We start from the raw sequence: 72,089 nt of genomic DNA on the forward strand, positions 1-72,089 counted from the left end.
CAACTTGTCCTCAGGAGATATGGTGACAACTAACCAATGGGCTACCAGGTCTCCTTATTCCTTATGACGTTTTTTTGCAATGTTTGGCATCTAGCTATCCCAGAGTGCAATAGTCTTCCTGCTCTCAAGATGGCTGAATCCTTATCTTGCTGTGTGAAGCATGGTAACGCATTCTAGAGGTATAGCTACCTGAGGGTTACATGCCTATGGGAGAACCGGTTTGAGAACTTTTCCCCCCTTTCTGTCTCTGACGCCAACCTGCCTACAAGAACAAAAGAGAAGCCCCTCTTGTGTGTGTCCACCATTTGCCCTTCAAATGTGGCTTCACCTTTGAAGCTCACCTTTTCCACTTACACCCTGTTTGGGGTGTAATGGATGTATGAACACAAACAAAGTACAAAGAGGAAAAACATATTCAGTTTTGCCAGGAGAGGCAAGACCTCCTCCAATGGCAATGCTCTATAGTATCATTTCCTGGGAGTCATTTGCATCTCTTTCCAGGTGGGCAGAAGGCTGTTTCATGGCCAGAATCTGCAAATGGCCACTGGAAAACTTCACCAACAGAGTGGAAACTTTCTAAAGTTGCCTTTCACTCAAAAGTTTTATTAAATTCGACTTGGGCATCAAATCAGGTTTAATATAACTATTCTTCAATTACCTTGAAGCACCAACTTTAGTAGTACCTTTCAGAAATGAACACAGCTGGGCTGTCAGCATGTAACCCTTTAGTTGCCAGTGGGGCTATTAGCCATTCCACAGTAAAAACTGCAATTTAGGGTTTTTACTATTAGGATATATAAAAACACATACCCTACCCTACTTTTTAATATACAGTAGCCTGTCTTAGGGCTCGACAGGCCTACCGCAAGGGTGACATATATATTTAAAAGGGAGGTCTGGATTTTACCATTAGTTTAAATGACACAGTTGAGCTACTGGGTTAAAACTGCTCTACCAGACTGCAGTGGCAGGCTGTAAGAAAGTGTTTTACTTTATCACACTCATGGTGGCTCAATAAGAGCTGCAGCCCATGATGTACACTTTAACTTACAGGCCCTGGGTAGCCCATGTACCATATACTAGGGACTCATAAGTAAGCTAACTTTTGCGAATTGGGTATATACCAATTAAACATACACTTTTAAGGGTCAGGGCACTGGCACTGTGGTCTAGTTAGCAGACCTCAGTGCATTCTCAGAGTCATTACACCAGTACCTACTAGTCAAAAGTGGGAGAGAACCTACTAAAAGCCATTTCCTCACACTTCTGAGCACAGATGAGCTCCTCAGGAAGTTACCAAATTTGGCAAAAAGGGGAGCCATTCTTAGGCCTTGCCTAAGCAGCACTTGCGCTGTCTCGTCAAGACATGCTGTATTCAGGTATGGACTTTAAGCTCCGCCCATTTTCCCGGCCATATTTTCAATTGGCTCCTGTTACTGTACTTTGTAAATGATGGCTTTTGATTTGTGAATAGGCTTAGTAGTCCCTCCTTATTACCTCATTTTCTCATGTTGTAACCTCCCATGATGACTGGCCCTCTTATATGTGTTGTTACTCTGTATGTTTTATTTGCAGTCTGGAGCACTATTTTCTTACATAACTTTCTCCTACCAGTTGTTGCAGGCACAACACACCCTCCCGCAAAGTAATAACTTTTTTTTTTTTGCAGTGCAGCACGCGCAGCTCGCACTTTAACAATGGCGGATGCACAACTTTTTTGTTGTTGTGTGCTACTCGACCAACTCTATTTTTGCAGCTATGTTTTATTTTTATTAGCAATGGCGAACACACTTGATATTTTCAAAATGTGGGTCTCGTCCGACTTGCACCTTTTGGTCTAGAAAACATGGGTTTTTTTTGCAGCGCGGCACGCTTTAACAATAGCATCCATGCATATTTCTTTTCATCAGAGTAAGCAGGCAGTGGCGGCCAAGCGCATTTCTTTTCAAAAAGCACTGCTTGCCCCACTTGCACCTCTGCTAAAACTTGATTATTTGTAATATATATATATTTTTTTGCAGCACGGCACACTTTAACAATAGCGGCAGCACACTTGGATTTTCTTCGCAGTAAGGAGGGGGTAGGATCGGTCCACAGCCACAGCTTCAGGAGGAGTTCTCAAAACGCTCCAAGGGACGCTGCTTCCTGACATCCTCCAGGGCAGCCAATGCTGCCTCCGGGCACCGCAGTTGTTCAGCATGGCATAACCAGAGAGAGAGACTGAGAGAGACTGAGAGAGACTGAGACTGAGAGAGAGACTGAGACTGAGAGAGAGACTGAGACTGAGAGAGAGACTGAGACTGAGACTGAGACTGAGAGAGAGTCTGAGACTGAGACTGAGACTGAGAGAGGGATGTATGACGTTACAACGCATACTTTTACAACGACTACCTTTACAACGCATTTTTTACAACGCAGGATCCATTACAACGAAGTACCATTACAACGCATGTATTTACAAAGCATACCATTACAACGTAAGTATTAGTAAGTATATAATATTTTTTGAAATATAAATTAATTAAAATTAATTTAATTTAATGTAATTTAATTAATTTATTTAATTTAAATAATTTAATTTAATTAATTTAATTTAATGTAATTTAATATAATTAATTTATTTTAATTTAATTTAATTAATTTAATGTAATTTAATGTAATTTATTTAATTTAATTAATTTAATTTAATTAATTAATTTAAATAATTAAATTTGATTAATTTAATTGAATGTAATTTAATATAAATAATTTATTTTAGTTTAATTTAATTATTTTTATGTAATTTAATGTAATGTAATTAAATTAATTAATTTAATTTAATTTAATGTATTTTAATTAATTTAATTTAATTAATTTAATTAATTTAATTTAATTATTTAATTTAATTTAATTTAATTAATTTGAATTTATTTTGATTATTTGATTTAATTTAATTTAATCATTTCAGTCTGCTTTTGCCGTTTCTGCATTCCTGTGGTCAACTGCTGAATTCTACTCCACGCCTCGCGGTACCCGCTGCGCGGGTCCCGCTTCGCAGAGAGGCATTTTTCGTCACCTGGGAGCTGCTGCTGGGGTTTTCCCAGGGCTGAGGGCTGCGAGCACAAGGGCTGGGACTCCATCTCCCAGGAGTCTCAGGACATCACGAGCCCGTTCCACCTGGGCCGCTCTCCCTCATTGCCCCGCCCCCAACAGACTTGAACTCGGAATAAAAACCAGGACTGCTCATACCTTCGTGGGACCTCATTTCAGTCTGCTTTTGCCGTTTCTGCATTCCTGTGGTCAACTGCTGAATTCTACTCCACGCCTCGCGGTACCCGCTGCGCGGGTCCCGCTTCGCAGAGAGGCATTTTTCGTCACCTGGGAGCTGCTGCTGGGGTGTACCAGGGGCTGAGGGCTGCGAGCACAAGGGCTGGGACTCCATCTCCCAGGAGTCTCAGGACATCACGAGCCCGTTCCACCTGGGCCGCTCTCCCTCATCGCCCCGCCCCCAACAGACTTGAACTCGGAATAAAAACCAGGACTGCTCATACCTTTGTGGGACCTCATTTCAGTCTGCTTTTGCCGTTTCTGCATTCCTGTGGTCAACTGCTGAATTCTACTCCACGCCTCGCGGTACCCGCTGCGCGGGTCCCGCTTCGCAAAGAGGCATTTTTCGTCACCTGGGAGCTGCTGCTGGGGTGTACCAGGGGCTGAGGGCTGCGAGCACAAGGGCTGGGACTCCATCTCCCAGGAGTCTCAGGACATCACGAGCCCGTTCCACCTGGGCCGCTCTCCCTCATCGCCTTGCCCCCAACAGACTTGAACTCGGAATATAAACCAGGACTGCTCATACCTTCGTGGGACCTCATTTCAGTCTGCTTTTGCCGTTTCTGCATTCCTGTGGTCAACTGCTGAATTCTACTCCACGCCTCGCGGTACCCGCTGCGCGGGTCCCGCTTCGCAGAGAGGCATTTTTCGTCACCTGGGAGCTGCTGCTGGGGTGTACCAGGGGCTGAGGGCTGCGAGCACAAGGGCTGGGACTCCATCTCCCAGGAGTCTCAGGACATCACGAGCCCGTTCCACCTGGGCCGCTCTCCCTCATCGCCCCGCCCCCAACAATCCTTCCACCTTCGCAACAGCCATAAAGGATATTGCGACGTCCGCTGCGCGGGAGCGCGCGGGAGTTCGCCGGGAGAAGCCCGGGACAAGGGCGGGACCGTCTGTGGCCGTCCGGGGCCGAAGGAGGCCGGGCTGGGCCTACCCCCTTTTGTTTGCGTATTCGATTCCTGGTCACATTTCCTGCTACAATCCCCGGCTGAATATAACTTTGTACTATTATAATGCCGTCCCCGGCAAAGGAGAGCACTCCATTGAAGCCGGGAGGTGTCAAAAGCAGGACTCTAGAGAATTATTTCTCGCGGGCGGGGGGGGAGGGGGACAAAGAGTGTAATCTGTCTCGGTTAAGGGCAGAAAGGAGACGCTCAATAGATAATTTGAAAAATACCCCCCTTGGAGAGCAATCCACCACGCCTAGGGAGGAGTTGTCCCTAATAGACAATGTCCCACTCCTGCTGAGGGATTGTATGAACACCTCACCAGTTGAAGCCATGAGTATAGCTCCAGTTACCAGTCCAAGCCCCACTAGGGTGACCATTGATTTAGTCTCCCAACCCCCCCTAGCCCCTAAGGCTAGGAAAGCTCAACCCATACCAGCCATCGCGCAAGGAGTACTTGGGCCTCCTCCTAACAAACGTAGGAGGAAATCGAAGGGAGCCCAGGGAAGGAGCAAACCAAAAATCTCTCATTTGGATTTTGGGAAGTCTTCTACTAAACCTCCCGTACCAGCAGCGAAATTACCGGCTGATTCACATCCTAAACCTATTGCCCAGGATAATCTAGCTCCCGCCTCGACAAAAAATATGGGAACTAATATCGCTAATGTCCCCCTTTCTGTTGTCCCGCTTGGGAACCTGGAATTCTTGCTAAGGTCTCTATTATTACCGATTAGCGAGAGTATAAAAAAGATCGAGATCAGACTAACCATTCTGGAGACCACACTAGGTAGTCTGAAAATCCCGGCTGATCATCAGGGAAGGCATCCAGAACCCGCTCCCATTACTTTAGCCCTCCAACAGCCTGTAAATAGTGCTGCAAACATAGTCCCTCCACAAGCCGCAAATGCGGCGGTCTCGCAACATCCTTTAAGGAACAAGCCTGCACCAACTAAGCCCCTTAATTTTAACATTCCCATTCCCCCTTCAGGCCCGGTTTATCCGGCACAGCCGGTAGACAGTACCACACTGATCCCCCTAATGAAGCTTCCCTCGAGACCACGTAGGCCCAACCTACCCCCTGAGACTAATGATTTTACTGTAGTCATGGCAGGTGTCCCCCCACTCGAAGTAGGTGAAACCGAGGATTTTTGTGCCCTGAAAAGTAGGGTCATTAAGTGGCTAAACATAAATAGACCCCTCCCGATACACCTTAATAATGAAATCATAATGGTAAGAAGGGTGCCATGGGTGGGGAGAACACATAAATCCATTATAGGGGACTGTATATTGGTGAGTTTTAGGGACACAGAAACAGTGACCTATATATGCCAAGGGAAAAATAGATCTAGGGAATCCACCATTCAAACCCTTCGGGTGTCTTTCTTCTTTCCCATCACTCCAGTCCCACTGCAGCCGCCACAAATGCAAAACAACTGGGAGAGGGTTGGCAGGAGGGGGAGACACCAGGACTTTAACCCTAGACCTTTATTTGGCCGACCAGAACCACCCTTTCACACCTATAATCGGTTTAATTGCCTGAACGATCTAGAGGGGGTAGATTGACAAATGGATAATGCCCCCCAGGGTTATAGGGAAAAGGGCGTCCTGGCAGAGGTGTTGGTAGAGCGAAGCTCTCATGTTCAGCAAACTCTAATGACTGGTGTTGGGAAACCCGGGTGTGTTGATCCTAAGGCTACAGCCATAGAATGTATAGGAGGGGGACATGGGCTGGCCATGCAAGGGTCAACATAGGAGATACCATCAAATCCACAGGAGGGTTCAGAAGGGAGGGGGGAGGGAGTGAGACTGATTTCTTGGAATGTAGCGGGGATAGCGGGTAAATTTAACAACAAGGAATGGGTTGATTTCATTAGGAAATTTCATGTTATATGTGTTCAGGAGACATGGGCTTTGGTGAACAATTACCATCTACAGGGGTACAAGTGTTTTTTTGTTCCCGCCCGAAAATCTAGATCAGGGAGAGCAATGGGCGGGTTGTCCATTTACGTAGATTTAGACCTCCCAGGCACCTGGTCTTCCCCGGATTGGAATTCACATGGGATCCAGGTAGTTCGGTTCCTTGGAAAGGGGCTAAGATTTTCTGTTTTTAACATTTATAACACTGAGACAGCAAACAACCATATCCCGCTACTAGCTGAATTAGATCAGAGGCTGGGACAAGAAACAACATTCCAAAATAAGGGGCAGTCTTATGGGCTGCTTTTAATGGGAGACTTTAACTGCCATCTTTGTCCGGCATTGGTCAAGGCAAATTCAGATTGGTCACAATGCCCAATGGAGAAGGGGCCGCATTTCTCTCATACACCCACGGGGTCGGCTCTTGGTCTACTTCGGCTCAAGTATGACTTAGAACATACCATTAATATGATAGACCCACAGCCGGATGGCACACTTCCACCAACTTTTAAGGGTAGGGGTTGCTCATCTATTATAGATTACATTTTGGCTTCGAGATCCCTGATAAATAAAATAATCAGTGCAGGGATAGAATGGAGCAGCTTCAGCGACCACAACCCTCTTGTTTTGGTGCTCTCGTATAGGGTGGGTGCTGGAACCAGAGCCCATCGCACAATTGAGGAGAGGGTCACAGACCAAGGCAGGAGACTGAAATGGTCCAAAATAGACGGGGTAAAGTTTTTTAAAACCTTGGGTGACAAGGGCCTATTGGCCATTAACGATTGTCTAGACTTAGAAGTCCAGGGATCAAGGTTACTGGAAGCATTTGACCAGATCGCTAACCTGATCGATGGCCTACTTAAGTCCAGTGCGCCCACACGCAACCTGGCTAATCCCCGGTGGTTTGACAAAGACTGCTCTAAGGCACTAAGGGAGTTGAAATGCTGCCTTAAGCTAAAACCAAGGGACCCTCAAAAAATTAGGGTGTGCAGAGAAAAATATAAAAAAGAGACCAAAAGGAGGAAACTTGCCCTGCAGGCAGAAGCATGGGCAGATTTAAGAGAGGCAGGGGAAAAAAAGGATCTTGCGGGCTTTTGGAGAATCATTAATAGACCGACTTTTCAAGAAAATGATTCCCCGGATATAGGGGCTAACATCCTTCCGGAGCAGTGGGTCACACACTTGAGGGGTTTATATAACCATGAGCCCGGTACCCCTGTAGAGCCACCGGTAACCCTAAGTCAGGTTTCCCCGGTAGTATTCACTCTTAAGGAGATTACTGCAGGGATGGAGGGTCTGACCAAAAATAAAGCTCCGGGTCCGGACGGGATTCCCCCTGACCTGTTTCTTAGCAATATAGATTTATGGGCCCCTCTGATGACCAGGGTCATAAATACTGCTATCTCTTGGGACCTGCCACCATCTTGGTCAAAAGCGATTATTGTGCCAATTTTTAAAAAGGGCAACCGGGACGACCCCAAGTGTTATCGGCCGATTTCCCTGATTGACGTATCGGCCAAACTTTTGGGTAGGGCAATCCTTAACAGACTGTCCGAGTGGACCGATGAGAATAACATCTTCTCGGACACTCAATACGGGTTTAGGACAGGGAGGTCCACTAGTGACCAATGCCTGAACCTTTACATGCTGACTGCCAAATATACTCTGGCCAGTGATGAACCTATTTATATGGGATTCATGGATTTGGCAGCAGCATTTGACCACGTCAATAGGGGAAAGCTGTGGGACTTGATGTCAAGCATGGGGATTGAGAGTGGTTTAATCACCATATTAAGGGAATTGCACAGCGACACCACGGCCAAGGTTCGATTTAACAGGGAGGGAGGATTGTCTGACTCTTTTCCATGTAAGAGCGGAGTCAGACAAGGTTGCATCCTTGCCCCTTTTCTGTTTTCCCTTTATATTAACAACTTGGAGCAGTTTCTTTTGGGTTTAAAGGCAGATTCCCCTAGGGTCGGGCCGAGGCATATCCCTGTCCTGCTTTAGGCGGACGACGCGGTCTTGCTCGCGCGTACACCGCGAAGCCTACAAATCCTGATAGATGGGTTCGTTAAGTTCATGAGCACCCTGGATCTATCTGTTAGCCTGGGTAAATCTTATGTGCTCCTGGCCGGCAAAAAACCTTCCTCTAAATTTACTTATACAATAGGCACCCATATTTTAGAGGAGGTCAAAACGTTCACTTATCTTGGAGTAACCTTCGATGGCGCTTTGCAGTTTAACTCCTTGGTGGCGGAACGTTGTAGCAAAATGATTGCCTCTAATGGGGCAATAGCAGGATACGGCAGGAGGTTAGGTAGATGGAGCCTGGAACAGGTGGTGAACATGTATTGCTCCGTATCATGCTCCAAAGTAATCTATGGGGCAGAAGTATGGGGCTTTGTGAACACTACTAGAATCCAACAGGAAGAAAACAAATATCTGAAATCTATCCTGAGGGTGCCACCCAACACCGCTGGAATCATAGCTCATAGGGAGCTAGGGAGGCCATACTTGGATGACCTGTTAAAATTTAGGCCAATTGTGGCCTGGCTAAAAATATGGGTTAATCCAGATGCGCATCTAAGCAGAGAAATTTTATTGGACTGCTTAGATAGTACTAACTGTATGCGCATCCCTTGGCTTAAATATGTGAAAAATACCCTTGAGGATTTAGGTTTTGGAAACCTCTTCACGAACCCTACAACAATTTCAGCCCAGCACAAGAAACAAGTAGGGGAAATTTTCCTTGAGCGGAAAATCCAATGCAGAGCTGAGGCTGAAAGAGTTAAAAAGACTGTGAGGGCTCATAATCTGGTGAAGAGTGTGGACGGTATGGAGCCTTATTTGTACCTCATGCATAATGCACAGGATAGATTTCTTATGTGCCGTTTTAGACTGAATTTACTTCCTTTTATGTTGGCTTCACCAGCAGGTTTCTTCACGTCAATTGAGCAGAAGGGACCCTGCGGCTGCGACAACAGGTCTCCGCAGGACTCCCTCCATTTTGTTTTGCTTTGTCCCTATTTTTCTATGCCCAGGCGCAGTTTTCTTGTAAATATTTAAAAAAATGCCCAACAGGAACATGCTAGGGATGCATTAGTCTTCTTGCAAAAAGCCTCCGATCCCCTAACCTTGTGTTGTATTATGAATTTTATTAAGGTTGCGGTCCGATTAAGGATGACTAGGGGTCAGGAATGAAAGATTTTGGATTTTCTATTCTAAGTTTAGGGATCTGTACATCGGTATTTTTACTTGTATTAACTCTGTATAAGGATCTTGATTAATGTTTAATAACTTTTTATCAATGTATATATATATATATGTGCTTTTATGGTGTTTTTTAATCACCGAATAAAGATTCTTAATTGAATTGAATTTAATTCTTTTTTTTTAATTTAATTTAATTTAATTATTTAATTTAATTTAATTTATCCTGTACACCTTTACCCCAAAAACCCAAAACTGACCCTGAACCCTAAAAATACCCCTTTACCCAAAAACCCAAAACTGACCCTGAACCCTAAAAATACCCCTTTACCCAAAAACCCAAAATTGACCCTAAACCCTAAAATACCCCTTTACCCAAAAACCTAAAACTAACCATGAACCCTAAAAATACACCTTTACCCAAAAACTGAAAACTGACCCTGAACCCTAAAAATACCCCTTTACCCAAAAACTGAAAACTGACCCTGAACCCTAAAAATACCCCTTTACTCAAAAACTGAAAACTGACCCTCAACCCTAAAAATACCCCTTTACTAAAAAACTGAAAACTGACCCTGAACCCTAAAAATACCCCTTTTCCCAAAAACTGAAAACTGACCCTGAACCCTAAAAATACCCCTTTACCCAAAAACTGAAAACTGACCCTGAACCCTAAAAATACCCCTTTACCCAAAAACTGAAAACTGACCCTGAACCCTAAAAATACCCCTTAACAAAACCCAAACATATAACATTTTAAATATAATTATATACTTACCAATACTTACGTTGTAATGGTATGCGTTGTAAAGGTACCTGCGTTGTAAAAACATGCGTTGTAAATACATGCGTTGTAATAGTTTTTGCGTTGTAAAAGCTTCGTTGTAATGGTACTGCGTTGTAAAAGTTGCATTGTAAAGGTTGTTTCCCCTGAGAGAGAGACTGAGACTGAGAGAGAGACAGAGAGAGAGACACTGAGACTGAGACTGAGAGAGAGACTGAGACTGGGGAGAGAGACTGAGACTGAGAGAGAGACTGAGACTGAGGCTGAGAGAGAGACTGAGACTGAGATTGCATTATGTAAGAGTTCTTTAAATATAGCATGCCGGCAACGAGTGCGCTTCCTTCCTGGTGCCACAATTACCTACCCTGAAAGGATAAACATTGGTTTCTTTAGTGACCTTGAGTGATGACACTAGTGTGGAAAACAGCAACAAAAGCGCCAGTTTGTGCTGCGCGCATTGAAGCCTAGCTTGCCTTTCAGCTTGTGATGGTGAATGCTGAGTTTCTCACAGCAGAACCCCTTAAACATTCCTCTCAGGTTCCTGGTTGACCTTGTTCAAAGTTTAAATATGTATTAATTTTCTTTGTTACTGAAAACCCTGGGTATTACGTTTTTGCTTCTGAACAGTGAAACTATCGAATTTAAAACAGAATCTTTTTTTCCTCTTCGTACTGTGTTTGTGTTCATACTTCCATTACACTCCGAACCAAAACACATAGATAAAATACATTATCAGTTACAACGCCTATAGCTCTAACTCTGACAAATATGAGACCAATTGCATTGTACATGCGTGTTACACGTATGAAGCGGTCAAACATCTCACCCCTGTACTTCATGGTCCCTTTGGCCAGGATTGTACTAATGCCCCACTATCCCAGTGTAAGACTTCATCATGTCTTTGAGATAGGTCCTGTGGGTAACTAACTTGTCTCCACATGGTGTTACTGACCTATCTGACACTCTTCTGCGTTCCAGTTCCTTTTTCAAGATGTTGTCGCCTTTCTCTGCTTCACAAGAACCTGAAAAGAGGCCTTCTTCTCCTTCTCCACATAGAAGCCAGCTCAGGTAGATGGGACATACCACTCCTGTCACTTCTGTCTAATGGATGCAAAGACATAAGCATTTCTAAAGACTGTCCCTACAGTTGATGCTATAACCCAGTGGTTTTGTGAATGCTTTGGTACATCTAATGCCTAATTCCTCAAATTCAGGGGACATGTTATACAACTGCCATACTCAAAAGACTGGAGCCAATCTGTTGTTATCGAACCATGATTGCAATTGTTAAGTAATGTTTGCGTATATGCTGATTGATCTGTGACCTGTTTTATGTCCCACAAGGGATTTTTGAAAATGTAAAACCCTAATAAAAAGATTGAAACAAAAATCTAATGCCTAATTCCTCTGCTACCTCTAATGCTCTTTATCAAATGCTTTTAACGTGTTTCACACTTTTCCACCTCTTACGAAGTTAAGTACGACCAGAGACAGAAAATTGACCAAGAGGAAAGCACCGTGAGAGGATAGAAGATCAGGTCCCTTTACTCCGCAGGTACTGTCAATGCTATGCAGTTCCTAAGTAAGCAGAGGTGAAGGGGACAGGTCAGGAGCACCTGAGGTGTCAGATCAGGGGACCTGATCCATCAGGAGCAAGAGCACTCACACACCCCAGAGGGTGTCATGAGTCATCATCGGGCAACCCCTCATAGGGCCGGAACTGCAATGCCTAACGGGCCCCGCAGGGGGGCTCTTTCCCAGAGTTCTTTTCTGTTGCCGATGTGAAGATTGAGGAACTCTGATTATTATTGGCAATGCCAATAGCTCAAACTTTCAGTTATTCAAGACCTACTGCATTGCAAAGATTGTTTTTCTTATGGTGGGTGGGGGTGAGCAACACGGGGAACTAAGGAATAAGACACCACTGATAACAAGCGGGAGGGGGGAGATAAAGGTCAAAGGGGCAAAAAGAAAAAGCATGGCACTTTTTAGGTTTTGCCTACGCAATGCGTACGAAGTACGCATGCGCTAGCAAAATCCTTATGTTTCTCTGTGGGGTCGGGTATCCGCCCCCTCCTCGCCCCCTCCTCCCATTGGCTAGCTCCATAAATGGAGGCTAGCCATTGGGAGCCGGATCTGTCCGTCAAGGCCGGACCAGATTCGGGGGCGTTCCCGCGATTTTTTCCCTCTCCGCCTCTGCGATGTCGTCATCGCGGCGGTGGGCGGAGTTTCGTTTTTTTTAAAAATTCGTTTGTTTTTCCCATTCCACGGCCGACCGCCGCCGGAGGAAGTCCAGGTAAGTGCTGGCCGTTCCCGCCGCCCCCTCCCGCTGTCCGTGCTCCGTCCCCCACCCCCTGTGACCGACCATCTGTTTGAGTTTTAAGACCCTGCAATAGCCCGAACGGCCAAATTCTAAAGGCGAAACCTCCGTCCCCCCTCCCGCTGTGCGTGTGCCCGCCCCCTCCCGCTGTTTTTCAATCATGCACACGCTGTGCACATCGAAGTTACAAGAGCATACACGTTGTGCACTTCGGAATACAGGTGCTCCTTTTCTGGGTCAGTCTGATGAGGAAAAGCAAGCGCCTAATCCCAGATATGAGAACTGCCAGCGCTACTCTTTACCATAGGGCCCCATAACTGCAGTGCACAGCGCTATCTGTCTCACCCGTCCCTGCCCCCGGGGAGGCCTCTAGCCTGCCCCCCCTCCTCCCCCCCCCCGGCTGCGGAGAGAGGGTCCGAGACCTGCTATGGGCGCGAGGCAGGAGGCAGCCTCCACCCCCAGCCGACGACAGGCACAGGGCCACAGACCGGCCTCTGGCAGCAGGAGCTCCCGTAAGCATGAGCGGACGCTTCCTCTCACCCCAGGCCGGTGCGCCTCCGGCCCCTAGACCCCCCAGACACACACAGAGGAGCTTCGGCACCGGCAGTAAGTAACACTCCAACGCAGCAAGGGAGGGGGCAAACAAGCGGAGAGTGTGTTTGGACTGCCCTGGCATATGGTGGGAGGGAGTCACCAGAGAAAGCGAGGCCCGCGGGCGGCTCCTGGGCACCGAACACACCCCCTGGCCAACCTCGTGTCAGTGGAGGGCTGGGTTCCCACAGTGCGGGCAGGGGGCGCCCAGCGCTACTCTTTACCATAGGGCCCCATAACTGCAGTGCACTGCACGCCCTACACTACAGCTCAGATCTGCAGGGGCCATATCATGAACATGTGCGTGCTCGACACCAATTTTTAAGTGATTCCATTTAACAGGATTATTTAAAAGGCGTCCCTTCTTTTGAAAACATAATGACTTTCCAGGGAAATGTTGCGAGCTCAGGTTGTGTGTCTTGCATTTCGAGGTGCAGATTGTGCGTTCACCTGTAGTCTACAGGCGCAGAGCTTGGTCGCACCTGGGGCTGTATCTTGTAGGCGTTCCTTTGTGTCGGGCGCAGGTGTGCGACCGCACTTTCTAAAACTCGTAGATTTAAATCGGAACTTCTCCAAGATCGTGCTTGCGATGCAGACAGCACGACTTCAAAACTTTCCTAATGCGGATTCCAAGCTGTGCAGTCAGTCTGGTGCAATACAAAGTGAGGGGGGCGTGCAAACAAACATAATAGGACACCCCCGGCACGGCGCTATCTGTCTCACCCCGTCCCTGCCCCCCGAGAGGCCTCCAGCCTGCCCCCCGGCTGCGGAGAGAGGGTCCGAGACCTGCTATGTGCGCGAGGCAGGAGGCAGCCTCCACCCCCAGCCGACGACAGGCACAGGGCCACAGACCGGCCTCTGGCAGCAGGAGCTCCCGTAAGCATGAGCGGACGCTTCCTCTCACCCCAGGCCGGTGCGCCTCCGGCCCCTAGACCCCCCAGACACACACAGAGGAGCTTCGGCACCGGCAGTAAGTAACACTCCAACGCAGCAAGGGAGGGGGCAAACAAGCGGAGAGTGTGTTTGGACTGCCCTGGCATATGGTGGGAGGGAGTCACCAGAGAAAGCGAGGCCCGCGGGCGGCTCCTGGGCACCGAACACACCCCCTGGCCAACCTCGTGTCAGTGGAGGGCTGGGTTCCCACAGTGCGGGCAGGGGGCGCCCATTTGAGGGTATCTATGGGATGGGGCAGGTATGTGTAGTGGGAGAGAGCCTGCTGTGTGTTCACACACTTCACCAGGACAGTGACACAAACCCTGGACAGGGTTCTCACAGTTCACGCAGGATAGCCACACCGGAGGGGGCGAGAAGACGATCTCCTACTTGTAACTGCTATTTTAAGAAGTGGGTTCAGCCCTCTTGTTTGCACAGTATTTATTTGCGGCCAGCGTCCCATGTTCAGTTTCAACCTGTAAAGAGACCAAGAGGCACCTGTAGAACAGTAGCAGCGATTTGACATGCCCCTCAAAAAGAGACCATGCCCATCCATTCCTCGCCCTCCCCATGTGTGAGCTCTGCTGCTTCTTCTAGTCAGACTCCTTTGCTGATTTGACTGTGCTAGAGAGAGTCTTCCAGAATTACTTTAAAGCCATTGGACGTGTTTGAGGTGGTGCGCCTGTGTTGAGCGACTGGTAGTGTACTGGTGTAGTTTCTTATTGACTTTCCAAGCGTCTCGCATTATAGAAAGCCACCACTGAAGAGATAGGGCTCAGTTTAATCATGTAAAGTGTTTAATGTTAGGGGATAAAAAGCAACCTAAATGCATTGTGGGAGCCACTGAGCCACACACTAGGGTCTGAAGCACCCATGGCTGCAGGGAAACTCAAGAGAAGGAGACAGTGCACCCAATGAGAGCTCTGGGGGCCACACAACTGCTCCAGTGTGTGTGTGTGACTGCTCCAAGCTGTGTGTGTATGTGTGTATGTTACTGCTCCAGTGTGTGTGTGTATGTGACTGCTCCAGTGTGTGTGTGTGTATGTGACTGCTCCAGTGTGTGTGTGTGTGTATGTGACTGCTCCAGTGTGTGTGTATGTGACTGCTCCAGTGTGTGTGCGTGTGACTGCTCCAGTGTGTGTGCGTGTGACTGCTCCAGTGTGTGTGCGTGTGACTCCTCCAGAGTGTGTGCGTGTGACTGCTCCAGTGTGTGCGTGTGACTGCTCCAGTGTGTGTGTGTGACTGCTCCAGTGTGTGCGTGTGACTGCTCCAGTGTGTGTGTACAATTATTCTACAAAGCACTACAAATATCCAAAGCACAATTCAGTAAAGCGCTAGAAGTATTCAGAGCACAAACGTATGGCTTAAGAGCAACACAGCGAGCGCAGAGAATATGAATATTAAATCAATTTGGCAGGGCTTATCGCAAAATAGCGCGATTGTACACAGCAATCAGCCCAACAATACTTATCTGATGAGGGCAATGCACGCAGCCTAACGATATCAGGAGTGAATCAGGGAGCCAAACGATGCCAGGATTAGAGCAGGGAGGTTGGGGAGCGACCGCTACTGAGAGTGTCAGTGTGTGTGTGACTGCTCCAGAGTGTGTGTGTGACTGCTCCAGAGTGTGTGTGTGACTGCTCCAGAGTGTGTGTGTGACTGCTCCAGTGGGTGTGTGTGACTGCTCCAGTGGGTGTGTGTGACTGCTCCAGTGGGTGTGTGTGACTGCTCCAGTGGGTGTGTGTGACTGCTCCAGTGGGTGTGTGTGACTGCTCCAGTGTGTGTGTGTGTGTGTGGGGGGGGGGCTCTGGGTGTGTGTGTGTGTGTGGGGCTCTGGGTGTGTGTGTGTGGGGCTCTGGGTGTGTGTGTGTGGGGCTCTGGGTGTGTGTGTGTGTGTGGGGGGGGGGGCTCTGGGTGTGTGTGGGGGGGGCTCCGGGTGTGTGTGTGGCTGGCTCTGGGTGTGTGTGGCTGGCTCTGGGTGTGTGTGGCTGGCTCTGGGTGTGTGTATGTGGTAGTAATTGCTGTCTGCTGAGCTCGTCCGTAGGGTACAATAGGTCTCACATTTACGAGAGATTAAGCTATTGGCAATTTAAATGACAATGCCATTTATTTATCTGTTTTCAAAACCAACACATAAAAACAAATTTTGTCATTTACAATGCCAATAGCTCTAACTTTTCCAAAGGCGAAACCGTTGCATTGTAAATGCTTGTTTGTTCTTGTGGTGAACACAGACAATGGGAGGGTAGAGGGGAAAGAAGCAACACAGACAATGGGGAGGTGGGAGGAGGAAGTAGTAACACAAATGGGATTGGGAGTGGAAGGGAAGAAGCAAGACAGGCAGCGGGCAGTGGAAGGGAAGAAGCAAAACAGGCAGCGGGGAGTGGAAGGGAAAAAGAAACACAGACAGCGATGAGTGGAAGGAAAGAAGCAACAGAGACAGCTGGGAGTGGATGGGAAGAAGCAACACAGGGAGTGGAAGGGAAAAAGCAACACGGACAAGGAACGACAGGGGAAGAAGAAAAAATAAAACACCTACATCACAGTGCGATCAGCAGAAGGACAGCAATTATACTGAAGTACTCAGTACTGTGGCCATGCTGCATTCAAAAGAAGGGAAAGTGTAGCCGGCAGACGGTAGCCAATTGAAAGTTAACAAATAAGAATGACGATGAAACCAATGAATGGTAAGCAAATGCTGGGCTGCAAGCCCCGTGTTGTATACAATATCCCTTGCAAGTGAGATCACATGCACCTTCATAAGTGAGATCTAAAAAGTGGTACACATACTGCAAATTGAGGCAGTTTTGAACGTCTAATGAAACGCTGTATGGGTATTGGTGACTGCATGCACTGAACCAAATGTGCAAAACTTCCTAGGCAATCATAATAAGGGAACTAATGCAAGGAAGGACAAAGAGCTAAGTAAATGCACGTACATTCATATATTATTTATTTATCAAACAGAATTTTGTATACATATAATAAAAAGTTGCAGTTTATACAACACAATAACATACACAATTAAAAGAAAAATTAAAATGATGATACAATCACCAACATTTTAAGGAGAAAACAGCAATTAATATTTAAAAGCAAAAAATGTGGCAGAATAATATTTTTTGATAAATATTATTCTGCCACATTTTTTGCTTTTAAATATTAATTGCTGTTTTCTCCTTAAAATGTGTTGTATAAACGGCAACTTTTTATTATATGTATACAAAATTCTGTTTGATAAATAAATAATATATGAATGTACGTGCATTTACTTAGCTCTTTGTCCTTCCTTGCATTAGTTCCCTTATTATGATTGCCTAGGAAGTTTTGCACATTTGTTTATTTCCCTGTCCTAGGAATCGTTACCTTTATTCAGGGGGCCCTTGTTTTTCACATGTGCATGCACTGAACCACCAGACCAGAAACAGCCACAAAAATCTGCCCACATACTAGCCTAAGAAACTAGCCCTTCTGACGGTGCCAGACTGTCCTGTAGGCTAAACCGACTCTGTAGGTCACAGGTTCAACTCCTCTCAAAGCTAATTCAGCCTTTCATCATTCCAGTGACAGTACAACTACATTTCCAATAGTAATATTTGCTGTTTATGCTATTAAAAACACACAAAATATGGTAGGATGCACTGTATACAAAATATGCTAATAGTAGAGCCCTCGAACCGACTCTTCCCTCGTCTTGAGTGACCTTCCATTAGTGTGTACATGTGTCGCTTTTCCTGTGTATGTTTCCCTATGAGGCTCTATCAGTGTGTTTGTGTGTATGTACCCATGTATGTGTGTTCCTGTATGTGTTTTGCAGCATCCATATGTGGCTGTTTGGGCCTAGCAGTATTTAGTATTTGTGCATCTGTGTGTGTATTAGTGTGTATGTGTCTCTTGTCATTTGCTTGTGTGTGCCTGTAGGTGTTAATCAGTATCTATGTATGTGTCTGTGCCTGTGTATGTTTAGCACTGTATATCTGTGTGTCTGGCAGTGTTTACATGCCTTGGCATGAGTGGCTAGCAGTGTGTTTGAATGTGTGCCTTTGTGCATGTGGTAGTCTATATGTTTGCGTATAGTTGTGTGTATGTGTGTCTTTTGCAATATCTATATGTGTGTTCAGCAGTATGTGTTTAGGAGCGTGCATATATCTGTACTGAGTGAGATTATCACTGTGTATGTCTATGTGCTTGTGTAGGTTTCGCAGTGTATATATGTGTGTGTCTAGCAGTGTGTACATGCCTGTGCATGTGTGTAGCAGTGTGTATATGCATTATGTGGAGTAGTGTGTTTGTGTTTGTGTGTGCCTAGCAGTTTGTCTCTGTCTGTGCTCATGTGTCTAGCAGTGTGTATGTCGGTGTGTGCCTAATAGTGTGAATATGGCTGTGCCTGACTTGCAGTATTTGTGTGTACCTAAGTGCTTTTTTAGATATGTGTGTGTTGAGTAGTGTAACTATATGTGTCTAGCAATGTGTATTGCAATGTGTCTAGCAGTGTGTCTAATAGTGTGACCATGGATGTGCGTGTCTTGCAGTGTTAGTGTGTAAAAAAGTCTTCATAGCAGTGTGTGCGTGTTTAGCAATGTAACTACATCTATCTAGCATTGAGTATGTGCCAAGTGCCTGAGTGTGTCCAGCTGTGTATATGTCTATGTGTGTGCCTCTAATGGTGTGAATATGGCTGTGCCTGTCTTGCAGGGTGTGTGTGTACTGCAGTGTATTTAGCAGTGTGTGTGTGTGTGTTTAGCAGTGTCGCTATGTGTCTACCAATGTGTATGTGTCAAGTGCCTGAGTGTGTCTAGCACTGTGTGCCTGTGTGTGTATCTAATAGTGTGAATATGGCTGTGGCTGTCTATCAGTGTTTGTGTGTACCTAAGTGTTTCTAGCAGTGTGTATCTGCATGTTTAGCAGTGTAACTATGTATGTTTAGCAAAGCGTATGTAGCAGGTGCTTGAGTGTGACTAGCAGTGTGTGTGCCTAAAAGTATGACTATGGCTGTGCCTGTCTTGTAGTGTTTGTGTGTACTTAAGTGTTTCTAGCAGTGTGTGCATGTTTAGCAGTGCAACTAGTTGTCTAGGAACATATATGTGTCAGGTCCCTGAGTGTGTCTAGCAGTGTGTGTGTCTAATAGTGTGAATATGGCGGTGCCTGTCTTGCTGTTAATGTGCACATGCATGCCTGCATCTGTCTAGCAGTGTGTGTGTGTGTCTAATAGTATCAATATGGGTGCGTAGTTTTGCAGTCTTTGTGTGAAATAAGTGTTTCTAGCACTTTCTAGCAGTGTGTCTCTGTATGTTCCGTAGTGTAGCTGTGGCCCACATGCATCAAAATGATTTGCATTCGCAAACGGTGCGAATCGCAAAATTTGGCCGTTTGCGAATGCAATTCTTTGTTTTGGGATGCATTAACCTTTTTGGCTTTTTCGCAATTTAAGAAATCGCGATTTATTTGCGATTTCTTAAATTGCGATTGCATTTAAGAAATCGCAATTTTGCGATTTCTTAAATGCAATGCATCATCTCAAAAAAATTGCGAATTCGCAGATTAGAAGTGTTAAATTAGCATGAAGTCAACCTTCATGGTAATTTTAGAAAAGTTTCAAAAATGCACAAAAGTGCATTTTGACACTTTCATTTTAAACTCACACATGCCCTTGGGCATGTATATGTGAAAAATGGACTGTATGTTACATTTCAGGGGTGCAGGGGGGGGGGTCCTTTGGACCCCCCCTGCACCCTAGAAATTGCATTCTCATTTTGCGATTCCTTAATTGCGAATCGCAAAATGAGAATGCCTTCCCATTGATTCCTATGGGCCTCTAGGCCCATAGGAATCAATGTAAAGGGATTCCTTATTTGCGATTCGCAAAATTGGGAATCGCAAATAAGGAAAAATAAGAAATCGCAAAAATATATGCGAATTTTTAATGCATAGGTATTTGCGATTTCTAAATTGCGATTCCTTAATTTTCGCAAATTAGGAATCGCAAATACCAACAATGATGCATGTGGGCCTATATGTGTCTAGCAACATGAATGTGTCAGGTGCCTGCGTGTGTCTAGCAGTGTGTGCCTGTGTGTGTATCTAATAGTGTGAATATGGCTGTGACTGTCTATCAGTGTTTGTGTGTACCTAAGTGTTTCTAGCAGTGTGTATCTGCATGTTTAGCAGTGTAACTATGTATGTTTAGCAAAGCGTCTGTAGCAGGTGCCTGAGTGTGCCTAGCAGTGTGTGTGCCTAAAAGTATGACTATAGCTGTGTCTGTCTTGTAGTGTTTGTGTGTACTTAAGTGTTTCTAGACGTGTGTGCATGTTTAGCAGTACAACTAGTTGTCTAGGAACATATATGTGTCAGGTCCCTGAGTGTGTCTAGCAGTGTGTGTGTCTAATAGTGTGAATATGGCGGTGTCTGCCTTGCTGTTAATGTGCACATGCATGTCTAAGGTGCCAGCATGTGTCTAGCAGTGTGTGTGTGTCTAATAGTATCAATATGGGTGTGTAGTTTTGCAGTCTTTGTGTGAAATAAGTGTTTCTAGCAGTTTCTAGCAGTGTGTCTCTGTATGTTCCGGAGTGTAGCTATGGCCCACATGCATCAAAATGATTTGCATTAGCAAACGGTGTGAATCGCAAAATCTGGCCATTTGCGAATGAAATTCTTTGTTTTGGGATGCATTAACCTTTTTGGCTTTTTCGCAATTTAAGAAATCGCAATTTATTTGCGATTTCTTAAATTGCGATTGCATTTAAGAAATCGCAATTTTGCGATTTCTTAAATGCAATGCATCATCTGAAAAAAATTGTGAATTCGCAGATTAGAAGTGTTAAATTAGCATGAAGACAGACCTTCATGGTAATTTTAGAAAAGTTTCAAAAATGCACAAAAGTGCATTTTTGACACTTTCATTTTAAACTCACACATGCCCTTGGGCATGTATATGTGAAAGATGGACTGTATGTTACATTTCAGGGGTGCGGGGGGGGGTCTTTTGGACCCCCCCTGCACTCTAGAAATTGCATTCTCATTTTGCGATTCCTTAATTGCGAATCGCAAATTCCTATGGGCCTCTAGGGCCATAGGGATTAATGTAAAGGGATTCCTTATTTGCGATTCGCAAAATTGGGAATCGCAAATAAGGAAAAATAAGAAATCGCAAAAATATATGCGAATTTTTAATGCATAGGTATTTGCGATTTCTAAATTGCGATTCCTTAATTTTCGCAATTTAGGAATCGCAAATACCAACAATGATGTATGTGGGCCTATATGTGTCTAGCAACATGAATGTGTCAGGTGCCTGCGTGTGTCTAGCAGTGTGTGTGTGTGTGTCTCCAATAGTATCAATATGGCTGTGTAGTCTTGCTGTCTTTGTGTGTAATATGTGTTTCTAGCAGTTTCTAGCAGTGACAGAGTGTAGCTATATATGTCTAGCAATGTGAATGTGTCAGGTGCCTGACTGTGTCTGTGTGATTCACAGTGCATATGTCTCTGTGATAACTCACTAACTTTGAAGCATTCCTGTAAACTATGTTAGCTGAAGTTTGTGCCCAACGCACACAAGGCACAGAGATGATATTGTGCGTTCTATATTCTGCCGCTTCTGTTTACTTAGCGGCAGCCTATAGCCTATAGCCTAGTGCCACAGAAAGGTTAATAATTAACTATGTAAAGTACACAATTCGGAGTAGTTTAAAATTATGGTCAAATGAACGGAGTTCGTCTCCCTCTATTAGAGGGGTTTCTAGTAATTTCGCTGTAGCAAGCTGGCTCTGTATATACCATTGGACCTAAAAGAAAGGTATAGTGTGCACAGAGTCCAGTGGATCCCCGAAAGTATAGCACAGACTAAATTAGATCATCACTAACAGCTCTCGTTGTTGTAGTGTGACTGAGCAGTTAAGCTTATGAGGAAGGTGTGTTAAGCATGTATTGTATTCACTCAATCAAGACTGATGGCACACACTCAGAGACAGAATCCAGACCAATTAGGTAAGTATACAAAGATATACTTATGTTTTTATTTCTAGAACCAAGCAAGTCTTGGCACAGGTAAGTAGAATATACTTTCAAATGCAAAACTTTACAAGGAAATTCATTTTTTAATGGAATTGGAATCGTTACTGGTTTGTATTTGCTTTCAAAGCAGTTTAGAATACAGAGGAATTACTCTTCCTTTACTTTGACTACTTGGGGTGATATGCCGAGATATCACACAATGGGTCTTACAGGTAAGTACAACAGTTTCTGATTCAAAGAAAATTACTTTGGTTTCCATACAAAAAGTCAGTTCAACACTTAGAACAATTTTGGACCAAAACTCATAACTTTGGTTCCTATAGGAGAAAATAAGGTTATCGGTTTGCAGGTAAGTAAACGACCTGCAAGAATAGCTTTCAGAGGTTGGAGTCATATTTCCCCAAGGTTCAGTTAGGCACTCAAATCACCCCACCAGCAGAACTAGGGCGGCTGGGTGCATAGTGGCAGAGTGCATTGACCCAAAGTTAACCAATGGGGCTAGGGGGCCTTCAGTTAGGGGCTGCTTACGAGCAGACCACTCAGTTGTGGGAGCAGAGCTCCTGGGGTTGGGATCAGCACTGCAGGGGCCAAAATCCGCACAGGAGCTGCACCACCAACGGCACAGAGACAGCTGGAGGCAGAGTGCCAAGAAAACACTGGGCGCCCTAAGGTTTGCAATGGAGACCTCCGGTTCTGAAAAGATGCTGCAGGCTCAGTCAAGGAGGCTTTCTGAGGGTGACCGCCGGCAGGAGAGGTAAGTTGGGGTCTTTGGGGATGCCTGAACACTGTCGGTTGGGCCACCCAAGGCAGTTGGGTGTCGGGTGCAGGAGTGTCTTTAGGCGTCGGATCGTCATACCAGCTCCGGACGAGGTAGAGGGGACCCCTTAGATTGAGGCAGCATGCATCAGCTTGAAGCTCGAGGTTAGTCAGGGATCACCAGATTCCAGGTCAAGGTCGCTGGGGTGACCTCCTCGTGGTGTTGGGCCACTCGAACTCGGGCAGTGGGAGTCAGGTGCAGAGTGGAGTTGAATGCGAGATAGAGGGGGCACAGCTACAAGCAACAAGTGGGGGAAAGAGAAGAGAGGAAGAGAAAGCAGCTAGCAACAGGACAGGAATCAACAAACAAGTTCAGTACGGCGAGCCGCACAGAAAAAAAGAAATGGACGGCTGCCATTTTTAAAGAGAATTAAAGTGAAAGCGGGAGGGGGTGGAGAAGAGAGGAAGAGAAAGCAACCGGCAACAGGACCGGAACCAACAAACAGGTTCAATATGGCGACAGGTGCGTAATGAAACTTGGGGCGGTGGGGCCCCCTCCAGTCTCACTTAGGAGCTCTTATGCCAGGTGCAGCGCTGAGGGGCCCCTGGAGCTCAGGCCCTACTGCACTGCAGGGACTGTGGGGGCCTTTGTTACGCCATTGTACGACGAGCCACGCAGAACAAAAAAAATGCGCAGCCGCCATTTTATGAGAACATTAAAGTGAAAGGGGGGTGTGGGAGGAAGATAAAACAACCATCAACAAGGACCAGAACAAACAAACAAACTCAATATGGTGAGCCGGGGCGCAGGACAAAAAAAATGTTCGGCGGCAATTTTTAAAGATAATTAAAGTGAAAGCAGGGGGTGGGAGGAGAAGGGAGGAAAAAAACGCAACAAGACCGGAACCAACAAACAAGTTCAATACGGCGAACCGGGCAGAACAAGAGAAATGAGCGGCCGCCATTTTTAAATAGAATTAAAGTGAAAGTGGGCGGAGAAGAACAGAAAGCAATAAGCAGGAAGGACCGGAGCCAACAAACAAGTTAAATACTGTGAGCTGCGTAGAGCAAAAGAAATGCAGTGCCGCAATTTTTAAAGAGAATTTAAGTGAAAGCGCCGGGGAAGGTGGAGAAGAGAGGAAGAGAAAGCAACCAGAAACAGGACCAAAACCAACAAACAAGTTCAATACGGCGAGCCGCGCAGAACAAAAAAAATGCGCTGCCACCATTTTTAAAGAGAATTAAAGTGAAAGAGGGCATGGCATTGTTTAAGTGAAAGCGTGGCATGGCGTGCTCCAAAAGATAAACACATGTTGTATGAGAAGTTGAATACAGTGAACCACGCAGAACAAAAGAAAGGGGCGCAGCCGTCGTTGGTAAAGTGAAAGCTGGGCATGGCACTTACTAAAGTAAAAGCACGGTCTGCAAAAAAGTACAAGCAGGAGGCTGAAAACAGGGCGTGTAGGGGAAGTGTGGTTGGGGAGAGGCTGTTGTGTCTGTATCTACAGCTATCTTGAAGAAGTCATTAAAAAAAGAGTAATAAAATGTAACGAATAAAGTCACATCTAAGAGGAGCAGTCTTTATGGGAGGTTACAACTGAAGATAAGGAGGTACTAAAGAGGGAAAAGGAGGGACTATTAAACAACTAAACCAATGATTTAAAAACAATTCTAAAATACACTGCAAGGAGCCAATAGATTGTATGGGCGGACCACGGGTGGAGTTTAATGCCCATATCCTGAATAAGCACTGCCTAGGGGTGTTCTAAAAAAACAGCCCAGACCATAAAACAGGCACAAAAACTTCCAAAACACCAGCCCATCCCACCAGGCACTGCCTGGTTGCCCTAAGGGCCATTGTGACACCCAGGGCTTTAAGTGAGCCGTGTCTCACCTGTGCAGAGCACCAGCAGCTTTTTAAAGGGGGCCTCGAAACGGGTCTTATTGGGCTCTGTTTTGTGCCCTGGCACAGGTGGTCCGTTTTTCACCAGACTGCAGTGACAGCAGGCACATCGATGTACGCGTGCTCACACTGCTCACTTCTCACTAGTGGAGAAGTTACAGCATGATGTCATGCCAGGTGAGTGTTGCAGAGGAAGGGAAATCCTACAAAGAGAGCCATTTTCTCTCCGGATTTCCCTTCTCTTTATGAAACCCAGGAGCAGCAACATTGTCCTGGTGTCACCAGGGCTTTAAGTGGAAGCATTTTCAATATTATATACAAGCCATAGTTGCTCCATATTTATCTTATGCAACTAACAACCATTGACAAAGCCAATAGTCCTGACTTGTTGTAGGTATGATGTTACTCGTAGTATCGTATATCTGGATGCAATGACAGAAACAGCAAAATACAAGTCAGGCGGCACACTATGCTAAGCGCAGATTTTTAGCTTATGCGTTTTTAAGCCATGTCCCTAATTACATTTGGCCACGCCCCTTTGAGAGACCCCCCAGTTTTTTCATCCCATTTAAAGCCCTGGTGACACCACTGGTGGGTTTTGGGAGTCTTCAAGAAGAACAACATGTGCCTAGGACTGCAGGAATGCCACCGCACCTCAAACCTGCACCACCCACTTGGTATGTAGCATTTGTCGGCCTACCAGTATTAAATATATCACCAATGGGCTGCTCGTCTTCAACGCGAGACTCGGCATTGTATCATTTAACACGAATTTCATCTTTACGCCTCAAACCGGAGTTTAGACATCTATGGAACCAAACTCACAAACCAACACAAAACATCTTTGCCAACACCACAATGTCCGTAATGACCTGCCGTGACGTATCAGTCAGATAAAGGGACGCAGGTATGCACCGCTCTTTGCTCGGCCCCTTCCAAACATATGCACGTCTAAACGCAGCAGCAGTGTGCTCAGCATGGCGCACATCTCTGACCCCTTCCCTTGTAGGACACACAACTACCCCCGTTCGTGCGCAGGCATTCAAAGTCAAGCGCCCCATGAGAGCGGGCTGACGCTACAAGGTCACACAAGTGTCTGCAGCGTGCTACAGAAATGTCACCCAACGACGGTACGACTAACGCAGAACAATGCTAACGTTTCAAGGACCGTCTTCCAGGAGAGCGCACACAATGCGGACATTGTTTGTAGAAGCATATGTGGCAGAAGAAAAGATGTGCTATTGCATCTGGAAAAATAGGACATGCATCACTGTAAAGACGTTTATCGCGGGCTTCAGTAAAGAGGGTGCCTTTCATGCTGACGTCATGCGTGCCCTTCTCAAGGCTGGCATACGGCGGCGTTCAGGCTCCCTTACGCAGCACGCACGCTCAGTGTGCACCGTGCGTCTGAGCTCCAAATTTATGGGGGCATTGGGGGTGAAACATGCGTCATTTTTGTCACCCTGGCTCCCACAGGTCCTGACTCCCACTTTGACCCTGGACACGTCGCCTCATTTACAACCATCTTGTCCATGTTATCTGTGCATTTTTCCTGATTTACGGTCACAGGTGCCAGTAGCGCGTGAGCACAATGTGCAATCAACTCTAAATGTGTGCTGTTGGGGGTAGACACACTAATACTGTTTGAGCCGGTTATGGACACTGCCTTCATTCCTGAACTTTTCACCTACAGACCACATACAACACACGATGCATTAGGCTATCAAACAAAAATCCAGACTGGAAACAGTGTCTCTAATGACCCGGAGGGAGGTGGTCTCTATCCCTGAATCGCTCTGTGCACTGGATTAATAATCTAAGTATTACCCCCTTGCAGACTGGCAGCCAATGTAGTATTGATAAACTTAATTTCTGCCCTTTCTGTTTTAGGGGTTGGAAGCCACTTCACAAAATGAAGGACAGACCGAGTAACAAAACAAGTTTATAAAAACGTCCAGAATAAGATAAACGTCTTAATTTGAAAGTTTAAATCTGTCACAAATTGGAGAATTAATAACAAGGAACAATACACTTAACTTTAGGTTTTCTAAAAATATATGCACCTAAAAGGGCTATTAAAAAATGTTGTCTGGGCAAAAGTATTCCTTCCCTACCTCTACCTATCACCCTTTACTGGAGATTAAACCACCTCCCTGTGTGCCGGTGTAGGGGCCGTTTCCTTACACATGAGAGTGAAAGTGCGCCAGGAGGACCACTCATATTTTATGCAGGAGTGTAGTGTCCCTTCAAGCCTGCAGGGGGCGACAGGTAGTGTGAGTGGCCTGAGTTCGGTGTGATTGTCCTGCAGGTATCTGAGTGGTTGTGTACCTGCACTGGAATGGCTTTGGGGGCAGGGCCACTCTTCAAGCCCATGTTTTGGGGGACAGGCAGCTTTATTGGAAGCAAGCAGAGTTCACAAACACTGACAACCTATGACCCTATCCGATGTCCCAACATCAAATTCTAACCCATCTTCCACTCCTAAACATTTCTCACCCCCCCAAAGCCCTCTTGCCCCGTTGTAAAATCCAACACATTAACATATTCATCTAAAACTCTATTCCCCATTCTTTTTTATTCACCGTCGCTTTCCTTTTCCATTCTGCCCTCACTAGGACCAGACTGTCTTCTAGATCAGATCTTTTACCACCTTTCTCTTCTCCTAACCCCAGTGCTTAATTTGTAAATGAAATGGTGCTGGTGATCAAAGATCTGCTCTGAAACACGCAACTGGTGCAATTAAGTGTGTTCGCACAGAATTCCAAGGCTTTGTATTCTTAAATTCATCTCATTCATCTTCAATTCGCTAACGGACACCACCTTCGCCTTTATCTCACTTCTGCATGTCCCTGATTTCTCCCTTTGTGACGGTGTTCGTCCTTCTCTATCTCCGTCTTTCCGCTTTTTTTTAAATCCGTAAACCACCGACCCGAATTAAGCCCTGTCTAACTCTCCATCTTTGTGCCAGCTTATCCTGTGTTCTCCCATTTCACCACCAGAAAAGTCATCCCCTGAGGCGTTCTGTCTGTCCCACACCCTGAGCTCAGCACTTCTTCCCCCACCAGTCGTCATTCACTTCTGTCCCCATCCTTCTATAATTCCTCTTGATATACAGTGATTGGTGCACTCCATCTTGCCGAAGTACAGTAGAGCACTTGTGCTTGATGTCTATATGGCCCACAACTATAAATAAATGTTGCACGCTTTGGAGAAACCTGACACTTCCCTGTTTACCTCCTCACGAGCCCTGTTTATTACAACAGTTTTCCTGCCCCCCTCTAAACCTTCCTGTCCCCCTCTAAACCTTCCTGGCCCCCTCTAAACCTTCCTGGCCCCCTTTAAACCTTCCTGGCCCCCTCTAAACCTTCCTTGCCCCCTCTAAACCTTTCTTCGCAGCAGCCTGGTCCAAATTATATTTTTCCTGCCCCACCTATCTGGAATTACCTTCAGATCATTTTTCATAATGAACAATTATTCCAAACCGAAAAGCTATACCAGATCATTTTCACCCAGGTGCACCAGATTCTTGTCTGGCCTAAGCCTGCACCCACTTCAGTGCCACAACATAGGCAGCAGTTATCCCTACCTATTGGTCACTAAACCATCCCACCAACTACCTTGTTGTCTCCCAAACCCAGCATCTGTCAATCACATTGCCTCTTTGCATAGTCTTCTCCCAACTTCTCCCAACAAAAGCACAGCCCATCAGCATCTGTTATCCTCTTACAACCCCATATGCGTCACATATCCCCACACCCTGCCAGACATCCATCTGCAGAGCCCTTTCAGACGAATTTCCTTCTAAAGCAGCCCACCTGCGTCTGTCATTGCTTCAACCCTTAATGAACGCATCCTGAAGCAGTGATAGGGCCAACCTACCTTAAGCATTTTTGTAGTATCCCCACATGTACTTCTCTGTCACCCCACTGCCCTCTACGGAGACAGCCATGATAACGCGGGCTTTACACCGCGCTGCCATTACGACGCTGCCATCACAACGCAAGTCGTTACAACGACTTGCGCTGGATGGCGCTAGATACTAAGGAATAGTAGATTTACTATTCCAACACCTTCCCTACTATTGCGTAGGCTGCAGTTGGAATAGTAAATCATACTATTCCAAAATCCAGCGCCTACAGCGCAAGTCGTTGTAACGACTTGCGTTGTAATGGATGCGTCGTAATGGCAGCGCGTTGTAAAAGCCCGCGTTGTCATGACGTACATCCCCCTCTACATGGATGGATGTCCTTCCTGCCCATGTCCAATCTCAAGGTAATTACGGCAGGACCTCACTGGATAAACCCCTTTTCTCCCTAACCTTACTAAATGCATGTTTGTCGTATTCACCCTCTTGTCCATCTCAAACCTCTTTACAGCCAATTACAACCTGTCACCTCCCATCCTCTATGAGCCCTACCTGTGTAAGCCTTTGCCCTGAACACTTCTGATTCATGGGACACGACAACAAATATTTGGGAAAATATTGTTCAGAATAACAAGGCTTGTCAGGTGGATCCATACATGCCTCACGCCTGGTCCATTAAAACCCACAACATTTCCGCTGTTATTGCTTATATTTTTCCACATTCCCTTTCTCTTATTCCCACCCCTCCGCCATACGTCGCACAAATTCACCCCACTCAGTTCATATTCCTGGAAGCATTTCATATAATAGGTAATGCATTCCATTTTCCATCATCAGTAATATTATTTTATGTTGATTTGTATGGCGCATCTTAACACCCGTGAGGGATCCAGGTGCTGATCTGTGACAGGTCTGTTTATATTAATGACATCACATAATTCGCTATATCCCTCCTCTTCACCATTCCTGCCCTGTTACTAATTCTCCTCTGTGCTCCAGTTCCAGCAAAGTCTGTCCAGCCATGCCTACACAGAGCCCTTGTTCACAGAGCCTGTGAGCCTTCCATTAGAATCAGCACCCTCATCTTCCTGGAAGCCACATATGCTCCCGCACAGTGGTCCCCAAAAGGTCCATCCTTGGAATTCAGATACATCATCTGCTCCCTTATTCCCTGGGCCAGTTATCTGCCTGGCATTAAATAACACATCCAGATGAAAACATCTCCTAACCCAATCTCTGAGACATCTCAGCCCCTCCTGCGGCTTGCAAGCAAATTGATGATCACCCCACAATATCCTTGTTGCATATCAAACAAGCATTTACAATGCAACGGTTTCGCCTTTGCCAAAGTTAGAGCTATTGGCATTGTAAATGACAATATTTTTATTTATGTGTTGGTTTTGAAAACAGATAAATAAATGGCATTGTCATTTACATTGCCAACAGCTTAATCTCTTGCAAATGTAAGACCTATTGTACCCTACTGGATTTCACTGAAGAAATTCAGAGTCTGGTCTGCAGGTGTCACGTGACAGATGCCCAATTGACAGCTGAGGGGGTTAAATCGTGCTGGGGTGGCACATTAAGGCAACGCTTGCTGAAAGCACTACACTACCCTACTGGAGTGTCAGTCTTTTTGGACATGGTCCACTCACTCATCTTGAAACAGGAAGCTCGCCACCAGTTCCACAAAAAATACCGTCATTAAATCTTTCCTTTTTAAGGGTTGGACATTTCAGTTGGCGTCTGCTCTCAGTCACGCTCGTCTTGTCGCCCATTGTCAATCACGCGCCTCTCTGTGCCTGGCTGTCAAGTGCCGGCGCCATCCTAGTGCGCATCTTCAGTCAGCCACGGTGTGCTAGCCAACCGAACTGCATTATGGGATGGCATGGTGGGTTAAAGAACCTGTTTTACAAACATGTGTCCGTGCTTGTGAGGAGGTAGTGCACCTGTTGAGGGAGAGAGAGTGTGTTTGCATATGTGCGTGCATGCATGTGTGTGTGTGAATAAGCACTTCCAAGATTTAGTGGGACTAGAGTTTTTATCTACAAATCATTGTTTTCAGCTGTGTTCTAATGGAATCAAAGCAACAATACACCCCCCATAATGCATAGTGTGATCACATAAAAGTACAGAACTGGAAAGAGTGTCCATAATGACCAGCAAGACGGTTTTCACCCTAAGAAGGATGTGCTTCAGTCTCCAGTGCCACGGGCGAGTGGAAACACACACTGTGCTGGTGGAGAAGTAGAAGAAGTACAAGTGTCCATAGAAGAGAAGTAGAGGGGATGCACTCTCCATTCCCTATGCACTCTCCACTCCCTATGCACTCTCCACTCCCTATGCACTATCCACTCCCTATGCACTCTCCACTCCCTACGCACACTCCACTCTCCACTCCCTACGCACTCTCCACTCTCCACTCCCTACGCACTCTCCACTCTCCACTCCCTACGCACTCTCCACTCTCCACTCCCTACGCACTCTCCACTCTCCACTCCCTATGCACTCTCCACTCCCTATGCACTCTCCACTCCCTATGGACTCTCCACTCCCTATGCACTCTCCCCTCCCTATGCACTCTCTACTCTCCACTCCACTCCCTATGCACTCTGCACTCCCTATGCACTCTTCACTCTCCACTCCCTATGCACTCTCCACTCCCTATGCACTCTCCACTCCCTATGCACTCTGCACTCCCTATGCACTCTCCACTCCCTATGCACTCTCCACTCCCTATGCACTCTCCACTCCCTATGCACTCTCCACTCCCTATGCACTCTCCACTCCCTATGCACTCTCCACTCCCTATGCACTCTGCATTCTCCACTCCCTATGCACTCTCCATGCACTCTGCACTCCCTATGCACTCTCCACTCTGCACTCTCTATGCACTCTGCACGCTCTATGCACTCTGCACTCCCTATGCACTCTCCACTCTGCACTCTCTATGCACTCTCCACTCTCCACTCCACTCCCTATGCACTCTGCACTCCCTATGCACTCTTCACTCTCCAATCCCCACTCTGCACGCCCTATGCACTCTGCACGCCCTATGCACTCTGCACGCCCTATGCACTCTGCACGCCCTATGCACTCTGCACGCCCTATGCACTCTGCACTCTCCACTCCCTATGCACTCTGCACTCCCTATGCACTCTGCACGCCCTATGCACTCTGCACGCCCTATGCACTCTGCACTCTCCACTCCCTATGCACTCTCCACTCCCTATGCACTCTGCACTCCCTATGCACTCTGCACTCCCTATGCACTCTCCACTCCCTATGCACTCTCCACTCCCTATGCACTCTCCACTCCCTATGCACTCTCCACTCCCTATGCACTCCCCACTCTGCACTCCCTATGCACTCTCCACTCCCTATGCACTCTCCACTCCCTCAAGCTGCACTCCCTATGCACTCTCCACTCCCTATGCACTCTCCACTCCCTATGCACTCTCCACTCCCTATGCACTCTCCACTCCCTATGCACTCTCCACTCCCTATGCACTCTGCACTCCCTATGCACTCTCCACTCCCTATGCACTCTCCACTCCCTATGCACTCTGCACTCCCTATGCACTCTCCACTCTCCACTCCCTATGCACTCTCCACTCTCCCGAACTGCACTCCCTATGCACTCTCCACTCCCTCGAACTGCACTCCCTATGCACTCTCCACTCCCTATGCACTCTCCACTCCCTATGCACTCTCCACTCCCTATGCACTCTCCACTCCCTATGCACTCTCCACTCCCTATGCACTCTCCACTCTCCACTCCACTCCCTATGCACTCTGCACTCCCTATGCACTCTTCACTCTTCACTCCCTATGCAATCTCCACTCCCTATGCACTCTCCACTCCCTATGCACTCTCCACTCCCTATGCACTCTCCACTCTCCACTCCCTATGCACTCTCCACTCCCTATGCACTCTCCACTCCATATGCACTCTCCACTCCCTATGCACTCTCCACTCCCTATGCACTCTCCACTCCCTATGCACTCTCCACTCCCTATGCACTCTGCCCTCTCTATGCACTCTGCACTCCCTATGTACTCTCCACTCTCTATGCACTCTGCACTCCCTATGCACTCTCCACTCTCCACTCCCTATGCACTCTCCACTCTCCACTCCCTATGCACTCTCCACTCTCTATGCACTCTGCACTCCCTATGCACTCTGCACTCCCTATGCACTCTCCACTCTGCACTCTCTATGCACTCTGCACTCCCTATGCACTCTCCACTCTGCACTCTCTATGCACTCTGCACTCCCTATGTACTCTCCACTCTTCACTCTCTATGCACTCTGCACTCCCTATGCACTCTCCACTCTGCACTCCCTATGCACTCTCCACTCCCTATGCACTCTCCACTCCCTATGCACTCTCCACTCCCTATGCACTCTCCACTCCCTATGCACTATGCACTCTCCACTCCCTATGCACTCTCCACTCCCTATGCACTCTCCACTCCCTATGCACTCTCCACTCTCCACTCCCTATGCACTCTCCACTCCCTATGCACTCTCCACTCTCCACTCCCTATGCACTCTCCACTCCCTATGCACTCTCCACTCCCTATGCACTCTCCACTCCCTATGCACTCTCCACTCCCTATGCACTCTCCACTCCCTATGCACTCTGCACTCTCTATGCACTCTGCACTCCCTATGTACTCTCCACTCTCTATGCACTCTGCACTCCCTATGCACTCTCCACTCCCTATGCACTCTCCACTCTCCACTCCCTATTCACTCTCCACTCTCTATGCACTCTGCACTCCCTATGCACTCTGCACTCCCTATGCACTCTCCACTCTGCACTCTCTATGCACTCTGCACTCCCTATGCACTCTCCACTCTGCACTCTCTATGCACTCTGCACTCCCTATGTACTCTCCACTCTTCACTCTCTATGCACTCTGCACTCCCTATGCACTCTCCACTCTCCACTCCCTATGCACTCTCCACTCTCCACTCCCTATGCACTCTCCACTCTCTATGCACTCTGCACTCCCTATGCACTCTCCACTCCCTATGCACTCTCCACTCCCTATGCACTCTCCACTCCCTATGCACTCTCCACTCCCTCTGCACTCTCCACTCCCTATGCACTCTCCACTCCCAATGCACTCTGCACTCTCCACTCCCTATGCACTCTGCACTCTCCACTCCCTATGCACTCTCCACTCCCTATGCACTCTCCACTCCCTATGCACTATGCACTCTCCACTCCCTATGCACTCTCCACTCTCCACTCCCTATGCACTCTCCACTCTCCACTCCCTATGCACTCTCCACTCCCTATGCACTCTCCACTCTCCACTCCCTATGCACTCTCCACTCCCTCGAGCTGCACTCCCTATGCACTCTCCACTCCCTATGCACTCTCCACTCCCTATGCACTCTCCACTCCCTATGCACTCTCCACTCCCTATGCACTCTCCACTCCCTATGCACTCTCCACTCCCTATGCACTCTCCACTCTCTATGCACTCTGCACTCTCCACTCTCCACTCCCTATGCACTCTCCACTCCCTATGCACTCTCCACTCCCTATGCACTCTCCACTCCCTATGCACTCTCCACTCCCTATGCACTCTCCACTCTCCACTCCACTCCTTATGCACTCTGCACTCCCTATGCACTCTTCACTCTCCACTCCCTATGCACTCTCCACTCCCTATGCACTCTGCACTCCCTATGCACTCTCCACTCCCTATGCACTCTCCACTCCCTATGCACTCTCCACTCCCTATGCACTCTCCACACCCTATGCACTCTCCACTCTCCACTCCACTCCTTATGCACTCTGCACTCCCTATGCACTCTTCACTCTCCACTCCCTATGCACTCTCCACTCCCTATGCACTCTGCACTCCCTATGCACTCTCCACTCCCTATGCACTCTCCACTCCCTATGCACTCTCCACTCCCTATGCACTCTCCACACCCTATGCACTCTCCACTCCCTATGCACTCTCCACTCCCTATGCACTCTCCACTCCCTATGCACTCTCCACTCCCTATGCACTCTGCACTCTCCACTCCCTATGCACTCTCCATGCACTCTGCACTCCCTATGCACTCTCCACTCCCTATGCACTCTCCACTCCCTTTGCACTCTCCACTCCCTATGCACTCTGCACTCTCCACTCCCTATGCACTCTCCATGCACTCTGCACTCCCTATGCACTCTCCACTCTGCACTCTCTATGCACTCTGCACTCCCTATGCACTCTCCACTCTGCACTCTCTATGCACTCTCCACTCTCCACTCCACTCCCTATGCACTCTGCACTCCCTATGCACTCTTCACTCTCCACTCCCTATGCACTATTCACTCCCTATGCACTCTTCACTCTCTATGCACTCTTCACTCCCTATGCACTCTGCACTCCCTATGCACTTCCTATGCACTCTGCACTCTCCACCCCCTATGCACTCTCCACTCCCTATGCACTCTCCACTCCCTATGCACTCCCTATGCACTCTCCACTCTCTATGCACTCTCCACTCCCTATGCACTCTCCACTCCCCACTCTGCACGCCCTATGCACTCTGCACGCCCAATGCACTCTGCACGCCCTATGCACTCTGCACGCCCTATGCACTCTGCACTCTCCACTCCCTATGCACTCTGCACTCCCTATGCACTCTGCACTCCCTATGCACTCTCCACTCCCTATGCACTCTCCACTCCCTATGCACTCTCCACTCCCTATGCACTCTCCACTCCCTATGCACTCTCCACTCTCCACTCCCTATGCACTCTCCACTCTGCACTCTCCATGCACTCTGCACTCCCTATGCACTATCTATGCACTCTCCACTCTGCACTCTCCATGCACGCTGCACTCCCTATGCACTCTCTATGCACTCTCTATGCACTCTCCACTCCCTATGCACTCTCCACTCCCTATGCACTCTCCACTCCCTATGCACTCTCCACTCCCTATCCACCCTGCACTCCCTATCCACCCTGCACTCCCTATCCACCCTGCACTCCCTATCCACTCTGCACTCCCTATCCACTCTGCACTCCCTATCCACTCTGCACTCCCTATCCACTCTGCACTGCCTATCCACTCTGCACTCCCTACCCATTTGCTGTTAATCACCTTTGCAGCACGTACTTTATGGCCTCTGATGCTCTTCAGCGCTTTGCAGTGCGGTTAGGATATGAAGCGCTATATAAATTCAACTGTAATGCATTACGAAAAATGCCAAACCATGAAAAAACTCCCTGTTGCAAATCTTATGAGCAGTTTTACAAGTGTCTCACGAGGGGCACGAGATGCTTAGCCCATACGAGTCTATTTAGGCCGTTTGGGTACTGGACACCCGCAGTTTTAAGGACATTATTAAAACGGACTGTAAAGTCGAACTGAAAGAATGAAAAGTTATGCATGCTGCAACAAAGGGGATCAGCCGAGCAATTTCACATCAGACAAACCACTGCGGAGTCCTCACTACAAATAAAGGGGCAAAAACTACTTTTAGCGCCCATGCACTTGATGAACAGCCAGATCGTGGCCTGTGTCTTCATCATGTATTTTTAACCAACGTACACTGAATTCACGTGCTCCACCACTAAAAAACTAGCACTCACCTGGGCTTCCTCGCATGGAATGACCAAAACAAACACAGAAGGAAAAAAAACGAAACTCCGCCCACCGCCGCGATGACGACATCGCAGAGGCGGAGAGGGAAAAAATCGCGGGAACGCCCCCGAATCTGGTCCGGCCTTGACGGACAGATCCGGCTCCCAATGGCTAGCCTCCATTTATGGAGCTAGCTAATGGGAGGTGGGGGACGTTCCGATAGCCAATATGGTAAACAAAAGATTTCACCTGCGCGAACTGCTTGCGCAGATCGCCAGGTCGAAACCTAAAAAGTCACCAACCTGTTAGTCGGTTCCTGACCCCACAGTTCAATAGCCCTAAAAATTTCAGGGAAGGCGGGGCTGTGGCTGTGTCACCTCCAGTCCTCTGATCTCTCTTCATTGCCCCGTCTCCCTTTCAAATACAGGCTGAAGCCTCCTGATCCAGACTCATCAGGGGAAATCTCCACTGAACAAGGGATTGGGTCCGACTGGATCCCACGGTCTCACCCTTGTAGCCCTCTAAGAACCTTGTGCATCCCAGCATGTCCTGCTAAAGCCAGATCATTATCCTGTGGTGAGGCAGGCTGTGTCATGCAGGGCTGTCTGGGAGCCCGAAACCGGTCCCAGGATGCTTGTTTCCAGTCCAGGGAGGACCTGGCTTGGCAGTTCGGGCTGGACTATTCCCATTGGGCGCAGGGTCAAGACTGATTTGCATATGGCTGGGTTCAAACTGGAGTGGCATGGTGAGCAAAAAACGATGGATTTAGATCTCTGTACTGGGGTGAATGTATGACATTGTTCTGAATTCTGTCCATCAACTGTTGTGTTTGCGTCTGTGGATGCTGGACACAGTGCAGGAGGATTGTTTGATATGCAGTTTCATCATTTCATAGCCAAAGTGTTTAATGCTTTGATAAAATACCCTCGTGTTTGGGGGAAAAGAAACATTGTCCAGCTTTTTATCAACTTCGCACCTTCTCTATTGCAGTGGCCTCCACACTGGACCCCATAACAAACCGATATCCAAACTCAAGTCCAGGGCCAGCCTGCTCACCGAAACAACTTGAGCATCTTATGCCTGTGCCGTAGGTCTTCTGCTGGATCACTGTAAAGAGTCATGAATGTGTTTTTTTTAGAAAAAGTCTTTTCACCGGGCACAGTGCTCAATAATAAAATGTGAAGCAATTAAACCTTAGACCCAAAGATCAAATTATACAGACAAAACTACTATGATTAAAAAGTTTCCTATATTTTTCTTTTTTATTTCACTTCTTTTTTTTTCCTTTTCTTTCTTTCAGATTATTTTAGATTTAGAAAAACATACAAAAATACATTCACAGTTAATTATTTTTTCATAAAATGCACACTCTAGATTCTCTTCTATAAATTTAAACCACAGAATAATACAATGTATGATATATCCTGAAAAGAACGAGTGTCTTCAGCTAGTACAAACAGAGCAGCCGAGGCCGATCTAGCAGGTATTTGTCTGAATTCTGTCAAACAAGACACAATGTATATGCCGATTTCAAAAACACAGGTTACAGTTGTTAACTACCAAACACAGCATATGCGTTGATTTTTAGAAAAATACTGGTTACAGGTCTTAACTACCACAGGTCTTAACTACCAACGCGTTTCGGCAAAAGCCTTCTTCAGGGTTTTCATACCAGTGGTTTACAGATCTATTGTAATCACTTCCTCTATCTATTTGTATTCAAATACTGGATCAAGAGGTCAAAACCAGGGACTCAATAATTGTATAGATATGGCCAGTCTACTATAGTTCCTTCCTTTGATTATTTATATGTAAATACTGAATCAGGAGGTCAAGATCGAAGGCTTGATAAATATACATAATATAGCTCAAGGATTAACATAGGTTCAGGTTACTGAATCAACCGGTCAAATCCTGATTCTTGGTCAATATTTAGTGTAGCTCAACATCTCAAATAAATTAGAATTGCGCCTTGATATCCTGATGTTCACTGTCTTTAGGAATTTGATCTAAATGGCGGTATGGCCTGATATAACCTTCTCAGCATCGTATGAACCTCTGATCTACTCGATAGTATTCCGGCACGTGAAAAGTCACGAATGTGTCCATTTGTAGCGAAACTGGTGCTCATGTATATCGCTCTGATATCCGATTTTTCGGGTCTAGTTCGAGCTATATAAAACTCTAAAAATAAAAAAAGCAGAATTCAAATGAATCTGCCTTCTTCACAAATTCTTACATGGCTGAGCTCTGAATTACATGTTGAAGTTGTTAGTCTCTTGTCTTACCACCAGATAGCTTAATCTTAACTTACTGTCTTTTGACATGAAATTCGAAGAAATGACCTTGCATGTGAAGGCTCATCTCTGTGGTCCTCTGTCTCTTCATAAGAAATCTGATTTTACCAGATAATTGAGAATCCATTTGTTGAAGCGGGCTTCTAGTTAGCTCTCCCTGTGTCTGCCTGCGGGTCAGATGCCTAAAAAACACTTTTCTTCTCTACATCCTGCTGACTCTTCGCGGAGTCTTTATCACCCTTCTGCCAGCACACAGGGTTGAAAATTCCTAATGCTCCTCCAAGAAAGGGTCAGCTATTAGACAGAACCTACATCATTTTTCAATCTTCAATATATCTGGTCCAAGGCACTGTGAGGCTACTGCAAGGGTGTTTGCAGTGCTTTCCAAAAACAAAACAAATAATTAGGAAAGTGTTGAACTAAAATAGCACTTTAATGCTAATGCTGATGCCAACCAAATGTGACAGGAGCTCCTTGTGTTTGATGGCGTTCAAGTGAAGCAGAGAGGTTTAATATAATCAAGGTGCACTTTGTTGTGGTGGTGGGTATTAAGTCGTTCTTCTCTGATATTAAGCAGTGTTGACTTTGAGCCATTGAGGGGATGAACCCCAAATGTAAGTCACAGAGAAGGCCATTTGATTACAGGTGTGAGAAAAGTTGACAAATGTCTACTGTTTAAAATTATAACAAAAGATAATCCTGAGAAAGGTCATTAGTTTAAAGGGCTGGATCGACCAAGGGTTTCTTTGCAATAAGGGTGATGATGGTTTTCTTTAGACCTGATCATACAGAGAGGAAGTGTTTGATGATTCTGGTGATGAGTGTTAAAAGTGTAGTGAAACCCAGGCTCGCCGCTCTTGAAGTGCAAACATTGCAAAACAGGAAAGATTTGCTGAAGGACATCAAGTTTTTTTCTGCAAGTATCACCAGCGAGCGTAGAGAACTTATGAAGATGGCAGAGCAGGCACATACCACTGAGCGAGTGTGATCCGCCCAGGGGGTGGTGGAAGAGATTGTCTCTCTCTCTTGATGCAGTGAACTGTTGGTGGAGAAGGCAAAGAGGTTGTCACACATTCAATGAAGGGTATTCAAAATCTTGCCATTTGACTATGTAACCATCTCCTGGCAGGCATGATTGGTGAATTGATTTAATTATATGCTCAGTAATGTGGCAAAAAAGTAATATTTTCTAGGTTTGGCACCAGCTCATTTGTATACCCTAAAGTGCACTTTCCACGTGATAGTATGTGTGGCGGCTTTGATTTGTTCTAGTGTCTTTTCAGGGCTCTGCGGGTTGCAGAGGAAAGACTGTGAATGATATATACTGGTCCTCATCGGATGAAGCTTGCAGGTGGATAAGAAGGCAAGGGTGTCTATTGCACAAGAATTTTTTTAATCAAATGAACTAGGATTTCTTATCTTTCCATGTGGGGTCTGGTGAAGCGAGAATCTACTGTATGAAATCAGAAGGTTAGAGTTTATGTTTCTGTGGAATACAGTGTTCTGGGGTAGAAGACAGAGTATTGATATTTTTACAGAACTTGCTTCATGGAAGAAGTCAGTTCAATTATAGTCTGACCTGGATAACCACTTCGAACAGATAAGGAGGTCAGAAATAATGGAAGCTAGGTGGAGGCAATGTCCTCATGAGGGAGTTGAGACATTAACAAGTTGGGAGAATCCAAGGCTGCCTATTTCTTCAATCATGTTTTGACCATACAAGGTGGAAGGACCACTGCCCCAGATAGTCAGTAATGGCCTGACTGTGCCCGGCCGAGGCAGTACGAGCCCACTGCACTGGCAGGGAAAAGCACAGTGGTCCAGCAAGGGTGCCATGGGACAATCTTCCCCTCTAAGACCTTGCTTGCATAAGGACCAAGCGCGCGTTAGCCTCAGGATTCTGAAAGTTTCTGGTACCCAACGCAGAGGAGCTGGAGGTGCTAATGATGAGTAACAAATCCTTCTGTACTGAGATTGCCCTCAATGTTGCATCCAAAAACTACAAGACCATTGTAGAGAGGGCGCTCAGCTCTCCATCACTCACAAATCCAAACGCCGGTTTGGGCACTGAGGACAACGAGTAGACCGCCCTTTCTGAGCAGCTGTTATTTGCAGAATAAATACAAATAAATAAAAGCTCCTCTTCTAGGCCTTTCTCTCATCCTTTATGTTTCCTTTCCCTTTGTTCTTTCCCAGTCTTCCTGTTTCTGTCACTGCGTCTCGACATTTCCCTCTCCCCTCTGCTGTACCCATACTCAAGACGTCAAAAGTGCGTTTCCTACAGACTAGTAAGGGAACCGGAAGGAGAGAACGGGTGAGATGCTCAACTTTACGCTCCCTTTCTCTGGATATCACAGGTAGAATGTACCTCTCTTTGGTTTTGGAGTCTATCACACGGTAGGCAGATCGGAGATGCTTCTCTGCAGGCTCTCCCTAATGTGCCTAGAAGCCAGCCACAGGAAGGGAAAGGGGGAGACATATGACAGTGTTGTCACTGCCAGCACCACTATACTGGTACTTGTACCAGCCTGCCCTTTCAGCCTGCACGATATTCTCTGATGATTACATCATCCCAATTTATGCCGCCCAGTCTCTGGGCCAGGCTGTCTCCTTGTCTCCCTGATGGTACCCTGTGCCTCCTGTTTTTTCAGGGCCATTCAGTACAGACAACGCTGACTCCTGCTCCGCCCCGAGTCGGGGGTCTGCCAGCCAGTCCAGATGCAGCCGGGACAAAAGAATAGTTCATGTAATCACACCAGGATGACTGTTGCTGTTAATCCCCTACCCGACTAGCTGAGTTGTAAATCTTTTAAATTAATTTAGGTGAGAGACATTTTCAGGTTAAATTATTGAAATGGTGGTTCGGATAACACGCGGTCTGTGCCTTCCACCCCTCTGCTTTGCCTCTGCTTCCTGTCTTCTAAAGGGGTAGAGATAAAACCGCCGCCTCCATTACAGGAGAAAGAACCAAGCATCTTTTCAGGACTGCAGGGCCATGGGGCAGACTTCTCTACCTCGGAAATACTTCCAGGCTCTTTTCAAGTGCGCCAGGGATTGGAGGGATGGCCGCTTTTGCAATAAGGGCACCCTGGAGTTCAACTCTGTCCATCTGACAGTGACACCCCTTTGAGACGCCCCTTTTTTATTAGGAGAAAGAAAGGCTGAGTTTGCACCAACAAGATTCGAAGCTCCTAGAAGCCTCCAGTAACCGTGATAGGAGCCCTGATCACCAAGGTGCCTCACAAGTTGTATTTGCTGGGCAGGTGCACCCACTGGTAAGTGGCTTGAGGAGCAGGAGGGGTCATGCACCTGCTGCGGGGATGATCTCTGCATCCAGCACCTCTTCGTATAATGTTTCTCATATATTGCTAGGTGATTAATGCACTTGGAACTAGACCTGGGTGTAATCTGTTACTTGCAAGTTTGAATAATCACTGAACACCGAAGAGAGTTAATGTGCCTGTTGCAAAGCTCCGCCTGTGACCTTGAAATGACATTTTAAAATCAGGGCTAGGATGGCGCAGTTGCCTGAAGCCTTGGGGTGGACAGGAGAGGTGGATTAGTGGGACCAGGAGGGAAAGGGGGCAAGACTGAGGCAATGAGTAAGGGGTGTTTGGGTGCCACTATCTCTTCAAAAGCAGCATTGATGGACCAGTAGCAGATTGTGTGTGTCAATATTTTTGTCTTTTTCATAGGGAAGTGTCGCGCTGCAGCCCGCCCAAATGAGACACAGGACACAGAGCTCAGGTAGGGTAACCTTCTTTATTCCCTGCCAGGAAGTTACTGGCTTACAGCCTACTTACTCCTCCTTTTCCTGTCTACCTCTTTCCGCTTCCTCCTTGCCTGACCTGTCTCCATGTGGTCAGGCATGACGACACGACATCTCCCCCTTTTGTACAAAGAAATGATGCTACATTTCTTCGACGAGTCGCCGTGGTTTCCTCACCTGACATCTGGGGCGAGCCTCTCGGTCTGGCGTTTGACTGCGCCGATCAGGACCACTGGTCGTTCTTGGAGATTGATGGTAGTGGACATCGTTGCTATCACTTTGACTGGCGGGGTCACTTGAAGTTTGACCTGAGGATGTTTCTTGCCTGTTCACAGGATTGTGTCTCTTGAAGTGGGATATGTTCCTCGTTATTTGCTTATGATCAGCTTTGGCTGTAATCATGGTTCCTTTCCTCTTGTGGACCTGTAGAGGAAGATTCAGGTATCGACTGTCCGCTTTCGTTCGCCGGTCTCCTCTTACTATGACCCAGTCTCCTTCACGGATGTCGGCATCTTTGGCATGTCGGCGACAGTCTGCATACGTTTTCATCTTCTGCTTCTTCTTTCTGTCAATGTCGACCAGCGTGTCGTGGTCAACAGTGACGGTTCGTGGTTGAGACGTCGTGTTTATCGTGGGTACTCGTGTCCTGGGTGTTCTACCCAGCATTATTGTGGCCGGGCACTGATTCGTGGTGTTGTGGGGAGTGGTCCGGTATGCCCTCAGTACTTCGTTTAAGGTTTGCTGGACGTCTCGGCGTGTCACCTCTGCTTGTTGGATGGCTCTCTTCAGTGTTCCCATGAATCGCTCCACCATGCCGTTGGCTTGTGGCCACAGTGGGGTGATCTTTTGATGTTTAAAGTCAAGATGTTTCGCGAACTCTGCGAACTCATGGCCATTGAACGGGGGTCCGTTGTCGGACTTGACTCTTGAAGGGACGCCCCACGCTGCGAAGATGTCATCCAATACGGGAATGACGGCTGTTGCTCTGGTAGATGGTATCATGTGTGCGAAAGGAAATCTCGAATACTCATCCATGACAACCATGATGTACTGTCCAGATTGTAGTGGTCCGAAGAAATCAACCGCAACTTGTTTCCACACCCCGTCTGGCAGTTTGGACAATTGAAGTGGTGCTGGAGGTTCTTCGCGACTCACTAGTTGACAAGTCATGCAGTCCTTTAGGGTTGTCTCTACCATTAGATCAAGAGAGGGGAACCAGACTCGTTCTCTCAAGGTCTTCTTTGTGGCGTTCATGCCTCTGTGGCCTTCGTGGGCTAGGTTGACAATTCCTTGGCGTAGCTTGTGCGGGATCACAATCCTCCCCCCTCTCAAGAGAAGGCCATTGTCACTGATGGACAGTTCATCATGAACGCGTTGAAACGCCGTGAGGTCATGGAGGTGTGGTTCCGAACCAGGAGCTATGTTCTTGGCATGCCGCCAGGAGTTGGCGCGCACGTGGGTCATGACTGCTTGAATCAGTGGGTCTGAGGCAGATGCTTCTTGGATAGCCTCCAGGGGAACTGCAGGAGGGCACGCAGCATCAATGACGAAATGAATGTAGTCGTCGGCTAGCGATTGGGCAGTCGTGACACTCGGCAAGGGGTGTCGAGACATATAGTCCGCTGGGTTCTCAGCCTTGCCTGGTTTGTGGACAATCGTGTACACGTAGTCTTGGAGTCGCAAACCCCACCGCTCGATGCGAGGTGGCATCTTGGCGTTAGGATTTCCAAATATGGTGAGTAGGGCTTGATGGTCAGTGATGATGGTAAAGTGTTTTCCGTACACGAAGAGGTGAAAGTGTTCACACGCCCATACTACGGCCAGGCTTTCTTTCTCTGGCTGGGAGTATGCTTTTTCCGTGTCCGTGAGGCTGCGACTGGCGTATGCAATGATGTGTCGCTGGTCAGAGTGCTCACGATATTGAGCTAGAATGGCGCCCAGGCCCACCGGACTGGCGTCGACGGTGATCTCTGTCCTCTTATGCGTGTCAAAGTATGCTAGGTTGATGGCAGAGCCAACAGCTTATTTGATTTCCGTGAAGGCTCTGGCACATGCTTGTGACCACTCAAAGGGTTGGCCTTGACGTGTTAGTTCTCGAAGCGGGTAACTGATGGTGGCGTAGTCCCGAATGTATCGCGCGCAGTAGCTTGCCATGCCCAGGAAGGAGCGGAGATCACTCACGTCTCTGGGTGTCGGAGTGTCGGCGAGCGCAGCTACCTTGTCGGGGTCTGGCGTCATTCCTTCACTTGAGAATGTGTGTCCATAGAATTTGAGGGTGTTTTTGTGGAACTCGCACTTGTCGGCATTCAGCATCAGGTTTGCCTTCAGTAATGCATGGCACACTCTGTCCAAGGCAGTGTTGTGCTCAACCTGATCCTTGCCGAAAACTAGTAGGTCGTCACTGTAGTTGAATGAGTTCGGGATCCCTTGAATGATCCTTCGGATTGTTTCCTGGAAGATTTCGGCGGCTGATGAAATGCCGAAATTTAGGCGTTTGTAACGGAACAGGCCTTGATGCGTGGTAAATGTTGTGATATATCGTGATTGTTCATGGAGCTCTAATTGGTGGTACCCTTTGTTCAGGTCGAGTTTTGAGAATATTGTGGCACCATTCAGTTTCGTGATCATATCACTTATGTGTAGCCCTGGGTGGCGTTCTCGTTCAATGGCGGTGTTGGGCGCTCTCATGTCCACGCATAGCCTGACTTTGTTGTCTTGTCCTTTCTTTGGGACCACCACGACAGGGGATACCCATGGGGTGGGTCCAGACGTGCGCTCTATGATGTCCGTTTGCAAGAGGTCTTGTAGCTCATCATCAACGGCTTGTTGTAGGTGAAAAGGCACTTTCCTGTGGTGCTGGGCAACAGGTGTGATGTTTTCGTTGATATGGAGCTTCACTTTGAAATGATTCAACTTGCCCAAGCCTTTGAAGAGTTTTGGAAATTTCGCCACGATGTCAGGGGCATCTTCAGTCATGTACAACAGCTCTACCAGTTTCAGTCTTTCAGCTGTTGGCAAACTGAGCAGGCAGTCGGCAAAGTCAGGTCCTTCCACTACATGGACATATGCTGGAATTTTCCTATTTTTGAAGGTCAGTGTGGTGTGGAATCGACCGAGACATGGTAATGGTTCCCGGCACATCCATGTGAAGATGCGAACCGCCGCTGGCTCCAGTTTGGGCCGGGTTTTCATCTTGTGGTACTCTAGCGCACAGATGTAATTTAGTGAGGCTCCCGAGTCCAGGACGAACTTCGCTGGGTGGTCCCCTATCATAATGTCTAGTTTTGGGTATCGTTTTAGCCGGTCCGGGTCAGCCACCATGCAAATGTATTCATCACTGTCCTGTGGCACTGTCGTGTGTGACAATGAGTCAACCACCCTGCAGATGTACTCGTCACTGTCTTGTGACACTGTGGTGAGTGACGACGAGCCGCTGGACGAGGATCGGTGAGCTTGGCGCGATCTCGTGGTGTGGTGTCGAGGGCGAGGCATACTTGTGGATCTGCTTCGCCGTTGGTGAGAGCGTGTCGAGCGGATACTGGAGCCCGATGAGTCGGATGAGTGGCTCTCTCTTCTCGTCACGGCACGTGCATGATGTCGGGTGTCAGATCGTGGAGCGGGAGACTGACGGGTAGATTGTCTTGCTTGACATGCGACCTCAAAGTGATTGTCCTTCCCACAACGGTGACACCGCTGGCCGATGGCTGGGCATTATCCCGAGTGAGGATAGTCTTGGCCACATCGGTAACATGCAGGTGCAGATCTGGTGGACTTTGTGTGTCGTGATTCACGTCTGGGTGACATTTTCCGGGAACTGTGATGATGCTTGCTTGTCCTATGCGTGCTCATCACTGGACGGGTGACCTTGTGCGTCTGCACCCGAAGGGCGTGCTCTTTGTGTTCTTTGTGGTCGGGCTTATGTGTTTCTATTCGCTTGGCATGGTCTTCTGCTTGGTCGTTGATCCTTGTGAGTTCTTCAATCTGTTCTAAGGTGTATGATTTCTTTAGGAGGCGTCTGCGTAGTGATTCTGAGCGGCAACCGTCGATGATGCGGAGCCGCAATGCGTCTTCCGTTTTGAAGTTTTCGAAATCGTAGTGGCGCGTCATTCTCTTGATGCGTGTAATGAAATCGCCCATGCACTCTCCTTTCTCTTGAGAAGCTAGGTTGAACACGTAGCGTTCATAATCTACGTTGCGTTTGTGCAGAAATCGCCTGTCAAGGGCAGCCTTCACTTCGTCATAAGTGGCAGTGGCAGCGTCGGGCATTTCTTTGATTATTTGTGCTATTTCCTGGCCTGCTAAATTTCGCAGTGCAACCAGCTTGCGTTTTGAGTCTTGTACCAGGGACCCTTCCATGTAGTCTTCGAAGTCCTCGCTCCAGGTCTTCCAGGCAGGCCCCATGGTGTTACCAGGCGTCAGCACCAGCGGCTGTGGTTGTCGCATGAAGGGTGCTCCTACGGACGCTGCTTGAGGCATCATCGTTGTGCCGGGTTGCGTAGGTGCGCCTCCGCTTGTGGAGGTGCTCTGAGCGTCGGTATCAGACATGCTGTCTCTGTACTCTTCAGTAGTGATTTGTAGTTGTTCACTTTATTGACTTTCTTTGCTTGGTATTGGCGGTCTTTTACTTGCTGCTGCCTTTCTTTTGCTTGCAAATGAGGTTAGTGGTGGTGTTCCCGCTCTTTTCTACTTGTTTTTGTGGTATGGAGTGGTTATGCCTGACTCTAAGATGGCCGCCGTAGTTGAAACGTGGGTTTAGTAAGGGCTGGCGCCTGACTTAAAGATGGCCGCCGTGTGAGACGTCGTCTCTTTGGCCCCGGCAGTTTCTGGCATGCATTCGGGCCACGCTTCACTTGTCTGGCGGTCGCTTGTGCCGCGGGACTCACCCTCGTGGTTCTCTGGCCTCGGAGGGGGTGGGGCACTCGCGCTCACCGCGATGCTGCTCTGCAGGGCTCTTCGCGTCTTCTGTCACGCGACCACGCGGCGCTCACCGCGATGCCGCTCTGCAGGGTTCTTCGCGTCTTCTGTCACGCGACCACTGAATGTCGCGCGAGCACTTTCCTAGTGCGCGCTTCTGCAGACGCTTCTTCACTTCGCTCCCCCAGGGTAGCGGTGCAGGTGTCAGTCTGTTTCGCGCTCTTTCTTTTGGAGCGGCGCTTCTTTGGAGCTGCTGGCTTGTCGTTGGGGCCGTTTCCTCAGCTGGGCTGCGCGACGTTGTGTGTGGGGTAAATGCATCCCACCCTCGTCGCCATTGTCGCGCTGCAGCCCGCCCAAATGAGACACAGGACACAGAGCTCAGGTAGGGTAACCTTCTTTATTCCCTGCCAGGAAGTTACTGGCTTACAGCCTACTTACTCCTCCTTTTCCTGTCTACCTCTTTCCGCTTCCTCCTTGCCTGACCTGTCTCCATGTGGTCAGGCATGACGACACGACAGGAAGGATCACAGTGAATTCACTGCTACATTTCCGGAATACTTCCACAGACATTACCTGCGGCTCGCACACACGCCCTGGGTCCTCTGCCCCTCACAGGCCACCAAGACAGCGTAAAAGTTTCAGAATTGCCTGATGGACAAAGGTGGGCAACCTCTTCCTACTGTCCGATTGGCAAAAGGGGCCACTTTCATTTTGGTGCCCTGTCTATTTTCTGCCCCAGGCCGACCCAGTTGCACATTACATACAAATAGGCAGGGCTTTAAGTGGGATGAAAAAACTGGGGGGTCTCTCAAAGGGCAATGTCATTAAGGGCGTGGCTTAACACGTAAGCTAAAGATCTGTGCTTAGCATAGTGTGCCACACGACTTGTATTTTGCGGTCTGTCATTCCGTCCAGATATATGATGCAAGAAGTAACATCATACCTACAACAAAGCAGGACTATTGGCTTTGTCAATGGCTGTTCGTTGCATGTGACACAACGACACTGTTGCTGCTCCTGAAAATGACTCTATAAAGGATTTCCCGTCCCCAACAACGCTCACCTGGCTTGACGTCATGCTGTAACTTCTCCACTAGTGAGAAGTGTGAGCAGCGCACATCGATGTGCCTGCTGTCACTGCAGTCTGGAGAAAAACGGACCGCCTGTGCCAGGGCACAAAGCAGAGCCCGATAGAGACCCGTGTCGAGGCCCCCTTTAAAAAACTGTTGCTGGTCAGACCCGTTGAGACCCGGCCCCCTTAAAGCCTTGCACAAAGGGGATAAGAGTTACATTTTGTATAAGCATTGTATTTTGGGGATGATGGATATTATGCACACACCCTTGCACCGTTGACTGTGCATTGGTGCAAGGTAGCCAGATGTGCACCAGCGCACGGGGGGAGGGGTGGAGAGAAACAGCTCCATGCCTTAGTAGATATGACAATGCCCTGTTCTCTCCCTTTCACGAAGCACCACACTGCAGCTTGTGTTTCTGGTTGGAGTTGGGCATGGGGGTCTCAATGGGTAGAGGGTATGTTTATTATTAATGAGGTGGGCATGGGGGTCTCCAATAGGCAGAGGGTATGTTTTTTTATTAATGAGGTGGGCATGGGGGTCTCCAAGAGGCAGAGGGTGAGCTTTGAACAGGATTAAATTCACTATCCTGAATGAAACAAGTTGCCAACCATAGCTTTATCTATGCAGGAAAATAGCCTAAACGCATTCCATTTTCTTAGTAAAATCTCAGTGGGAACAGCAGTTTTTTTACCTGTATCTAGCAATTTCCACCATAGTGTTTGAATGGTGACATTCTGAGACATTTCTAACCCCATCTTTACAGACAGAAAGCATGTATGTGACTTTTAAAAAACGAAACCTAAAATCTTGTTTGAACTTTGTAAAATAGGCCTAATCCGATCAAAGCCATGGGTATTAATATAAGGATTAGACCTTCTCTTCCTGTGACAACAATGCTTTTTTTTGCAGATTTAAATAGCGCGAACTCGACCCGAAGGTAATGGAGCGCTTTACATGAGCACCAGTCATGTTACAGACCGACATATTCATTTTTTTGGTAGGCACAGGGACATATAGGGCATATCAACAACGATTAGAGATAAACATCGCTAAGCGCGTTTAGCAATGTTTATCCTATCGCTGGATTTCATCGCCTTGATAGCGCTGTATCAACAACGCTTTTCACAACAGCGATAAGAAATCCAGCGATAGCGGTGAAATCGCCGTTTTGCAGGGAACATCGCTGGTTTTCCAGTGATGTTCCCTGCAAAACGGCGATAACCTTGCTGATACAGCCCTGTGGCCATATCAGCATAATCCATCCCCGATGTTAAGCATAGGTAAGTCAGGATTTTAGTAGCCGTTAGTTTTTGGCGAAAACCACGTTTTCGCCGAAATCTAACGTGTGCTAAAATCCTGTGGGCTGCCTTGTAAATATCGCGATGTGCACATCAGAGATATTTCACAAGGTAGTCCAGCAGGGATATGACCAGTGATGCCTACTTTGCATCTCATTAGAGATGCAAAGGGGGGCTTCGGGAAAAAGGGTGCTAACATGCGATTATGCATGCTAGCACCCTCTTGTAAATAGGGCGATAGTTTTATCTCTGCTTTTTTGGCTTTTAAAGCCAAAAAAGCAGAGCTAAAGCCCTTGTTAATATGCCCCTAAGTGATTTGCCCAGAATCACAGGTTGATGAGCCGACGCAACGGCTCGAACCTGGTTCCCCAGCTCCAATGTTGGCAGCTCAGCTCTAGCCTTGCAGCCACATCCTCTCCATTGTGAGTGCCAATTAGTACCCGTGCTTGTTTTTTTATACTTGTGCCCTAATGAGAAGCAAATCAGGCATTTACATTTATATCTTGTTTAACTACTACACAGATGTGCCCAAGGGCACTCAGAGCATCATTGACCGATCCAGGAATGGCGGGCTATAGAAGCCTCTTCCCTCCCAGTGTTTCTTGATCCGCTTCTAGGCACCTCGGTGGCTCTGCATAGGACGTCCCTTGCGGATTTTATCGCAGTGTAAATTGGCGCGTGCCCAGTTAAAATGTCTGACTTAATTGAAGCGCAGGATTCTATACGCTCCAGCGGACATGTTTTCAGTTCCCCATTATCTGTACTTGCAGCTTTCCCGCACTGGCGCAGCAAGAGCCCTGAGCCCTAATTTAAGGAAGGAAAATGTACCCCCAAACCCTGGCGCCCGCGTCCCTGGTTAGGTAATTAAAGACAGTTATAATTGGAGGTCAGTGGGCCCCTCACTCCCAGTCCCCTGTCCCCAGGTCACAGGGTCCACGTGGGTGGACTGCGTCCCCCCACTTCTTTCACAGGGAGGACGCCGTCCACCCTGCCAAGAATTTGGGCCCCACTAAAAAAGATGCTGAATTCGTCCCGGTGTAATTTCCAAACACCGGGACACATTCAGCAGCGCCTGCACGTTGTTGTCTGCTTTCCATCCACTACAATGTGCAGGCAGGGAGGGGGCTTCTTATTTCTGACTCCTGCTGGCCCCTAACAAAGGCCGACTCTGAGGGGTCATATGGACTCCTTTTGATGGAGTCTCCTGGCTGGCAGCAGTCAGGAGCCTCAGACCTGATGCAAATGCAGCAGAGGGGAAACAAAGGCTCGCACCTTGTTAGCACTTCACACATACTTGAGAGGCAGCTTTTCACTTTGTTTAGGAGATATGCATGCACTGTAAGAATGTCAGATGTGTTGATCTTTCCCAGTATTTGCACAAAATAATTAGCATTTATATACGCTTACTACCCCTGAGGAGGCGTTGCAATAATTTAAATATCACTATTTCTTTTAAAGCACTATGGCTATAGAAAGCTTAACGCTGACAAAATGTAACATTGTTTTATGTGTAGCGTACAAAAGTGTGAATCTTCTGCCTAAATCAGGAGGGTTTGCAAGAATACTCGAAATGTGCTCAAATGTACTCATGATAGACCTGCTAAACATACATGTGAGGGCTTAAGATCTGATGCCACGTGCTGTGATGTCACGCGCCGTGATGTCACGCGCTGCGATGCCACAAGCTGCGATGCAAATTACATACTGATTAACTAGGTTAGTCCCCACACTTCTTTTTTTAGGACTTGTGCCCTGCCTGTCCCCAGGTGCTACTGCACCTTCTGCACCATTGTTATTTACGCCGTTGCCGCCTGAGGTGAGGAGAGCCGGTGGCTCATCTTAGTGTTAGCCTCCGAGGGTGGCAAAGAGCTTCAGGCGAGTGAAGGTGGCCAGTGAATGTGAGAGGCCTGGGAATGCCAGAGATAGACCTGGCACGCCCGGGCCCTGACTACATCTCACCGGTCCTCATGCATCGCTTTATATAGCGCCTAGTGCCAAAGCCTTGCAGATTCAAAGCAATGTAAATGCAGATGTTATTATTACAGCAATATAATTAGTGCTCATTCTGTCCATTACAGAGGATGACAAACTTTGACCTTATAAAAATTCAGAGCCGCAGCTTGTAAGCTATTCACAGATCCGAACAGCCGATGGTGCTTAACCCCAAGAGCTATCCTCCTCATCTTCCATATTCCTGCGCGGAGTGATCTGCGCATGACTGATGTGCGTTGCATCTGTTAATACTTTTGGGGGCATATGTATGAAGCCTTTTTCCCGTTCGCAAGCGGGCCGATTCTCAGAATCTGCCCGTTTGCAAACGGGAAAAAGCCTTTTCGGATGTATCATTCCAAATGGTCCTCGTACAATCGGGTAATCGCAACATTTGCGATTCCCTATTCTATGAATGCATTTAAGGAATCGCAAATGCAATCCTAGAAGCACCCAAGTTGTGTGATGTTGCCTTTAGAAATCGCAAATTACCACCAACTTTAAGTTGGTGGTAATTTGCGATTTCTTTGAAAAATGCACTTGGGCATGTATATGCGCCACATGTGCACACATGCTTATTTCAGGGGTGTAACAGGGTGTCCTTTTGACACCCTTGCACCCTTGAAATTGCATTCGCAATTTGCGAGTACCTAATGGGTACTCGCAAATTGCGAATGTCTTCTCATTCATTCCTGTGAGTCTCTAGGCCCATAGGAATGAATGGGCGGGTATTCCTTAATTTCAAATCACAAAGGAATACATAGGATTCGAAATTAATATTGTAATCCTACATACATTGCCTTTTGCGAGTCCTTAATAGCAAATCCTTAAAATTCGCTATTAAGGACTCGCAAAATGCCTACTTGATACATATGCCCCCTACTGTGTAAAACTAACTGAGAGACATCGCAGCGCTTTGCTTCTTTCATGGTGAGACAAGAGACCAGGTAAGATCAGTTACATCTATTGGGGAATTCACCCCATTCAATTGCATTTCACACATTAACAATTGCATTGCATTTACGCACAGGGAGAATACACGATCGGCCCAGGATCACATGTTTTCAGGCAGTGCAGGAGCCAGGCTTCGGATCCAGGTCCTCAGGTTGTAAAAGTTGGCATGTGAGCCCCTGGACCGCATGTCCTTCTCTGACAGCCGACGCCGTACCCTGTCTTTTCACCAAAGAGCGCTGTGTTACAAGAAGAGCGGGTTTACTCTCAGGATATCACGATTTCAATGTCCTCCTGCCTAAAAGCATGGCCACATCATCGCCTCCCATAATCCTGTGCAGGTATGTATATGGAGGTGGTTATAGCTTTACCAGTCTTCACTCCACGGAGAAGTACCCTGATGACGTGTCTCCAAAGAGCCTGTGCACCTTCGTTCAGGTCCTCCTTCCAAGCGCTGAGCCGTAAAGGACTGATCCCTTGCAGCGCTCCCTGCAGGCGCGGGGTTCAGGGCCAGCGCTAGGCATGGGCAGTGTGGGCAGCTGCCCAGGGCCTCGCACTCAGCACACCAGCATGGGGCCCGCACTGGTGCTGTGTCCTTTTGTTTCCCTGGCGATCCATTTTAAAGAAAGGTGTTGCCTTGCAATTAGAGTCCATGGGAAGGGCCCCCTTACCCCGGCCTCTCAGGAATGGTGTCTGGAGGCCTAGGGGAGGGAGAGCTTCCTCTTGTCCCAATTGCAAGGAGACCCATTCAGAAACACTGCAAGCCGCCTGTAGAGTGGTGAGGCTGGGCCTACCACGTGTATGTATATGCACTGAATAACTACACCAACACTTGCTTGCACTCAGCCGGAAAGACCCCGAGCGGTCTTCCGCTTGTTTATTTATACCGAGGGGCGAGCCCGCCCCAAGGTTGCGTGTGCGTGCGTGCGTGTAAGGATACAATGTATGTGAGAGCCCGGATGGCTCTCTACATCCCTCCTTTATTTTAGTCTCTTTCTGCAGGCACATTCATAGTCTCTTACTCATGGAGACGAACAAGCAAAGTCCAACAACCGTTGACTCGGCCTAGGATTGGGCCGCAGGTTGTAGCGACGATCCTGGGTCCGAGGTAGTTCGACAACCCCAGCCGGGGTTGTCCTCGGACCCTCGCTCGCATCCTCGACCCTTGGCTGACTCCGCCCGGCCGCAGGGCCTGGTGACACTGGCCTTGGTGGGGTGGCCATTCGCGGCAGAGTAGGAGTTGGATCAGAACAATTATCAAAGTCCATGTTTTCTTGGTCTCCATGTTCCATTCCCTCGGTCCGTTGACGCACATTGACATTGTCCAGTACCTTCTTGAAACATGAGGCATTCCTCGTCACGGTTTGGCCATTCCTCCTAGCTGTAATCATAGTCCCTTGCACTCGCTCCACTGTCCACACTTCTGGCTCAAAAGGAGTCCGAAACTTCCACCCAGGATGGCGATCCTTGACAACGACAGTGTCCCCCTGCCGGAGGGCTGGTTCTTTGGCATGCCGATGTGCGCTTGCTTTGATGTTGGTGGCCTGTCGCCGGGCCTGTATGGCCTCAGCGTCCCTTTCTCCCGGCACCCACGTGTTGACAGTGGGAATGCCATCCCTTGGAGCTCGCTTGAACAGAACATGAGAGGGAGCACACTTTGTCGTTGAGTGGGGTGTCTGCCGATAGGCTCCAAGGAAGTCGTCCAGGGCGGCCTCCGGGTCTTCGCCATTATCCACCGCAATCCGCAGCGCTCTGTTTAATGTCCGCATCAACCTCTCGACTTCCCCGTTGGCTTGAGGCCACAGGGGTGTGATTTTCCGATGTTTGATCCGGAGAGCCTCCAAGTAAGCCTGAAACTCTCTCCCTTGAAAGGGGGGCCCATTATCGGACTTGATTTCTTCAGGAAGCCCCATCGTAGCAAACACTCGGTTTAGGACTTTCTTGACCTGCGGGAACGCAGTGGATGCGATGACTTCCACAACTGGGAATTTGGAAAAAGAGTCTACCAGCACTAGCATGTGCCGCCCGTCTGGAAAACTGCCAAAGTCTATGCTGAGTTGAGCCCACGGGGCCTGGGGCGCTTCTTCCGTGAGCACGGGCGCTGGGGCAGGGTCTCCGCCCGTGATCGTGCATGCGTGGCAGGCCTGTATCATGGCTTCCACCTGGCTGTCCATCGCGGGAAACCACACCTTGCTCCTCAGGCGGGCCTTGGTCTTTGCCATCCCTTGGTGTCCCACGTGAGCCAGGCTCAGGGCTCGTTGCTGGAGGCTTTCGGGCATGACGATGAGGTGCCCACGCAGCACCACCCCCTCATCTCCGACGCTAAGTTCACTCCGTATCTGCCACAGCTGCTGCCTGGCATGACGCACCTCCGGCCGGAGGCACGAAGCGCCATCAAGGAAATGGGCCCAACGATTTCCTTCGAGTGCCTCCCTAACCTTCGCCAGGGTCTCGTCCGTCGCAGTGGCGTCGCTAATTTCCTGGAGCGACATGTTCTCGGGGCACGCCGCTAGGGTGACCATGTGCACTATCTCCTCCACTTCATCTCCTTCAGCATCGAGGGCCGGTGGGGGTGTGACATCCGGATGACGCGACAAGTAGTCGGCAGGGTTGTGTGCTCCTGGCCTGAACACCACCTTGAACCGGTAACCCTGCAGCTGGACAGCCCACCTCTCGATGCGTGGGGGAGCAAGCCGGGATGTCCCCGCAAAGAGGGGCAACAGGGGTTTATGGTCTGTGACCACCGTGAAGTCCTGTCCACAGAGATAGAGGTGAAAGTGCTGGCATGCCCACTTGATGGCCAGCGCCTCCCTTTCAATTTGGGCATACCTGGTCTCCGTGTCGGACAGGGCCTTGCTGGCATAGGCGACAGGCTTCCACTCTTCCGGCCCATACTCCTGCAGCAGCACGGCTCCCAGTCCCACTGGGCTGGCATCGACTATCAACTCGGTCCGTCTCCGTGGCTGGAAGTAGGCCATGACGGTATTGTCAAGCAGACTGGCCTTGACGGCCTGGAACGCCTTGTGTGCAGCAGCAGTCCAGTCCCATTTCTGATCAGCACGGGTGAGGGCACGGAGAGGCTCCGCTAAGTCGGCCAGGTTCGGGATAAACCGGCCACAGTACGTGGCCATGCCCAGAAAACTGCGGACTTCTGTTTGACTTCTAGGCGTGCTGGCCGCTTTGATGGCTTCGGCCTTCTTAGGGTCGACTTTAAGGCCTTCCCTCGTAAAGATATATCCAAAGAAGTCCACTGACTCCTGATAGAAGGCACATTTAGCGCGGTGGAGGGTGAGGCCGCTATCGGCGAGTCTCTGCAGAGTCGCCCTCAAATTGGCGTGATGCTCCTCTAGGGTCGTTGAGTAAACTAGGATGTCATCACTCAGGTTGATCACCCCTTTTAGTCCGGAGAGCACCTCGCGAATGGCGTTCTGGAAGACCTCGGCGGCCGACGAGACGCCAAAACTGAGCCGAGTGTAGCGACGCAGCCCCACGTGCGTCGAAAACGTGGTGATGTACCTGCTAGCCGGCTCTAGCTCCAGCTGGTGATATCCGGAGTTGAGGTCTAATTTGGAAAACCATTTCGCCCCGTTGAGGTCAGCTATAATATCGTCCATAGTGGGGGTGATGTGTCGTTCGCGCTTGACAGCGGTGTTGGGGAGCCTCATGTCCACGCACAGACGTATGGCTCCCGGCTGCTTCGGTTTTGGGGCAACCACCAGGGGCGAGACCCAGGGTGTCGGGCCCGACACTTTCTCGATCACTCCCAACTTCTCAAGCTTGCGAAGCTCTTCCTCAACTTGGGGCCTGAGGTTGAACGGTACTCGCCGGTGTCTGAGAGCGACAGGTTTCACCGTCGCATCAATGTGTAGCTTAAACTTTTTACCCTTGAGCTTGCCGAGGCCTTTGAACAGTTCTGGGAAGTCCTTTAACATGAAGTCAGCGTGAGCCTGGTGTACTTGGTTGGCGAAAAACACCAGTCCCAGATCCTCTGCTGTGTGGCAGCTCAGGAGGGTGCCTTTCTTGCCCTCGGTGATGTGGAATCTGGTCACAGTCGAATATTCTCCGTTGACTACTGTGGTTTGAATCACTCCACGAAGAGGCATGGGCTCTGTCCCGCCATAGGTGTAGATGCGTGCCGCGGACGGTGCTAGCGTCGGCTTTGGGGACATGCGCTCATACTGGTCCGAGTCCATGACGTTCACGGACGCCCCGGTGTCTATCAGCGCGTTGACACTCGTCCCGTCCACTGAGACGGAACACATTGGAGGCGGTCGCCTTTTCGTGGATGCCCGGCTCACGTAGGAGATGACATACACCTCATCGTCTTCGTCGTCCTCATATCTGGGCCGGCGGTCTTGAGCCTCCGTGTCGGGAGGGGGTCTCTCCTGGTCAAGAGACAGCTGTCGGACTCGTTGGGTCACTGTTCTGGCGCGCGGGCCTGCTGCCCGGAACTTCCCTCCCCGGCAGACAGCAGCGAAGTGATTCATGCGCCCACACTTGAGGCACGTCTTGCCTTTGGCACCACACGTGGCCGTGGAAGGATGGTCCACACCACAGTACCCGCACTGGCTGTCCCTTGGCGGGCCACCCCGCAGCCTTGCTGGCGGGAATCTTCTTTGGATCACCTCCACTCGCTCTTCCTTGATGGCCGGGGCCCTTGCCCCAGACGGGGCGATCACCGGGGTGCGCAGCGCGACCTCCATCTCCTCCGCCCGGGCATCCGACAACTCGTGCGACCTTGCCAGGATGAGGATCTCGTCTAAGGTGATCCCCGGCTGTCGGAGGATCAGCTTTCTCAGCAACTTAGATTTGCAGCCGACGATGATCTGGTCCCTGATTTCGTCGCGAGGGTTGATGAAGGGACACGTGCTCGCGAGCCGTCGGAGTCGAGTGTAGTACATGTCGACTGACTCGGAGTCCAGCTGCCATGCGCGCTTGAATTTGAATTTTTCAAAATCATTGTTCAACTGAGGGTCAAAGTGCGCGTTGAGGGCCGCGACTGCGGCGTCATAGTTGTCCTCGGCTCCAGTGTTCGGGAGCGATTCAAATAAGTCATAGATCTCTTGACCCCCATAGAGAATGAGGAGCGACCTCTTCACCGTACCGTCGGTTTCTCTTGTGCCCCTGAAGTACAGATTGAGGCGTCCGACCCATGCTCTCCAGCGGACGGCCGCCGTTGCCGGGTCTGCTGATTCGCTGAATGGCGGTATGGGTGCTACGCCGGCGTGCTGATGCGCATGGGGCGCGGGTGCGTGAGGACCTGCAGGGGCGCCTGCTCCGGCCTGTGCTTGAGCCTGTGGTTGAGCGGCGGGCGCAGCTGGCTGCTGCTGGGGGGGCTGGCCAGCCCCGTCTTGGACCGCTCCTGGAGCGCCGTTGTTCATGGCGAGGCGTCACTCTGGCCTTGCTGGTGCTTTCCGGGATGGCGGCGGCGTGAGGCGCAGGGCAGGGGCGCAGGCCACGCAGCGTTTCGAGGCGCCTTAGGGCGTGACGCGGGAAGAGTCAGCAGTGGCGATGGATAGGACCCCAGGGACCAGCTGTGGCGGCAAGGACAATGATGCACGGCCTTGTGGGAGCCAATGTGAATGGAGATGCCTTGTTGCATGTGCCAATGCTTGTTGCCTTTTCCCTTATTTGATTTAATTTTTTTTTTTTGATCGTGTTGACACCTTCAAACGGTCCCATTAATTGACTCACAGTCCGTGAGAACGTCCCTTCGCCCCACGAGGGCAGGAGCACAGCAGGAGGGGCCTGGCGTCGTGCCTAGCGCGCGCCTCTGCAAGGGCGCCTCATGCGCGGCAGCTCCGAAGAGCGAGGGCGGGCCCAGGGCGGGTCGTCACGTGGCGCTCGCCGGGCCTGCAGTCAGCAGGCGCGCCTCCTCCGCGGTGGCAGGCGGAGTGCGGAAGGCAGGGGCCGCGCAAGCGGGGCAGATGAGCACTCACCCGCAGGACCTTCACCCAGCCGCACGTCAGCTTCCGCCGGTCCCGAGTCCCGCCAGCCGAAGGCGCACCCTCACGGGAGACGCGTGGGCGGGTCTCAGGCGCACGGGGCCAGAGCAGCACAGCGGCAGGCACCGCCGCGCGAGGCAGACACACGCGGGTCCAGGTACACCGGCCTCGTCGCCAATGTAGAGTGGTGAGGCTGGGCCTACCACGTGTATGTATATGCACTGAATAACTACACCAACACTTGCTTGCACTCAGCCGGAAAGACCCCGAGCGGTCTTCCGCTTGTTTATTTATACCGAGGGGCGAGCCCGCCCCAAGGTTGCGTGTGCGTGCGTGCGTGTAAGGATACAATGTATGTGAGAGCCCGGATGGCTCTCTACACCGCCCATTGTCCAGCATTTTAGTGCCCCCACAGTTTTAACTTTTAGCCCACAAGCAATTCTCGCACCTATCGGAGAACTGCTTGTGGGCTGAAAGTTAAAACTGTGGGGGCGCTAAAATGCTGGACACGGGTGCCCCGCAGTGTCTCTGAATGGTTGCCTTGCAAGGGGCCACTTATCTAAATTAGAGGGGCCTCGACATTCCCTTTTAGCCCAGGGCCCCGCAAATCCTAGAACCGGCCCTGGCGGTGTTAAATCGCTTATTCCAAAGCTGCGCTCAGAGGTCCCTAGGCCCACTCCAACTGTTCTGAGCGAGGTGCAGCGGGTTACTGAGGCTGCTGCCTGTAAAGGTGAGCAACGTAGATCAGAGATGTGAGGGCGCTCTGCTTGTTGCTGCTGCACTTTAGAAGTCGCAGGGAAATCCACTTTTTGCTGCAACAAGAAGCAGCACGGTGCTCCACTTATTGCTGTATTACTTTAAAAGCTGCAGGAGGCTCAACTCGTTTCTGCAGCATTTTAGAAGTTGCAGGGCACTCTGCTAGTTTCCGATGCATTTTAAAGGTTGCAGGGCGCTCCGCATGTTACTGCAGCATTTTAGAGGTTGCAGGGCACTCCACTCGTTTCTGCAGCATTTTAGAAGTTGCAGGGCGCTCCACTCGTTTCTGAAGCATTATAGAAGCCGCAAATCGTTCTGCTCATTTCTACAGCATTTTAGAAGCTACAGGGTGCTCCACTTGTTGCTGCAACAAGAAGCTGCACGGTGCTCCACTTGTTACTGCAGCACTTTAGAAGCTACAGGGTGCTCCACTTGTTGCTGCAGCACTTTATAAGCCGCATGGTGCTCCGCTTGTTGCTGCAGCACTTTATAGCCACAGGGCGCTACGCTTTTTGCTGCTGCACTTTAGAAGCCACAGGGCGCTTGTTGCTGCACCATTTTGGAAGCCACAGAGCACTCCAGGTGTTGCTGCAGCATTTTCCAAGCTGCAGGGCACTCTGCTTGTTGCTGCAGCATTTAGAATCTGTAGGTTGCTCGGCTTGTTGCTGCAGCACTTTAGAAGCCACAGGCGCTCTGCTTGTTGCTGCAACATTTTGGAAGCCACAGGGCATCATAATTTTTGCTGCAGCATTTTACAAGCAGTAGGGCGCTCTGCTTGTTGCTGCTGCATTTGGAAGCCGCAGGGTGCTCTGCTTGTTGGTGCAGCACTTTAGAAGCTCCACAGTGCACCGTTTATTGCTGCAGCAGTTTCAAAGCCACCGGAGCATTTTAGAAGATGCAGGGTGCTCCACTTGTTGCTGCAACAGGAAGCGCACAGTGCGACTCTTGAAGCTGCAGCATTTTAGAAGCTATGGGGTGCTCCACTTGTTGTTGCAGCATTTTAAAAGCCACAGAGCATTCCACTGTTTGCTGCAGCATTTTTAGAGGGTGCACGGCCATCTGCTTTTTGCTGCAGTGTTTTAGAAGCGGCAGGGCATGCCGCTTGTCGCGGCAGCATTTTAGAAGATGCAGTACGCTCTGCTTGTTGATGCATCATTTTAGAAGCCACAGGGCGATCCTCTTATTGCTGCAGGACTTTAAAAGCGACAGGGTGCTCCGTGTGTTGCTACAGTCCTCTAGAAGCTGCTGGGTGCTCGCTTGTTGATGCAGCATTTTAGAAGCCACAGGGCCCCCTGCTTGTCGCTGCAGCATTTTAGAAGCCATTGGAGCACGTTAGATGCTGCTGGGTGCTCCTCTTCTTGCTGCAACAATAATCCGCATGGTGCTCCGCTTGTTGCTATAGCATTTTAGAAGCCACAGGGCACCCCACTGTTTGCTGCAGAATTTTAGAAACTGCAGGGTGCTCCGGCTGTCGCCGCAGAATTTTAGAAGTTGCAGGGTGCTCCGCTTGTTGCTGCAGTATTTAGAAGCTGCAGGGCTCTTCGCTTGTTGCTGCAGTATTTTGAATCTGCAAGGTGCTTTACTTGTTGCTGCAGCACTTTAGAAGCCGCAGGGCACTCCACTTGTTTCTGCACCACCTTAGAAGCCACAGGGTGTTCCGCTTGTTTCTGCAGCATTTTAGAAGCCACACGGTGCTCAGCTTGCTGCTGCTGCACTTTGGAAGCCGCAGGGCGCTCAGCTTGTTTCTGCAAACAGTGTAGAAGTCTCAGTGACTTGTACAAGCCACTTGACCTCATAGTTTATTTTGATATCACCAGAACGCTTTTGTAGGACAATAACATTAGACATGTATTATGTATTCTCTCTATATTCAGACACATAAACATTATACAGAGCAGTGTGCCACTGTGGTGGCTATACTGCACTTTCCATAAGGAATTCAAATCCTTTGTTTGGCTCCAGGTTGAATCTACCCTCATAGGTGTCACATGCTTTATTAAACTCCCCCTAGATAATAACAAAGCAGTATTGTTATTGCTGCTGGACTTGTCTGCAGCCTATGGCAGCGCACACAGACCATTAATTTGGGTCCCTTCCGCTCCGGTGCTCTTACGAAGGAGGTACCGCAGGGCTCGTGCCTTAGTCCCACACTGTTTAACGTATATGTGGCCCCCTCATGCAAATATTATTAGAGATCATGGTTTCGTTCCCTTTTCGTATGCGGACGATAACTAGCTCCTTCATTTGTTTGACAATAATTTGGTTTTTACAAAACATCTCTTTGCTGAAGGTATGTGAGAAATTTCTGACTGGATGACAAAACATTTTCTCCAGTTGAATGCGGATAAAACGGAATTACTACTGTTTGGCAAAGCGCAAACTTTGTGGTCCCTCGATTGGTGGCCATCAGAATTAGGCCCCGCTCCCACCTCTACAACGAAGGCAAAACATTTGGGAGTTAATCTGGACCACTCCCTGACTATGAAAGATCAAGAAGTAACTACCTCAGGCAACTGCTTTTATATGCTGAAGCTTCTACTGAGAGTGTTCCATCTTCTCCCCTTATCAGTACGTAAGACTGTGATTCAAGCTCTGGTAGTCAGTCGACTCGACTACTGTAATGCACTTTTGGCAGCAGCAAACAATACTGTGCTGAATAGATTGCAAGTAGTCCGGAACACAGCAGCGCGTCTGGCCCTCAATATGCCCCCTAGAACTGCATCTCTGCCATTATTGAGACGCTTCCATTGGCTTCCCATTCATTAAAGAATTAAGTTTAAAATCTGCTGGCTGGTCCTAAAAACAATTAATGATTGGGTCCTTGGTAAAAAGTCGTTTATTACCTACCTAGCATATGGTGCGCAGTCAAAATATTGATTTTTTAATATCGGCCTACACTAATATCGAGTTTTCATTATCGTAGGGACAGAATATCGAAGTCAAGAATATCGCTGACCAGTACCCCGAACCTGTTGTCTTTTAGGAAGGGCCTGAAAACTTGGCTTTTTTCTTCTTAGACTTTAATGTTCTCCTAACCCTGCCTCTTACTCTGTTGTGTTTGTCTTTTTAGGATGTCAATAAAGCGACGGGACACTCTTCTGAGTAGCCGTGCGCTATAAAAGTCACAAAATAACAAAATAACAGAATATCGACCTTAAGGTAAGTAATAGCGTATTTTTAAATATCGAAGTAAGAATTATCGAAGCAAATAATATCGTTAGTAAAAATATCGTTGTCAATAATATCAATATTTTTTTGTGTTATGTATTGTAGTATGTACTTTATATGTATGTTTAATTTTTTTTAATGTATTTTCATTATTTTTAAACATATGTATTAAATGTTTAGAAAATAGTAATTTTTTAAGTAAATCTTGCGTTTGAGTATGAGAGCGGGTTGTGGGTATATAGGGGAATAGGGTGGGAAGTAACTTAATTATAATAAATTAATTATTATGTTTTTATTTATTGTTATATATCATTAATTTATTTTTAATTAATTATTAATTGGCAATTAATTTTTATTGATTGGTCAATTTATAATTATATTATTGATAAATAATATATTATTACTTTTTGTTTATTGTTATTGTTGATTCATTATTAGATGTAATTAATTTGTATTCATTTATAATTACATTAATTATGTGATTTTTTTATGTGTAGCGGGTTGTTGGTTTATAGGGAAATAGGGTGGTATGTAATTTAATTAAAAGTAATTAATTAATATGTTTTTAGGTATTGTTAGTGATTATTAATGTATAATCAATTAATTTTTCGTTGCTAGTTAATTTTTATTAATTGATTATTTGATAATTAAATTAATTGTGTTCTTTTTTATGTGTAGCGCGTTGTGTGTTTATGGGGGAATAGGGTGGGAAGTAATTTAATGTTATTTAAGTAAAAATTAATTTAATTTATTGGTATTTATTCATAATTTGTTTGTTAATTAATTATTAAAATGTCATTTATTTCACAAAAAATTTTTTAATTGATAAATATGTTAATTTAAACCCTACGCTATCCTACATTTTCCATACTGTTATACTCACTGGAGTTAACCCCTACGCTATCCAAAGCTTTCCCTAGTGTTGCACTCACTGGAGTGGGAATAGTAATTTTTACCTCTCCGCTATCCAACACTTTCTCTACTGTTGCACTCACTGGAGTGGGAATAGTAATTTTTACCCCTACGCTATCCAACACTTTCCTCCTGTTGCACTCATCGGAGTGGGAATAGTAATTATAACCGCTATTCTATCCAACACTTTCCCAACTGTTGCACTCACTGGAGTTGTGATAGTAATTTTTACCCCTGCGCTATCCAACACTTTCCCTACTGGAGTGGGAATAGTAATTTTAACTGCTACGCTATCCAACACTTTCCCTACTGTTGCACCCCCTGGAGTGGGAATAGTAATTTTAACCCCTACGCTATCCAATACTTCCCTTACTGTTGCACTCCCTGGAGTGGGAATGGTAATTTTAACCCCTACGCTATCGAACATTTTCCCTACTGTTGAACTGTTTGGAGTTGGAATAGTAATTTTATTCCCTCCCCTATCTAATTTTTTTGTATTATTTTAGCTAATCTAGTATATAATTAATTTAAAAAAGATTATAAATACATTTTTAAAAAAATGTGTTACATATATGTATCCAATTTTTCTGTATATTATTGTTTTATTTGTATAGATGTATTTATAATTTATGAGATTTTTTAAACAAGTTATAAGTTATTAAAATAATTATTAAAACATATTAATAAGTAAGAATATATATAGTATATTATATTATATGTTTAATGTATATTTAATTATATATATATTATCATTTTTAAACATTTTAAAATATTTTAAACTATATTTGTTTTAATCATATGTATAATTTACTTTCTTTTGTATTATTTTTCTAACTTAAATAAGAAACGATATTTTTGTACTTACCATAATGTAGATAGGATGTCGATATTCTTGACTTCGATATTCTTACTGTGATATTTCTGTAGGTCGATATTCTGACCTTCGATATTCTGTCAGTAATTGAGAAGGCCCTGCTGGTTATCCCTCAGTTTCACAAAGTACTATCCAGTGGCTAAAACCTTTTCCTACTTGGCCTCTCGATACTGGAACTCTCTACCCATTCACTTACGCAACTGCCTGAATTTTCTTAAGTTCTGGAAACTTTTGAAAATTGAACTTTTTAACGACTGATCACCTGTTCCAAGCTCTGTCCCTCCATCTAAAGAGCAGAGATACCCCTCCAAGGGTGATTCCTGCTCTCTATAAATTCTTTATTTATTCATATTTGACAAAAGTTCAGATTTCGAAGCCCCCGGGACACTCTTGCAGTTAAGTTTGTGACGTTTCTTGGCCTTTTATGAAGAAGTTTCTAATTAGATTTGTGGAGCACTGCTTGTCACCAGTAAGGGTTTCCAGGAATTGATTCAAAGATGATGTTTATTTCCATTTTTAAGAACTATTTCCCCAATAGTTAAAACAGACATTCCTGAAAACTGACTCCATCTAAATTCTTTCAGCTTGCTAGCCCTGATGTCAGGAGCCATGATATCAGACGCAGGAACAGAAAGTAAACAGGGCTCCTCCAAATATCAGATCAGCAACAAGTAGGAGGCTGTTGAGGGCCTGATAATGGCACCAAGTGTATTACATAATTTCCTTTAACCGTTATGTACTGGGGAATCGATATACAGGATGTCCCGCCCCAGATTCACACCATGACTAAAGGAGCGAAAACATTTTGGGCCTGATAATGATTCAGGTTGGAAAGCTTCCCGACCAAATCGGTTTGGAAATGGTTTCCGACACACTCGGATCGGGAGAGTCCGACCTATGGAGTACGATGCATCCGGATGCTTCCAGATACGATTTGGTTGGACTCCCATTGACTTCAATGGGAGCATATGTTCCAAACCGCATCATAATTGGGCTCTGGGTCGGCAAGACACGTTCCCGATCCGATTTGGAAGGAGAAAATGCCATTATGAGGCCCTCTTAACTGCATCAGAATCAGGCCCTAGGTGGGAATGTTTTCCTAACTGCATCGGAATCAGGCCCTTTGAGTTGACACAATGCTACCCACACATCTTTTTCTTTTGATATTTTTACCTGGTAAATGGTCTGGCTGTCCAGATCCACACCAGTAACTTTTCACTGACCTCACCCTTACGGCCTCTTTAAAATGGCGGTCCGACCACCACTGAAAGCCTGTGGGTAGCGGTCCGACTGCTAATAGCTCTTTGGACCGACCACCACATAACAATGTGTGGCGGTCGGTCCACAGTGGTCAGAGGCAAGGCGCTGCCTCCGACAGGATCTAAGATCCCGACGGGGGGGGGTGGCGGCTGGAGCTGCCTCTGACCATAACGGCGGTGCCGAGTCAGGCACCGCCGTCCAGATTTGGATATCTCTTTCAAACAGCATTCACTTGGTGGAAACACCGCCATATAAAGGCTATGAAAAGGGATATTTGGGGGCCCAAATAGGGCCCTGTCCATCGTGGGCCACAGTAAAGTGGCCCAAGGGGCCACCACACACCTCCATGTGCCATAAACCACATGGTACATGGCACAAGGTGCATGGAGGTGCAGAAAGTGCTCATTGACACGCCGTCTTGTGCTGCGGTACTGTTCCTGGGAGCACTTTGCGACCGTCAGCCCAGCAGTTGCACCATAATTGGGCAGTCGGTCCACCTCGTGGTTGTCGGCTGGTATCCTGACTGCTGTGAAAGCGAGCGGCAGTCTAACCACCCATTATCCTAATCGAGCTATAGGTTACAAATGGCTGGAGCATAATTTTAGGGGCAGGAGAGGATAGCAATTTGTGTTAGTAACCCCAGTGATCTACTCAGCAACCCCTTTAATTTGAATGATCTACTGATATTTTGAATAAAGGGAATTAGACATTAATAGGTTTTTTATGAGATTTTTTTAGGCCTTTTTATCAACATGGTGCAGCCTCAAATGTTCAATATAGTTTAAAAAAAAGACCTTAGCCCAACATCGGGGTCGTATGAAATGTATGTAAAGCGCTTTATAGGGTCCGGTACGGTCAGGTACTGAGTACCAGTACTTCTTTATTTTCAGAGGAAGAGTGCCTGCAGGGCTTCATTTGGCAGCCTGGTTTAAGTGATGCCTCTAAATTCCGATGAACTTTCCTCCTTGCAGGATGCACCAAAAACATGTTTTTTCCTGAACATTTTCAGAAATGATTGTTTTGTAGCCAAACAAGCTGCCTGCGACAGGTAAAAAATAGAAAGATGGCGTTTTCTACTGAATACTATTCAGGCATTTTAATGCAGTATCAGAAATTCAATAGATTAATGTGAATGTCTTGACACGTAAACTAAGGGGAAGCAAAATAAAAATACAATTGAGTATATCTTGTTCAGTAACCTGAGAGAGGTTTACAACAAAAATGAGAACAAATGAGGTAGTAGATCGACTTCTCTACATTATAAGAATATTGATAACCACATAGGAGTTTCATGACTCTACAGCTAGACAGGGCTGAAAATTAATGACCCGATTCACAAAGGGACTTACGACTCGTAAAGTTACGATTGCGGAGTCTCCGCACCCGGGGCCTAAACTCCACAATACTTGTAAAGTTATGAGTGCAGAGTCTCCACACTCAGGTCGGAATCCCCACAATGCTCATAGCGGCGGAATCCTTACCATACTCGTAAAGTTACAAGTGCGAAGTCTCCGCACTCGGGGCGGAATCCCCACAAAGCTCATAGCGGCGGAATCCTTACCATACTTGTAAAGTTAGGAGTGCGGAGTCTCCGCACTCGGGGCGGAATACCCACAATGCTCATAACGGCGGAATCCTTACCATACTGGTAAAGTTATGAGTCCAGAGTCGCAGCACTCGGGGCGGAATCCCCACAATGCTCATAACGGCGGAATCCTTACCATACTTGTAAAGTTACGAGTGCAGAATCTCCGCACTCGGGGCGGAATCCCCACAATGCTCATAACGGCGGAATCCTTACCATACTGGTAAAGTTAGGAGTGCGGAGTCTCCGCACTTGGGGTGGAATCCCCACAATGCTCATAACGGCGGAATCCTTACCATACTTGTAAAGTTATGAGTGCAGAATCTCCGCACTCGGGGAGGAATCCCCACAATGCTCATAACGGCGGAATCCTTACCATACTTGTAAATTTATGAGTGCAGAATCTCCGCACTCGGGGTGGAATCCCCACAATGCTCATAACGGCGGAATCCTTACCATACTTGTAAAGTTATGAGTGCAGAATCTCCGCACTCGGGGCGGAATCCCCACAATGCTCATAACGGCGGAATCCTTACCATACTGGTAAAGTTAGGAGTGCAGAATCTCCGCACTCGGGGCGGAATCCCCACAATGCTCATAACGGCGGAATCCTTACCATACTTGTAAAGTTACGAGTGCGGAGTCTCCGCACTCGGGGCGGAATCCCCACAATGCTCATAGCAGCGGAATCCTTACCATACTGGTAAAGTTAGGAGTGCGGAGTCTCCGCCCTCGGGGTGGAATCCCCACAATGCTCATAACAGCGGAATCCTTATCATACTTGTAAAGTTACGAGTGCGGAGTCTCCGCACTCGGGGCGGAATCCCCACAATGCCAATAACGGCGGAATCCTTACCATACTGGTAAAGTTAGGAGTGCGGAGTCTCCGCACTCGGGGTGGAATCCCCACGATGCTCATAACAGCGGAATCCTTACCATACTTGTAAAGTTACGAGTGCGGAGTCTCCGCACTCGGGTGCGGAATCCCTACAATACTCATAACGGCGGAATCCTTACCATACTTGTAAAGTTACGAGTGGGGAGTCTTCGCACTCAGGGCGGAATCCCCACAATGCTCATAACGGCGGAATCCTTACCATACTTCTAAAGTTATGAGTGCGAAGTCTCCGCACTCGGGGAGGAATCCCCACAATGCTCATAACGGCGAAATCCTTACCATACTGGTAAAGTTTGGAGTGCAGAATCTCCGCACTCGGGGCGGAATCCCCACAATGCTCATAACGGCGGAATCCTTACCATACTTGTAAAGTTACGAGTGCGGAGTCTCCGCACTCGGGGCGGAATCCCCACAATGCTCATACCGGCGGAATCCTTACCATACTTGTAAAGTTACGAGTGCGGAGTCTCCGCACTCGGGGCGGAATCCCTACAATGCTCATAACGGCGGAATCCTTACCATATTTGTAAAGTTACGAGTGCGTAGTCTCCGCACCCGGGACGGAATCTCAACACTGAGCACTGTATTGCAGAGATTCCGCCATGGGTACGGAGACTCTGCACGCGTAACTTTATGAGTCGTAAGTTCCTTTGTGAATTTGATCGTCTGTTGGTTCCTTGTACTTCCAAGAAACCTCCTGTCTCTTGTAATGTTGCATAGGGGTGCGTTATCTTATATATTGCTTATTATAGAGTAGTTTTGTGACTTTATGGAATGACGTGGGTAAAGGCTGCATTTGAATATAAGAACACATGTTTCCAATGTAACTTGCAATACTCTTCTAATGACCATCTGGGGGTGCTTTACTCCAAATATCACTAGCTACCAGGGAGTTTCAGATCTTTAATAGAGCACGGCTAGAGATGGAGTGAGTTTATTAGATCACATGCCTGCACTGTGATTTCAAATACCCTGCATACTTAGGAATGCATTATCCTTTAATCATGGTCATCAAATCGTTTTATGACCATCTGGGGATGCGAGGCTTACGGGAGAGCTACTTTATAAGGTCACAGGTAACAAGGTGCCTTGTAAAATGCCATATTATGAGAGGCATGGAGTACTGTACACTTCATAATAAATACTGACTCCGTGCCCCTCCCCCACGATAGGCGGTGTGAATTATCCCTCTGATACAAGATGTATTCTAAATTTGGATATGCACAAAATATTTAGAATCCATCCTTTGGAAATAAAACAAACCAAGGTGTGGAACATAATTCCAGCGAAGAACTGTCCTAAAGAATTTAAAATAAACCATTTTCAAAGTATGGGTTAACACTGAAGGTAAATTTGATTAGTGAGTAAATATCATGTATCTGTATGGGTTATGATATATGTGGACGAGTGGATTGTATTGTTTTAGAGCCCGATTATATGCATATTTATGTATTTGTTAACTGTCTAATTTAAATGTGAATAATAAAAAATGTTGATAATGTTTTACACAAATGTGTTGATGAGCTCAGTTTATTATGGAATTATATGTTAGTAAATATATCGAATGGTTGCCTGAGGATGTACTCTATAGTTGTTGTTTCCCTGCCTCAGGAACATTCACCTTTGCAGGGGGTCCCCTTGTATGTGCAACTGGTAAACTCGAGCTGCCCAGTCTTGGGCTCCGACAGTACAACTGATAGAGGACTACCACTTTACCCTTCTCGGCTAATTAGTGTGAAGTGTCAGAGAAAGAAGGCTCACATAGCAGGATCTGAAAGAATCATAAGAGGTGGTGGCTCTGGGCTTTGGGAGCAGCTCTCACACCCTGTGTCAGCTCTGGAAGAAGGCCTTGTGGTGTAAGAATTGAAATGTTATCACTCTAGGGCAGAGTTCTCCAAAGTTGGTCCAGGAGGGCCGTATCAATGCCATAGTTTTTAAGATCAATACATTGATCTAAATGGCGATTTTCCAAAAAGTCTGGCAAGGATACGGCCCTCCTGGACCGACTTTAGAAAACCCCGCTCTAGGTTATGGAGGCCATTTTATTGCAAGTGAGCAGAGATGTAACAACTGGACCAGTGAGGTATTATCAGCGCCACTAAAATTATGTGGCATGGGAGGACCAATTTATGTGGTAGGGTTGACCAAATTATATGGCAAGAAAATGAAAATTATGCAGTGTAATGCGGCACATTTTGTGATAGCATTACTTAATTAATTTGACATTTATACTTTGACTAACACTGTCTTGGAAAAGGTTTACCTCACAAGTAGCAGAGTAACATCCAAATACAGCAAAAGGCAATTGAAAGGTGACCAGTCAAACTTTGTGACAGGTCTTTCACTGGATGGCAAGATGTGTCACTGTGATTTTAGTAACTTTTGATCTGTTAGAGATGGAAACAGTTGTTTTGGTTAAAATCTGCATTTTATGCAGCAGATGACACATGGCATGGCAAACACACTATTATGTGGAAAACACCACGGCCCCAGAATCGCACCATTCCATTGGCCCTGGATATTGTACAGGTAACACAGGGCTTGTATGTAGGAAAAACAGCATGGGGCTGTTTCAGAATGACATTTAAGAGTAGGTGACGCTCTACTATGGCAGTAGTACTTCAATGCGGTTGGAGCATTAATGGAGGAGTGAGTGGGTAGTCGGGATAAGCAACACTGAGCAGGGAGGGACAGGTAAGCAACTTATGAGTTGGGGAGGGGAGAGAGGGAGGAGAAATACATATAGTGCGGGGGCAGGGAGGTGAAGGGGAAAGCAGCACAGGGAAGAGAGCAGGAAAACACATGCAATCCCATAAAGTGCTTAACGTCAAAGAAATAAAAAGTTCTTTGATGTCAGTTGTGGAAGGAACAGGCCATCCAGTCAATAAGACGGCAAAAATCTATGTTCCAAGGGAGGGGCAAGCACAAGAAGAGCAAAAAAAGCCATACAGTAGCAAACAAGCAAATAAGATAGAGAAGAAAGGCACCCAATCATGAGCTATTGGCTGAGACAGGGCCCACTGTAACTATTGGTACTGTAAACAATAGGTTTTTCGACAACAGACACCTAAGTTATCCCTAGGTGAGACCTAAATATAACTCTCCTGTTACAGGTGTTCCCTGCCTTAAAGTTTACCATTCAAATAACAGCAGGGTTGAGTAACCACTCCATCCTTCCAAGGTCAATAAAAAGCATGACATTAGGTTAGTAATGGTTTTTAAGACTTCAAAATATAGGCTACAAAAACACAGGCTCAAAATTTAAACTGCAAAAATACAGAGCATACAATAAGGTATTCCTACAAAATGAAACTCTTATTAAAAATTCACAAAGCCAACATTTCTGTCTCCCTATTGTAAAACTAGGTCAAATCTTCAGTGTAACCTCATTCTTAGCAGGTTTGTGCAAATGCTATATGTTGAGGTTTGTCTATGTTTCTGCAGGCAGATATGTTGATTTGTTCTTTATGTCTGCAGGCTTTGAGACGATTCACAAATGAATTTATGAATACTGGAAATAGTACTACAAGAGCATTATTTTGCACACTATTATATTCCTATGTGAATCGACCCCTAAACGTACAACGCCTTATTTGTAAAAGTGCAGAGAGAGCACATGCCTTTGTAGCGGTACTAACAGCATATAAATAGCCAATAAACATTCTCATTTTATTTCCATTTTAGATATTTTGCGGCAAATTCACAGACAGTGCTACAGGAACAATCAACAGAGCCGCCAACACCATCGCACTCATGCTCCGCCACACCATCAACCGCTCCCTGGCGACCGCCTCATTCCCCGACGACTGGAAACACGCTGAGGTCAACCCTCTCCTGAAGAAACTCTCTGCAGACCCCACTGACCTCACATACTAAAGACCCATCTCCCTGCTCCCGTTCCCTGCATAGGTTATCGAGAAAGCCATCACAGCCAACTCGCCTTATTCATCGAAGAGCACAACACCCTCAACTCCTCCCAATCGGGCTTCAGGAAAAACCACAGTATGGAAACCGCCCTCATCACCGCAACAGACGACATCCGCATCCTACTGCACAAAGGTGAAACAGCAGCCCTCATCCTCCTCGACCTCTCAGCAGCATTCGACACAGTCTCCCACCGCACCTTAATACGCAGACTTCACGGTGCAGGGATCCAGGACAAGGCCCTCAAATGGACAGCTCTTTCCCCTCCAGCAGAACGCAGTGGGTCAGACTCCCCCCTTTCCTCTCTAACCCTACACCAACCA

The sequence above is a fragment of the Lissotriton helveticus genome, chromosome 8 (assembly GCF_964261635.1).
Source record: "Lissotriton helveticus chromosome 8, aLisHel1.1, whole genome shotgun sequence".
NCBI classification, from domain to species: domain Eukaryota; kingdom Metazoa; phylum Chordata; class Amphibia; order Caudata; family Salamandridae; genus Lissotriton; species Lissotriton helveticus.